The sequence below is a fragment of the Manihot esculenta genome, chromosome 4 (assembly GCF_001659605.2).
Source record: "Manihot esculenta cultivar AM560-2 chromosome 4, M.esculenta_v8, whole genome shotgun sequence".
Classification (NCBI taxonomy): domain Eukaryota; kingdom Viridiplantae; phylum Streptophyta; class Magnoliopsida; order Malpighiales; family Euphorbiaceae; genus Manihot; species Manihot esculenta.
The window spans coordinates 2567119-2637783 of record NC_035164.2 but is presented as its reverse complement, the minus strand read 5'-3'; the positions used below and the strand labels follow the sequence as shown (position 1 = coordinate 2637783).

Below are 70665 nucleotides of genomic sequence, written 5' to 3'. Positions count from 1 at the left end.
TAGGCATGTGTCTACATATGCATTCATCTCATGCCATGTCATGTGCATGATAATATAACATATCGACATGCATGTCAAAAAAAAAAAAAAAAAAAAGACTTTTTTATAAATTAACCGATTCTTTTTACCATTAGTATTCGAAATAGGTAAGATAGAATTTAAATTTCAAGATTGCCTTTGGTTATTGGTAATTATTTTTTACAGATGATTTTATAAATTGATTAAAAGGCATGCTTCGCATGTAAATAGTAAGACTAAGTTTAAAATAAACCTCTATGAGTTTAGATATCCTGATAATAGCTTGCATTTTATAGCTCGAAAAGTCCTGAAGAAATTTACACATGCAAAATATTGTTTATTGCATCTCTAAAAATGCATGGGTTAACATTGTAAGAGTTAATACTTGCATTTGTTCATCTGAAGAATGTAACCAAGTGACATGTGTGACACATTATTTATTGACGGATATTATTAAAAATGAGTACCCTCGTTATATATGCTTGGTACAAGCTCTTATTTTGCAGAAAAAATTCCGAATCTTATACAAGACCTCAGAGAGGTAGGTGTACAGGATCCCCTAGATTTCCTGACACCACAAACCAAACTGAGAAGACGAAGCGACAGTAAGGCCATAGAGCCCGAATTACGAACAAGACCGGGATCCCCTAGAATTCCTGGGAAAACAAAACAAAAAACAGCCGGCGGGGCCCCGAGGTCACCCCGGAACGGCCGGCGAGGATCTTAAAGATGCCTCCCGGAGCATGAAGACCGGGATCCCCTAGAACTCCCGGGAAAACAAAGAAGACTGGGATCCCCTAGAACTCCCGGGAAAACAAAACAAAAAACAGCCGGCGGGGCCCCGAGGTCACCCCGGAACGGCCGGCGAGGATCTTAAAGATGCCTCCCGGAGCATGAAGACCGGGATCCCCTAGAACTCCCGGGAAAATAAAGAAGACCGGGATCCCCTAGAACTCCCGAGAAAACAAAACAAAAAGCAGCCGGCGGGGCCCCGAGGTCACCCCGGAACGGCCGGCGAGGATCTTAAAGATGCCTCCCGGAGCATGAAGACCGGGATCCCCTAGAACTCCCGGGAAAACAAAGAAGACCGGGATCCCCTAGAACTCCCGGGAAAACAAAACAAAAAGGGCCGGTGAGGATCTTAAAGATGCCTCCCGGAGCATGAAGACCGGGATCCCCTAGAACTCCCGGGAAAACAAAGAAGACCGGGATCCCCAAAATCTCCCGGAAGTATAAGTCCAGGATTCCTAAGATCTCCTGACAAAGGAAGACCTCAATAAGGTCTTGACAAAAGAAGACCTCACTGAGGTTCTAGCAAAAGAAGACCTCAATAAGGTCTTGACAGAGAAGACCTCAATGAGGTCTTGACAAAGGAAGACCTCAATAAGGTCTTGACAAAGGAAGACCTCAATAAGGTCTTGACAAAGGAAGACCTCAATGAGGTCTTGACAAGAGAAGACCTCAATGAGGTCTTGACAAAGGAAGACCTCAATAAGGTCTTGACAAAAGAAGACCTCACTGAGGTCCTAGCAAAAGAAGACCTCAATAAGGTCATGACAAGGAAGACCTCAATAAGGTCTTGACAAAAGAAGACCTCACTGAGGTCCTAGCAAAAGAAGACCTCAATAAGGTCTTGACAAGGAAGACCTCAATGAGGTCTTGACAAGAGAAGACCTCAATAAGGTCTTGACAAAAGAAGACCTCACTGAGGTCCTAGCAAGAGAAGACCTCAATGAGGTCTTGACAAAAGAAGACCTCAGTGAGGCAGAAGACCTCAGTGAGGCAGAAGACCTCAAAGAGGCAGAAGACCTCAAAGAGGCAGAAGACCTCAATGAGGCAGAAGACCTCAATGAGGCAGAAGACCTCAATGAGGCAGAAGACCTCAATGAGGCAGAAGACCTCAAAGAGGCAGAAGACCTCAAAGAGGCAGAAGACCTCAAAAGAGGCAGAAGACCTCAAAAGAGGCAGAAGACCTCAAAGAGGCAGAAGACCTCAATGAGGCAGAAGACCTCAAAGAGGCAGAAGACCTCAAAGAGGCAGAAGACCTCAAAGAGGCAGAAGACCTCAAAGAGGCAGAAGACCTCAAAGAGGCAGAAGACCTCAAAGAGGCAAAAGACCTCAATGAGGCAGAAGACCTCACTGAGGTAGAAGACCGGCAAAGATCTCAAAGATCTCCCGGAGCAAAAATAGCCAGAATCCCCAAGATCATCCGGTGCAACAAGCAAAAACAACTCATAAAGAACATAGTTCTGATCTCACATAAAAGATTGAGGCACGGGACCATAAATGAAAAAGCTAAACTCCGACCTCCCAAAGGAGCTCAAGTCATCAGGTAGAGAGACTTTAATCTCACACAACAGCCAAAAGTACCAAAGCATCATGCCGATCTCAAGAAAACGAGCGCAGTACTGGTAAACCCGATAAGACAAACCGAATTAAGGCAAGGCGATTTCTAAGCAAACTGCATACCAAAATACAAAGCCAAACAGAGAATCAGGGGCAATCATGAGAGGCAACGACCTCGAGAATTGACCGCTCACACTAAACCAACTTAGCTGACCTAGAGAAAGGTCCAAGCAACAAAGAGCCCGCAAAACGCTCGAAAGAAGACAGCCCATAAATACTCAGGGGCAAAAAACATACACAAGAGTCCAACGCTCAGGCAAAAATAATAAAAAGGCAAGAAAGGGATACTTTCGACAGGAGCAGTTCTCAGACCACACGGTCATGAATAGAGTTTAAAGATTTATCCCCTCACCAGTCATGGAATAACTGCTGAGGAGATAAAGGGGCAATTGATGATCGCTGGATTTCTTCACCCCGGTATAAAGGCCAGGCCCATGAAAACAGTCCATGATCCGAAGGCTTCAATATTCCCCTCGAGAGCCAGGTCCAGCCCGCTCAGTCACAGGGCCGGACTCCGCCTAGACTCCTCAATCAAACCGGCCCAAACCTCTCGGCCCGGTAATCAGGCCCTCACCAGGCTCAACTTCAGCCCTACCATTCAACCCAGCCCGGAAAGGGGAAAATGACCAAGATGCCCCGCTGGTAGGTCCTTCCGCATGCGTATCAAAGGAGAATCATACGTATCAGAGGAGAATTAATGGCCGTTACGCATGGAGCAGGCGCCTGACACATCCGTACATACGGAGCTAGGCGACAGAAGACAGCTAGCATTGTGGCAGAGAGACAGATATATATATCACGGTAGAGGCCACGCAGAGGGGGCTCTCTTCTTCTTCCTTTTCCTTCCTGGACACCATTTTTATTCTTTCTGTAACCCTTGCCTAAATATACTACTCTGAGCCATAAAATCTGACTTGAGCGTCGGAGGGCCTCTGCCGGGGCACACCCGGTAGGCCCCTGACCATTCTTTCTTATTTTACAGGTCCTTTCACCAGGTAAAACATGGAGAGGCCCATCAGGGAGCCCAGCAAGAAGGGACCCAGAAGAAAACCAGATCTATCATGGACCAGGAAAAGGAAAATATTTACCAGAACCGAATATACTAAATACTGCTCCCCGTTTTTGATACTCTCTTTATTCCTTAACAAGTATCGTTTCGACAACGTTTTTTTTTTTCAATTCAAATATCCATTTATAAATAAGGTATTTTTATAAATATAATTTCAAATATATTCTTATTAATATATATTAGTCGATACAATAATAAATTTTGTGGTTTTTAATATTTTTAATAAAAAATGAAAGATAAAAGAAAATTTATGAAATAGAGGGAGGGAGTATAATAATCATTAACTTAAATTATAGTGAAATTGGCAAAATAGACACTTATTAAGAAATAGAGAGAGTATGTCATTTTCGGAGATTTTTTTAGAGATAATTATTATTGTGTCCCTATACTATACTCTAACTAATTAAAATACCCTTATAGTTTTAGAATTACATTAAAATACCTATACATTTTGATTCCATCAACTATAAAGGAATTTCGTTAAATTATACCCATTTTTCCATTAGTCCAAGAAAAAAAAGACTAAAATAACCTCATTTATTTATGTCCTAAATCTCCAAATTCACATTTCTAACATAATCACGTTATTTTATCTCTCACAAGCCTTAATCTCCAAAAACTGTCATTTTTCTTTCGCATATTTCCATTCGAAAGTTCCTTTTCTATTTCAAATTTTGGTTGCAAACTTCAATCGACGGTTATGTTGTTCTTCTCTTATCGAAGGGAGGACCACATTGGGTGGGGATAATTTGTCGAAAGGAGAACCGCATTGGGTAAGCATCACTATCGAAGGGAGAACAACATTGTCGAAAGGTTAGTGGCTTGTCTCCCTAATTTGTGGTCCAACCAAATGTTTCTGGAAAATATTAGATTTAGGAGAGCTCAATATTTTATTACCATAAAGATATTTAACTATTTTTTATTTTATTGTAGATTTATAATAGAGTTTGCTGAGAGGTACAAGCTGAAAATAAAATAAGGGGATGAGTATGGTGAACTCAGAAAATTATCCCCTGATAAGTATTCATATATCCACTTATTATCTTATGTGCATGAAATGCTTGGATTGAAGTCTGAAGTTATACGGTTTGTGTGTGAAAATGGGATGAAATAGATGATTTGGATTCATTACTAGTATTTGACATACACAAAGATACTCAAGTAGTTAAGATCAATATGTTCAAGAAATTTGAGTCTTTATGTATTGAGATGCCCATTGAGATGCAAGATGAAAAGGTTATTAGGCATGATGAGAATGTTGAGGGTAGTAACTCTGGTACACATTTTCATAGTAACACTGTTAGGCAGAGTGCCTTAAAGAGGGAGTCACACAAATAGGCTAAATAGGGTGTAGAGTTTGGGAAGCTTAGGAAATCATGATGTAGGACCTTCAACACCTGCACCATGTACACTTGCACTTAGGTTTAGTGAGCATTTGGGTGAAAATGAGAGTGACAATGAAAATATGGCTAGGGGAAGGGAGAGGCACAATGGGCAGGGGTGAAAGGGGCTATAGGAGCAGCGTCAAAGAGGCAATAGGGGCAAAGAAGGAAGATGCACAATGGGCAGGGGTGAAAGAAGCATTAGAGGTAGGGGTAAAAGAGGCATTAAGGTTTAGAATATGAAATAATTTTTTTTTTTATGATTTTGTGAAACTTTTTGAGGACAAGCTTACCAAGAAATCAACAGGATTTGGATGTGCTGCGTATATGGAAGTATTTTAGTGATTTTGCTATTTTTTGATGGATGTATATAGTTTGGGACTTGTATTTTGCTAGTTTGGGGATGTAAATCTATATTTTTTGGGAAATGGTATGTATGAATACATTTACAATGCAGTGAAACGTGATTAATATTAAAAATCTATTAATCTATATTTTTCTATTTATGAGTTTATAAGTTTATATATTTCTGATTCAATCATGTTTATACAGATTCAATGAATCTAGAATGCATATGTAATTTGATGATAATATAACTAAACTAATTTTCAAGCCATAAATCAATTCATATATTTTCAAGCTGTATATAATTACACTATCAAGAGCTATTATTTCTGACTCGATCATGTTTACACAGATCCAATGAAATCTAAAAATGGTTATGTAATTGATAATATAGCTACACTAATTTTCAAGCCATTACATACTGCTTAATCACTTGCAAATACTATGGTTCAAGACAATAATAACTTAAAATGACAACACATATTGCTTAATCAACTTCCAAATACAATAATTTAAATCATTTACAAATCAAAATGCCATTTAATACACTACTTAATAATGGTCCTCTACCTTACTAAACAATTAAATACACCAAATCTAAGTGTACTTCAAACCTAACAAAACAATAACAGCTATAAAAATAGTAACTACAGTCTTCAAATATCCTACAAACATCTCAATATTCTAAAGTTTTACAAAAATTTCTCTATTACTTTCTTGATCTTCACGACATCGGTTTTTATCTCAACAAGTAGGGGTGAATTTTATTGATATATTTACTTAGATGCTCTACTATTTCCAACAGAGGTAGCAGAAATTGTCCAATTCAAAAACTTCTCACACTTATTATCTCTGCAATCTATTAGGATCCTCTTCAAACTCTAAGATTCTAACCTTGTCCTCTTCCCATATCTGCAATTGATATTTATAAATCGGTTATCCTCCTGGCCACCTATTCTACTTGTAGATGACATTTTCTATCATTTTCCAACAATAAAACAATAATTTCCTCTTCGTGCAGACCTTTCTTCATCGTGGAGAGCTACTATTTCTATCTCTCCTCCTCGATCTTTTCTTTAAACACTGGACATGTTATTTTCGAGAGGATATGCAACGGAGTGAGCAAAATGGAGAATAAGATGTAAGAGAGTTGAGAGATATCACCAGTAATTCGCTTTATTGAATATTAGGAGGATATTTTTTAAGATAAAAACCTATTTTCTCTCCTCCGACATATAAACTAACGGCAGAAATGAGTATAATTTAACAGAAATTCTTTATAGTTTATGGAATCAAAATGTAAGAGTATTTTAATGTAATTCTGAAACATAAGGATATTTTAATTAGTAATGGTATAATATAGGAACACGATATTAATAATATTTTTTTATATAAATTGATGACTTGTCAAGATATTTTATATTAATTAGATTCATTTTATTTGTATAAATATTTTAATTAAGAGTAAAATAGCTTTTCTTACTTTTATTTTTGTTAAAATTTAATATATTTATTACTCTCTTTAATACGTGTACAAATCTTTAAAAAAACTAATGATTTGAATTACTTATTTAAAAAAAATAAATAATTAATAAGATATTATATTAAAAATAAAATAAAATTATAATATTTAGTTTATATAATAATAATAAAAAAATAATAAAATTTAAAATAATTAAAAATAAGAAAATAAAAATTATATGAGGGAAGAGGTAGTTCAAACTTCAACGTTTCAAGTTGAAAATGAAAGTAAAAAATTTTTGTTGTATAATTTAAAACATAAGCAATGCCTAATTTTAAATTAATTAGATTACGGAACATAGAACACAATCTCCATAGATACTATACAATCCTTGCATAGCAATTCTCAATTTAAAATTTCAAAATTTGTGCCTCTTTTATACAAAATATTAAAAAATAGATAAATAAATAAAATTAAGAATGTCTTGATCATTTCGTTCAATGTGCCATAACTAAATTTAAAAAACTTTCAGGTCAGAGGAGACGGCAATGATGTTTTTCTCTTGATAGAGGCTCATTCATTTTAACCCTTATTTGATGATTTTTCAAAAAAAAATTAATTAAATGATTTTTTTTCATAATTATACATGTATTAGCTTCTTTTAAAATTAAATTTGTGCATTTTACATAATAGAATTATTAGAAAAAATATTAATTAAATTAAATTTTTATAAAATTTTTTATTTTAAATAGAGAATTAACATTTTTATAATTTTAAAATGGAGATATTTTTTTATATTTAAAAAATATATTAATTAGTTAATCATCAGTTAATTTTAATATTTAAATATTTTATTATTTAATCATTATATAAAAATTTATAATTTAACTTTTTAAATTTTATCATTTTATAATATAAGTAAGTATTCGGTCAATTTAATTTAAAATTAAATTAAATTAAATAAATTAAAAATTAAAATATTAATATTTATAAAATCAAATCCATTCAATTTTAAATAAAAATCGATTTGTATAAAGTCAATTCAATTTGATTTAATTTGATCGGTTAAATTTTTTAATAAATTTTTTTATATTTTATATTTTATTTTAAATATTTTAAAATTTAATTATAATATTTTAATTTTAGTTATAGTATAATATCTCAATATTATAAAAAATTATAATTAAATCATATAAAATTTAAATTTAAATTTATAAAAGTAAAAAGATTAAATAGTAATTCTATATATAATATTTTCTTTCCTTTTATATTTTTAACTTTTTAAATTAAGAAAAATAAAATTATTTTTACTTCTTCCATTTTTATTTTCCTTTCATCTAAATAAGGGTATGGAAAATAAGTGAAGGATTCTTTCTTTATTTTCCTCTTATTTTCTTTCTTTTGATACATTTTACCATACATAGGCCAAGTTCCAAAAGTCTTAGAATAAATATATCTGTTATTTAATTTTTTTAACAAACCTTTGAAACCTATTTAGTTTTTTTTAATACTTACCCATAAATTTTTTAAAATATAAAATAATTTAATGATAGATTGTCATATTAAAAAAGTAATTTAATTTCTAAATATATATTTATTTTTATGTTATAGAAATTAAATTATTTATAATTTAAAATTAAAAACATAAATAAGATAAAAATAATATAAATAGATTACTCGAATTTGATTTAAATTAAAAAAGTTGATCGAATCAAATTAATTTTAAATTTTAATTTAATTTTTTATTTATTTTAATTCAGTCCGATTTTTAATTTTAAAATTGTTAGTTATTTTAATTTAGTTTGATTTTTAATTAGAAAAAATTGAAAAAATTAAATTGAATTAATGAGTGATAATAATATATTATTTTTGATAATATAGAAAAATTAAACCGTAATTAAATTAAAATATTTTAATTAAATTTTAAAATATTAAAAGTAAAATATAAAAATTTATTAAAAAATTGACCATCAAATTAAATTAAATTAAATTAAATTAAATTAATTTAATTTAATTTAATTTTTATTTAAAATTAATTTAATTTTTATAAATATTAAAATTTTAATTTTTAATTTATTTAATTTAGTTTAATTTAAAATAATTGTACATTTGAGCATCAATATATTTGAGAGAATATTTTTCTGAAATAGCTGAAAGATTTTTTTAAAAAAAATAATAATAATAATTAAAGATGGAAGAAGAGAATTTTGCTTCTCTTTGCGGCACGCCTACGAAAAAATCTTATAATGAGAAAACAGCTGAAAAAGAATAAAAAGGGAATTGTGGGATTTTCTTAAAAAATATAATATAATTTAGGGACCTTTCTGAGAAACAAAAACCACCGTATTTCAGTTTTATAACGCACCCTCTTCTTTTTTATCAGTTCAGCTTCATTCTGATACTCCCAGACAAAACTATTTCAGATACCTCTCTTTCTTCTGTACTTGCCGGACTCCGGCGACATGTTCGACGGAACACTTTTCCCGGCAAATTATCCGGCGACCGAAATCCGAGATCCGGTCTACTTCTAATTGTTTCCGGTATGCTTACAATTTTTTTTTGTTTTTACGTGTCTTACTTTGGAACTCTTAATTATATCTAGCTTTGTAGCCGTCGACCAGTTAGGATCCGAATCTTTTTCAAGATATTGGATTTGGATCGGACCTGAAAAATAAAATTACAATCATTTAGTTAATTAATTAGATGTTTGTTTAACCGTTCAAGTGTGTATGTTTTTTCTTGTTGCTTAATTTAATTTTACTATGTTTATTATATTTGCTATTAATTGAATGCTTTCATTAGTTTTCAGGTAATACTTCTGTTTGGATTGCTGAAACCAATTGGAAAATTTCCCGGAAAATCTTGGTAATTCGGTCACATCGCTGGGATTCTTTTTGCATCGTTGTTGGTGATTGTTTCCTATATACTTCTGACGTAATTGCTTAAGTTTCGAATTTCTGGTTCTTTTGCTAGATTTTGATAGAAAAAGGTTGCCTTGTCTTTTTATTATTTGCCTCAGAAATTGGGCAGGAAGTGTGAAATGAAAGTATACGGTATTGGTTTGTTCAATTGATGGAAAGGATAAACAGATGGAGAGTGATTGTCTTCAAGGATCGGAATTTGTTTTCTGGGTATTGGGAGCATAATCAAGAACAGTGGCATAAGTGCAGTTGTTTGATGATTAATCTGGATTATTTTCCTTCCAAGGAACTTGCCTGATTTTTCTTGGATGATATCAAAGATTGATTAATTTTTCTAGAAAGAGCTTGTTTACATTACAATTGATGGATGAAGAAGAGGAAGTAATGAGTCATTCAATAATAAATACAAGGGGAGGAGTAAATGATGGTCGCTTACGATTAGGATCAAGTGATTCACTCCTTCCTGGTCTTATTGATGATGTCGCATTGAATTGTCTGGCCTGGGCTTGTAGATCAGACTATGCCTCATTATCGTGTATAAACAAGAGGTTTCATAAGCTAATTGATAGTGGATATTTATATGGGCTAAGGAAGCAATTGGGAATTGTAGAGCATTGGGTGTATTTAGTTTGTGATCCAAGGGGATGGGAGGCATTTGATCCTGTGAGAAAGAAATGGATGGCTTTGCCTAAGATACCTTGTGATGAGTGTTTCAACTATGCAGATAAGGAGTCATTGACTGTGGGTAGTGAATTGCTTGTTTTTGGTCGTGAGCTGTTTGATTTTGCTATTTGGAAGTATAATCTGATTCGTCGTGGTTGGGTCAAGTGTGAAGGGATGAATCGTCCCCGGTGTTTGTTTGGATCAGGTAGCTTTGGTTCTGTTGCTGTTGTTGCAGGAGGGAGTGATAAGAATGGAAATGTTTTGAATTCAGCAGAGTTGTATAACTCTTCAACTGGCAAATGGGAAATGCTACCAAACATGCTTTCGCCACGTAGATTGTGCTCTGGATTTTTTATGGATGGCAAATTCTATGTGATCGGTGGGATGTCAAGTCCTACTGTTTCATTGACTTGTGGCGAGGAGTATGATTTTGAGACAAGCAAATGGAGGATTATTGAAGGGATGTATCCAAATGTTAATAGAGCTGCTCAGGCTCCTCCACTTGTTGCAGTTGTGGATAATCAGCTATATGCTGTTGAGTATTTAACTAACATGGTGAAAAAGTACGACAAGGTAAAAAACACCTGGGATGTGTTGGGAAGGCTACCTGTGAGGGCTGATTCTTCGAACGGTTGGGGCTTGGCTTTCAAGGCTTGCGGAGAGGAACTTTTGGTTGTGGGTGGGCAGAGGGGCCCTGAGGGTGAAGCTGTTGTGCTTAATTCATGGTGTCCAAAGTCTGGAGTCAATAATGGAACTTTGGATTGGAAGATTCTTGGTGTGAAGGAGCATGTTGGCGTGTTTGTTTACAATTGTGCTGTTATGGGTTGTTGAGGATTCTTTTAATTTGACTCAACAGCAGGTGCAGGTTACTGCAATCTGACCTGGCCTTTTAGGGTGCTTCTTGAACGTTTATTTGATTCGCTAGAATTCATTTGTCAGTGAGATAGCGCTTCTCAATATGACAATTTGGTTTCCTTCGGTAACACCCCTGTATCGAAATTTGTGTGTTTCACTTCAAGGTTCTGCATTTATTTGTTTTCAAGATTACTGAGTAGTGTTTACTCAGGTAATGCTCTATTATCTTCTTTTCATTTTTTGTCTTCTCCTTGTTAAGTTCTATTTCTGATCATAGCTAATAAATTGAAATCCAGTATCATTTCCTGATTCGTTGTGACTTTTTCCTGCTTGCATCTTTACTTCTTTATTTCTCACCCAATTAGAGTAGCCTTCTCGGATTCTGCAATTTGTCTATCTCACCTTTCATGTTCTTATTTTTAGAAGTCAGCATTTTATATTCCTAGCAACCATAATTCAAAGTTTCTTTCAATGTCTTTTCAATATATGCAAGCTAACTAAAGTACTACGTTGACAAACCTACATTCTTCTTTCCTTATCTTGTTTATAGTCCTTAGCGCAAAGCAACAAATTAATTGAAACAGCTAATGATTTCAGCTGGGTAATGCCATTGTAAGTTGAGATAATCACATCATCTGCAGACAATTTACTCCGTTCACTAATTAGAAAAAAGGAAGAAAAACTGCAAACTCAGATATGAATTTACTTGCTATGGTTCATCTATATTATCAGCTGTGCTTTCCTGGCTCAATTGGTAGAGATCTTATCAACATTTGTATCTTATCAACATTTGTTTTACATTTTTGTTTATATATATATATCCTCCATATGTTAATGTGCTTTACCTTCGAGACTTATCCATTGAGAAGTGGTATGGCTTATTTGAGAGCATCAGCATGATGAAGACATTGATTATAGTCCATATTTTCTTATTCCTCAATCTGTTGTGAAATAATTGCTGTCAACTGTAAAGATGGACAGTTTTTATATTGATGATGTGTGATTAAATCATTTTGAACGGTGCACACGCATGTTGTTCATATTAGTTACTAGTTAGCACTGAACTTGTAACAGATGACCTCAGCTTTACATCCACCAGATGGTTTCCTTAGCTTCTAGGAGTTCCCATCTTTCCTCTTCTTCTCTCCTCTACATCAGGTTTTGTTTTTTAAGTTGTCAGATTGAAGATTCGGAGAAAACTTCAATACTAATATTAATTTTTTTAAAACAAAATTTAAATTAAAGAATATTAACTTTTTTAGCAGGAAAATAATTATTTTCTCTGTGCAATTTTCTGTCACTTTTTAAAAATTGATTTGTTCAAAACTATCTATTATTTTGAGAAGTTACAGGTGTATTAACTTTTTTCAAGTTCACCTTTTTCTCTTTTAGACACCATAATTAGTTTTACAATGTCTTGAAATCTATACTATCGTTTCTCTTTTTCTCTTTTTTTTTTTTTCTCTTTTAATTATTTTAGTTTTTAGTGTTAGACTAATACAGAGAATTATTAAAATTAAAGTAATTAGGTGAAATAAAAGATAATTTAATTAAATTAAGAGGTATTTTATTATAATTTAGATAATTTAATTATTTTTTAATTATGTATTTTAAATTATGGGATATGAGTGCGTCTCTAAGATGGACACAATGGTGGTGCATTGTAATTGCTGAAAAGAAAACAGATACTTGGTTTGGCTCATAATTTGTTCACCTTACTTTTGTTTTTTCATACTTATTAAGAAATTATATTAAATTTCTTGGATTAATTTTAGGTAGTGATAAATCTTTTCTATGAACTTATTAATTATACTCTTTTTTTTATGTGAAATGAGTATATTAAGTTTTATTAGATAATAAAAAATTATTAATAATATGAAGTGGAAAATATACTCCAATTACTGAGATGGAGATGTATGCGACTCAGTATTAAATATTAATAGTTTTCTTGAATTCTCATTTTAAAAAGAGTTAATGTTAAAAAAATGATGTATTTTTAATTTTATTGTAATTATATTCTATATTTTTTTATTAATTAAATTTTAATATTTTAAAAGTGCTCAAATTGTACTATATTATTTTATATCGTAAAATTAACGGGATTACTTATATCATTCGTCATATCAATAAATTTTATGATAAAATTAATAATAATTTAAAATTTTATTATAAAATCAATAATAATTTAAAAGTTTAAAATAGAATTATAATAAAATTAAAAATATAAAATTTTTATAATAATTATTTATAATAAATTTTATGATAAAATTGATAATAATTTAAAAATTTACTATAGAATTACAATAAAATTAAAATTATAAGATTTTTTTGGTAATAATCTATTTTGTTAATAAATTTTTTGGAAGACAGGAGGAATGGGGATTGAGTTTATAATTTCAAATGAATTATATATTTTTTTTAACCATTTAATGAAATTATAATTAAATATTTAATTGATATATTATTAGTTTTTTTAAAATTTATAAATATGAATTAGTATTATATTTAGAATTAAAAAGAATAATTTTAAAAAATATTTTATTATTTTTAATATTTTTAAATTGAATAATATTAAATATTATTTTAAATTATTTTTAATATTTTATAATTAATATATTTAATAAAGTTATTTTTTTAAAGATGATTTTAAAAGTAATGCCACATAATAAATACATTAGACAAATTTAAAAAAAAATTAGTTGATAATAATTTTAGTCAAAATAAGATTATAATTATTATAATAAAATTATTGGTAAAAATAAAGAAATTAAATAATAATATGAATAGTAATTTTTAAATATATTTAGTAATAAAAAAAGAGTAATTTTATAATTTTATAAGTTTTCAAATGATAAGGTGTATTTATCAGACATTAAAAAATAGAGTTTAATTAGTAAAAAATAAAAGATATAATTTTAAATTATTTTATTTTAAATAAAAATTTTATAAAAAATTTAATTAAATTAAAATCTTACAAAATTTTTATTAAAACGGAAGAATTAACTGATGTCATAAGAATTGAAATCTCAATAAATACAATTTCTTTCATTATTTACATATAAAAAGACAAAACATACAATTTTTTTTGTTGTAGTTATTTTTTATTTAAAAAAAGAAATCATTAAGGGCTATAGATTTTGAGATTGATCTAAGGGGTCATATTCCGTTATGAAGAATTGTTTGTTAAAGTCAAGGGAGCTTATGGAATGAGATCATTATCAGAGGGTGACTTTTCTCGGCCTAAAACCAACATAAATGACTAACCAGGCTAATGGGCCATAACCATATCAGGAAATGAGTGGGTCCACCGTCAATTCCAATCATGCCCATTTAAATGAAAATAATAATAATAATTTACACCAATCTCCTTAAGATTTAACAAAATAAAATATTTTTTTATTAAATTTTTAATAATACATTATTTTTAAATTTAATTTTCATTTAATAAAATAGTTTTTTAATAATAAAAAGTATAAATTATTATGAGTTGACCATCAATTAGAAGTTTTATATTTTTTAATTATCAAATTATCCTTTTAAATATTTAATATTTTTTTAATAAAGAATTATTTTTATTTATTGTTTTAATAATAAAAAAAATTAAGAGATTAATATTTTAATTTTTGAAAATTTGTGAGTTTATGGTTTTTAACCATTATTGTTTTTTATTTATTATGATTACAAATAATTTTAATTTTTAAAGTATAAAATTAATATTCCATATAACAATTAATAATGAATATCAATAATTAATATTCCAAATAAAATTTAAAATGTAATAAATAAGTCGTTTAATAAATAAAATTGAGAATAAATTATAATTTACTTCGATTTAAATTCAGATAAAATCATGTACGAAAATTTTTCTAATACATAAAGTTTTTATAAATTATTGTATGTACTCGGTATATAATATTATATGATGAGTGTAACATGGATAAAATTGATAATTTGAAATTCTCTGTGAGTTTATTATTTTTCTCATGGTAGCCCTATCGGCTATCTTATCAAGTAAATAATATAAACTGATAAATATCACTGGAAATATATTAATTATAAAATAATATAGTAGAATATAAAAAAAAATTAAATATAAGAATTTATTTTAAAGACTTAAAGATTTTATTTAATTTTTTTAGAAGTTGAAGAGTTTATATGTCTCTTAAGTGTATATTCAGTCTATAAGTAAAATGTATGGATCTCATTTTTTTTTTTTTTTGAAAATGAAAGAAATATTATTAATTCAAATCGATCAAGGAAACTATATGAGGAGGAGGGACATGAACCCAAACTCCTTGACCTGACTCAGAATGAGCCGATGTTGCTAGAACATGAGCGACATCATTCGCAGACCTGTGAATAAAAATACATCTTGCTTCCTCATAATTGGATAGAAGCAATTTACAATCTTGAATCAAAAGATCAAAAGGTGATAAATCATCTAATGAAGCATTGTTAATGGACACAATAAGAACCTGAGCATCCGATTCGAAAAGAACTCGATCCCATCCGCACTCTTTAATCCAGCTCAACGCCTCTCGAAAAGCCACTGCTTGAATATATAAAAGGCTCGTTTAGACTAGAAAAATATGTAAAAATTTATTTGAATATTGAGGAATACTTTAAGAAGTAAAATAGGTTTTTTATTTTTATTTTGTTTATAAAAAATATGAAGGGTTCCATTAATGGGGAGCCCAATAGACTCAAGTTGTAACTAAACAACCCAAAGTCATAGAAAATAAGCAAAGAGGATCTTAGGTCCAAGAAAAAAAAAGATATAACCCAACTACATGGAAATTCTAAAACTCGATAACTTACATGACTCAAACTTAAATTCAGTAGTTAAACCATCAGCAATACCGACCTTTGTCTGAAAACTCCATTATCGGATCGCTGATGAAAAAAAAAGGTCACTTTCAACGAGTAGTCCTGAGAGGCTTTACATTATTAACGAAAGAACATGGGAGAAGGACTTTATTTGGTCTTTGGTAGCCAAAGCAACATAAACAAAGGTGACACAAAATAATGAAGGCCCATGCAACACTGGATAGATTGACCAGTGAACTACGGACATAAGAGAACGATAAGACTAACTTCTACAATCAAGTTCGCTAATTATCCTTTGAGCCAAAAAAGAAAAATCCAGACAATGCTGCCGATAAAGAGATCAGAGTGAATGAAGTTTTTTCTTCTCTATCGGTCGAAAAAACACCGATATTAGCATTATTAAGAGGTGTTCAATTTAAAAAAAAAAAATAAACATGCAAATAATTCAAATTACCAAACAGGAAAACATAAACTCTTTATTAAAAAATCAATCCCACCAACAACCATAAATAAAAGAAATATTTATACTCTCACCCGAAAGAATAAGAAGGAAGAAACAACTTTCAGTGAAGTGGAGAGAGCCATCCCTGTCCAGACCGGAGCAGGAAGAGCATAAATAAAGGCCCTTTGGGAGAAAAAAAAAACACTATCCCTCTAAAATCACCACGTTTAAAATAGGGAGGAAATAATAATAAAAAAATAATTTTATTTATTACACATTTCTCAAACGAGAATTGGAAGAAAGATATTAAAAAGTTTCCTCCAATCTTGCTTGGGTCTAAGTATTAAATATAATTAGAAATTTTAAATAGTTAAATTAAATTATACGATAATTTTATTAAAATTGAAACAAATAACTAGTTATTAGTTATTGTTTTATATTATTATAATTTATTATTAAGTTACTAACTTTTTTGACCTCCCAGCATTGGACAAGCATTCATCCTAAATTTTTAATTTTTTTTAATTTGTTCCTATTTTAGAATTACTGAAAACATCATTGGAGTATATATATAGAGTGAGTTAAAATTTTTAAAGCGTTTGCTTTTCAAAAAAAAAATTTTTTTAAAGCGTTTAATTAAATTTTTAATGGAATAATTAAAGAGATTTATTTTACATAATATAAATATATTTAATTCAATAATTTTAAAATAAAAATAAATTACTGAAACCTCTCTGGCGAATTTAAACCCACGGTCACTGTAAGTGCGTGCAGGTAGTGGAGGATCGTCGTTAAGGACATGGCGTCATCTTCAAATAACGAACTGTCTCCTGCTGAAACCCTAAACACTTCTTCCACTGTAAACTCCCAATCAATGAGCCCCCACGATTCCCCGTCTCAAACCCATGAACAAGAACAACTTCAACTCTCCAATCCTCAATCAATGGCCGCCAATGAAAACAACGGTGGTAACCTCGGCGAAAAGCGAAAGCGGGATGAGACGGCACAACCAGAAACAGAAGAAAAAGTTGACCCTTCACTTAATCCCTATTATAAAACCTCCCTTTGTTCGTATTTCAGGCGTAACTCTGGTTCCTGCAGCCACGGTAGTGAGTGCAGGTATGCACATGGCGAGGCGGAGCTCCGTCCGCGGCCTGATAACACTTGGGACCCGACCTCCGAGCGGGCGAAGAAAGCTTTGAAATTGGAGGATAATGGTGATAAATGTGAAGAGGGGAAAGAGGAGGAGGTTATGATGACCGAAATGCTTGTTGATGATAGTGAAGGTGGTGAAGGGGGCTGTTTGGATCCTGAGCTTAGCAAGTGCTTGGTGCATCTACCCAGGAAGTGGAATTCGGATAACTTGAGGAATTTTCTCAGTGAGCAAGTAAGCTTTTCCTTTTTTTTTTATCCATACTAAAATTGAGTTTGAACTTTTATTTTTCATTACTTCTTTTTAAAAAATATTTGAACTCTAGAAATACCGAGGCTAAATTTTATTTACCCAATGAAATAAAAGGTTCCCCTTGTGAAACTCGAGTAGTTTAAAGTTCGAGTTATTAGATAAATTCTGCAATCCCCTGGGACGGATATTAACTTTATTTAATGGTATTTCATTTTGCTATTGCTGAATTATAAGCATACAACTCTAGAAAAGAGAAAGGAATGAAGAGAAGTTGCAGATATAATTGCATCGCAGAATGTGCTTTCACAGCAATAGGAAATAGCAGTGCGATTTTCTTTTTTTGGGGATGGAATTTTGGATCTCATAGAGAATGTAACAATTAGTGCGGTGAAATATTTATGTGTTTCTTTTCTCTGATTGGAAAAGATTATTTCTTTGGAATACGGGCATGGATCATATATTTTATTTCACATACAAGATGTAAAGGGTATTCATGTGATGAGCCAATTTGTCCCCTTTATTTGTCTTGTGGTCCTTTCTTGATTGCTTGGCAATGCTTACTGCATTACAGGAGTACCTCCAATTGCTTTAATATATTGTCTAGGTTATAATTTGTTGTTTACGTTTCCCTGTTGTGCTGGTTGTGGAAATTCATGTTCTAGTATGGGATAAATGAGCTTTCTAATTGTTATTAAAGCAACTGTATTGTTTTTCAGGGTGTTCTCTTCAAATTGGCAAAGAAAAAGAAAGGCATGACTGTAGGTTTTGTGACTTTTGACAGAGCTGACTTATTGAAAAGAGCAAGCGAGGTACCTACCACCCTGTCATGTAGAAAAAAAAAATGTGAACTTCGTGAACTTGCAATAATCTTTCTAAGTCATGTTTGTAAAAATTTTAATATAATAGGAGCTTGAAGGAAGATCTGTTGGCAACAAGAAAATAAAGGTTGCTGATGTGATCCCTAGATCATATGACAAGAAAATAAAATCAGCCATGTCTCTTCCCCAAAATGCTCCACAAAAAATGGAGTCTTCATTGGATGGAGAAAATGAAGGGATCTCTAAATCATTACATATTACTGAGGATGGTGATATAAATGATGATAGTTCAATGTTAGATGGTTCAACTTCCAAGGCAAAAAGTGCCCGTGATGTAGTGACTCCCCTTGCTCATATGCCTTATGAAGACCAGTTGGAGCACAAGAAGAACTCTATTATGCAAATGCTAAAGAAACTTGTTAGAAACACTTAACTCCTTATTTTATTGTTTAAAATTACAACATCTTGCATTGTGACAATTTAATGAACTGAACTTTACATTTTTGTGACAGACTAGAAATGCACGTAAAGCATGTCCAAATGGTGTTTCTTTGCCAGAATGGATTCTCAAGTCTAGGGAAATAGGTACAGTTTTCCTTCCAAATTTCCAAAAGCCATCATTTCAATGGAGTTCCTTTCTTTGTTCTAACAATATTGTCCTGACAGTTCAAAGAGGGGTTTGCCTGTGAAATTTTTGCTTCATAACATTTTTACATGCTTTTGTTTGTTTTACTTCCATTCTAATTCAAGACAGTTTGAAAAAAATGCCAGGGTCTCTTGTGACTTTTTTCTTTTTTAATCTAATAGTTTGAATACTGCAGGTGGTCTTGCATGCAACCTTGAGGGTATACTGGAATCACCACTTGTGAATGGTTACCGTAATAAATGTGAGTTTTCAGTTGGATATTCTCTTCAGGGAAAACCTATTGTTGGGTTTATGCTGGGAAACTTTAGGTAATCTCTGTCTGTATTTCTCTCTCTCACCTCTGTGCTTAGTTGAGGCATTGTTTGCCATTACTATTGTTGTCTAGAACACTTTCCACAATATTTTCAGAGATGGTGTGACAGCTGTAGAAGAACCTGTTGACTGTCCAAATGTATCTAGTATTGCTTGCAAGTACGCCTCAATTTTTCAGGAATTTCTGCAACAATCAGGCTTGCCAATTTGGAACAGATTTAAGAATACTGGATTCTGGCGTCAATTAACAGTACGTACTTTTGACATTGTCTAGTTGCGAAATCTTTTTGGTAGTGTTGGTGCTGCTATTTTCCATTCGTTTCCTTATTAATCTGGTGTTGGTGTGTTTGAAATTAAATTCCCTTTTGTCTCATTTGGCATTGTGTCTTGATATAAGGTCCGAGAAGGAAGGTTATCGAAGAAAGACGCTGATGTCAAAAATCCTGATGGCAACATATCAGAGGTCATGCTTATTGTTCAGGTTTGCTCAGCTGGCTTTGACAATGAAGTAATAAATGGTGAACTTGGGAAGTTGGCTGATGCATTCACTACTGGAGCTGCTGCAAATTCTCCAACTTTACCTTTAACAGTTTTGGTTCTTCAGGTGTGGGATCTTTGTTTGTGATTTTCTATTTTCAAACTATAATATAAATCTCATTTATGTCATTAAGCGTCTCTTTTTCAAACCCAAGATCACTAGTATGCAGTTACCAGCTGGTTTATAAATTCGGGCAACCCTAACTGGAGAAATAGCATGCTGAAACCATCTGTGTGATTATGATCTCTCTCTCTCTCTCTCTCAAAATTAAATTGGCCAAAAGATAATAGATAAAAACAGAAATTAAGTTATTGCTTGAATAACAAAATAGTTGTCTAAAAAAATGAACATGAGCTTTAGTTAGTTTTTTTTTTGGTTTTCAATAGATCTGGGCATCTTTACTTTGAACTCCATTTTATGCTTTTAACTAATTGCCAAGTTCTCAGGTTATAGTGTTCTTGATGCGTTTCACTATATAAATTGGTCCTTACAGTTTTTCTTCATGTGTCTTCTGTTGGTTCTGTAAATCTTCAATTTCTGATTATATTGTTGAAAAAATAAAATTCTTGCAAAGGGGTGATGGAAGAGTAAGCTGATTGGAAATTTGGTGCAGTCTAGGGGGGAGGAGGAGGAGGGATCAGCAATATGGAGGATCTTCTCCCTTCATAATCCCATCTTGGGTCTAAATGGCATTGTTATTGTAGTTCCAGTTCAGAGAAGCACAATTTTGAGTACATAAATTAATTGTTTCATGGACTTGACATGATTTGTTACAAGAACCCCACAATATTTTGAAACAAGTTTCAAATTGCTTTTCGCAATTGCATCTAGAGGGGTGTTCTCTCAAAAAAGTAGTTTCAACTTCAATAGAAGACTCTTAATTAATATGTTTTTTAAGGCAATATGGGACACATGGGCCTAAGCATTTATTGATTCTTGGGAATGTTTGGCCTGCAGGGACAGAACCAATCTGGCAACATGGTCCAGAATCAGTAGGATCTGGATCATCATAGCCTGACAATTCAATGGGTCATGGGGACAGTTGGAACCACAATTTGTTTTCCTAGAATAGGCACATGGAATTATATTTGGTGTGTGAGAGAGAGAGAGATAAGAAGAAGAAGAAGGATAAGAAGAAAACTGATACTGAGCTTTTCATTTATCATGTACACACCAGAATCAGGTCATTGATAACCTTTATACTTGCTTGCTTCTTTAATTCTTGCAGCAATCATCGAATTGTATTACAATGGCATTTTTTTGTTGAATTTTATGCCATCGGTACTGTGTTCAATCTCTTGGTAACTTGCTGATCTTGTTGCAATAGCTGTAAAATTGTGTAGTCTTTTATTGGCATAAATTTGCTCTCCTAATATTCCAAGTTCTTTTTTTTCTTGTTGAATGTTGGCTGCTTTCCCTTGTAGGATCACCAAGGAATATCAAACGTTGCACCAGCTGATGCTCCATTGCGTATTTTACCCCTTCCAAATGGTGAAAGTAGCTCTGAACTGGAGGCAGGCAAGAAAATTGTTGAAGCAAGAATTCATGATCATATAAGCTATCTTTCTTTCTCCATATCACCAACAGCCTTTTTCCAGGTTTGGAGCTCATATTTTATATATATATCTTGATTGACCGAAAAACTTTGCTGGTGCTGCATGATATTTTACACAACAAAACTACAGGTTAACACACTTGCTGCAGAGAAACTATATTCACTTGCTGGAGATTGGGCTGGTCTGGGTCCTGACACCTTGCTTTTTGATATATGCTGTGGGACTGGAACTATTGGGCTCACTTTAGCACATCGTGTTGGAATGGTAATGACCATCTGCCAAATATATTTGTTTTCAGTCTTGCTTTATGATTGCAGTTTTCTAGTTCACCTACCCATTGCACATAAAATTTCATCTCTTAATAATAATTAATTTAAAATGACAATGGCAAGTTTTATTGAAGTTTTGATTAGATTTTCATTGATTGAGATTAAACTCTCCTCTCTTAGCTTGTTTGCACTTTGCCATTTCTTTAGGTTATTGGAATTGAAATGAATGCTTCCGCAGTTTCAGACGCACACCGGAATGCTGAAATTAATGGCATTAAAAACTGTAGATTTGTATGTGGAAAGGTGAGATTTAGTTTTCCATCTCTTAGCATCGTGGTTAATGTAATTCAAACTAGGACTTGCATAAGATGGCAGGACCTCCAGTAAAAAGGGGGTTATAACAAAGAAATAACTTCAACTTCCTTTTATTGTGGCATCAATAAAGAGGGAAAAAAAAACAATTTCGCTCTATTTTGCAATAATTTCACAAATTTGCTGTGTTATACTTGGTTATATAATTATTTTTTTCATCTATTTGTGTATGCTGCCAATCATGGGGCAACAGGCAGAGAATGTGATGGCATCCTTAATGAAGGAGTACGTAAATGAGTCTCAGAAACAAGATGAACAACCAAATTCTTGTGAAACTAATGACAATGACATTACTACAGACAAAGATAAAGATGCTTCCATGGATAACGTGCTAGACAATAATGAGAACGCTAGCCATGAGCTTGACAGCAGGAAAGATGCTTCTGGGTGTTGTGAAGATGGTGAAAAGGAAGACCAATGCCAACCTCAGAAGAGTTCTTCCTCAGAAAATGGGAGGTCATCCGTCCCACAGTTTAAAAATATTGTTGCCATTGTTGATCCTCCCCGTGGTGGGCTTCATCCCACTGTGAGTAATGAGCATCACCCTCATATTACGCTAGCAGTTTTATTGGTACCATAATTTTGACATTATACAAGTTGGCATGACATTATTTTTTTCTTTAATCATTGAAAACTTAATCAAGCCGTCATTCGTGCTTCTTAAATGCCTTGACAGGGAAATTGCATTTGAATTTATAATCTGGAGTTGATATTATTTTTTAAGTGCAAGCAGCAATATAACTATATTAGTGAGATAATCCCATCTGAGATTAGTTGTTCAGAGAATGCTCTACTGTGTAACTGAAATTCTCAATCTTTGTTAATAACAATCACTAATAGAGTACTTCTGCGTTCCTTGAAACTCTGTGTCGTCTTGTATCCTCTGCATTTTTGCCCTCTGCCATGAATGGTAGACAAGTGTACAATCTCCAACCTGATAATTGTACCCTTTTGAAACATTAGAAGCTTAGCAGTCATTGTTATTTATTTATTTATTTATTTTCTTAAAAATGCAGGTGATCAAAGTTTTGAGGACTCATTCACATCTACGCCGACTTGTGTTAGTTCCTGTTCTCCTTACATTATTATTTTGGTTAACATATGATGTTCAGTGCTATACTAACTTCACGCATCTGGTGTTCTGCAGTTATATTTCCTGTAATCCTGAAACCTTAGTAGCAAATGCTATTGAGCTGTGCACACCATCACCTGACAAAATAGAGAAAGGGAATAAGAAAAACCGGGGATGGAGGAACATGAGTAGTGCTGGTTTGGCACGCCACAGGGCCAAGTCGATGCCGATTTCTGAGCCTTTTCGACCTGTAAAAGCTATGGCCGTTGACCTCTTCCCACATACTGCACACTGTGAAATGGTAATGCTCTTAGAGAGATAAATATGCCATTCAAACGCGTCGTCTTATTTATTCAACAGCAAACAATTGGCGAAAATTCAGTAGAGTTGCATTTAAATTTTGATAGATAGCTTCAATCTGTTTCATTTCTTGTCTAGCACATTCACAAATGATTATTGTTGTCAATTTCAATTAGCATAATAGACTTTTGTGATCATGAAGAATGCCCAATTAGATGGGAAAAGCTTGGCACCATAGTCAAAACAGAGGAAAAAGGAGGAGGATGATATTTCATATTCCTCCAACTGCTATGCAAACTTCTTGTGGAGTATGAGCAAGGCAAAGTTGTTCATCCTCAGCTGTATTCAATTGCATTGCATTGAATATTTGTTGACGGAGTTGTCATTGGACCTTTAATGATGGCTACCTGCTCCTACTTGCCAATAAGGGGTGAGCATTCGGTTGAACCGAATCGAACGGAATAAACTGAAAACCAAAATTTTAATGTTTATGAAAATCGAACAGAATCGATTTTGGTCAGAAACCGAATCGAACCGAACCGGTCTGATTCGGTTCGATTCTGTTCGGTTTGATCGGTTTTGATTTTTAATAATTTTTTTATTTTTTACACTTTATTTTTAATATTTTAAAATTTAATTAAAATATTTTAATCTTGATTTAATTTCTCTGTATTATTAAAAAAATATATTATTATCACTAATCGGTTCGGTTTGATTTTTTTGGTTTTTTTCTAATTAAAATCGAATCGAACCGAAATAATCGAAATTTTTGAAATTAAAAATCAAATCGAACTGAAATGTATAAAAAATCGAATTAAAATTTCAAATCGGTTCTGTTCGGTTGATTTTTTCGATTTGAATCGAATACTGTTTACTCCTACTTGCCATAAATACAGATTCACTATTCTCGTACCTATGAGCAGATCTCGACCAAAATAAGTTTTATATTTAATTTTCACTTGATTCAAAATGATCTCGATCAAAATAAATTTTAAATTTAATTTTTACTTGATTCAAAATAATTAATTTAAATTATATATTTTTCACCCATCGATATGGGATATTTTACTACTACTAAATAATTTTCAGGTGAAAAATAAAGTCAGTTTGGACTAAATTTTTTAAAGTTAAAATTATTTGAATTAAAATTTTGAATTGGTTTAAATAAAATTTTAATTTCGTTTTGAGTAAATAATATTTTATTAAATATTCTAAACATTAAAAATTAAAAACATGTTTCATTTATTATCGTGAAATAAGATAAGACAGGATGCCAATCAGAGGTTTTTTTATATAAAGAAGGTGCAAAAGTCTGAATATAATTGATGTATTAAACAGCAAAAGATTTTATTTTTCGTTATAATTAAATGTCTGATTATTAATAATTAGATTGAAAAATTCGAATTCAAAATTTCAATTAATCTATCAAACTATTTTCAGATAGGGAGGAATCTTCATTGTAAAAGACATTAATTTCAACAAGAGGCAGCTAAGCAACTTTTGGAAAAGCAAAAGAAAAGTACACACGCTAATTAATGATAAAGTGTTTTATAACTCATTATTAACAATTTTAACTAAAATTTTATAACCATTAACTATGATCAATGATTACTATTATTTTCATTTCATAATTTTTATTTATTTTTTTACTATTTTAAAATTATTATAAAATAATAACATATAAATTAATTATTATAATATTATTTAATTTTATATTATTTTTAAAAAATTATTATAAAATTTTTATAATATAAAACAGTTTAGTCGTTGATTTATCGATTTTAAAAAATATATTAAAATATTTTTAATATTTTAAAAAATTTATTAATTAGTTATTTTATTAATTTTAATTATTAAATATTATAAAAATATTTAAAATATTTTTTTAAAAATTTAAAAGATCAATTAATAAATTTTTTAAAATTATAGAGATTAAATAATAAAATACGTAACAAAAAAATTAAATAAATTTTTTAAAACGTTAAAGATATTTTAATATTTTTTCAAAATCGAACGATTAACTAATAAATTTTTCTATATCATAAAAATTAAATAATAATTTTTTAAAAAATAATTTCTCATTAAATATTAATTTTTAATAAGTATTTAAAATATCTCTTAATATTTAATAAAATTAATTTTTTAAAATAATTTTTTATTAAATATTAATTTTTAATAAATATTTAAAATAACTCTTGATATTTAATAAAATTTAATATTATTAATATGAATATACTTTGGAAAGTTAATACAAATATTATATTTTTGTATGAAAAATAATGTGAATAATAATTCTGAGACGGAAATTTCTCAACTATTAATCATAGTCGTTAATTAAAAAAAAATCATAAAAGTAATTAATTTGATTGATAATATTTTATTATAAGTAATATACATATTATTAAATATTCTTTTTATTTTATAATTTTAATTTATTTTTTATTTTTAGTTGTCCTACAATATTATTTATTTTTATTTTTATATTATTATTAATATATAAATTAACTATTATAATTTTATTTTATTTTTAATATAATTTTATAATAAATTATTTAATTTATTTAATGAGTATTTTAAATAATTTCTTAATATTTAATAAAAATTGATATTTTTATTTTATATTAAAAATAAATATAATTAAAAATTTTAAAAAGTTTATTCTAATTAAAATAATAATTATTTTTAAAATATGTGAAAAAATAAATTTGGAGATTGAAATTAGAACTAAAGGATTTCCCCTGAGTTTGGTTTCAATTAATTTCGATTTGATTTTAACTTATATTCAATTTGGTCAAATATAAAAGTCAAAATTTATTAATTTAAAAAAAAAATACTTAATTTATGTTCCATTTATTTTACAGAAAATATATTTTAAAAAAATATTTTTCATATTTTTTAATATTTGAATTGTTAAAAATTTAATTAACAAAAAACATTTTTTTAATAAAAAAAGTCATTTTAAAAAAAAAATAATTTTCTCTTAATTTATTTTCTATAATTTAAAATTTTTATTAAAATTTATATATAAATTTATTAATAAAATTTATTTTTAAATTAAAATTAAATAACAAAAATAAATTATCTCATTAAAAAATATTTTTAACAAAAAATATCTTTTACATAAAATATTTTTTAAATATAAATTATTTTTCATAAATAAGTAAATTCTTATATAAAATTTAACTATCCAAATCTAATTTAATTTTAATCAAAACCTAAAAAATTGGGTAGAAAATCGTAAGAGTGTTCAGTATTCGGTTCAAATCGAAAAAACTGATCGAATCGAATTGATTTAAAAATTTGGTTCGGTTTTTTATACATTTCGGTTCGGTTCGATTTTTAATTTCAGAATTTTCGGTTATTTTGGTTCAGTTCGGTTTTGATCAGAAAAAAACCGAAAAAACTGAACCGAACCGATTAGTGATAATAATATATTTTTTCAATAATATAGAGAAATTAAATCATATTAATATTAAAATATTTTAATTAATTTTTAAAATATTAAAAATAAAGTGTAAAAAATAAAAAAAATTATTAAAAATTAAAATCGATCAAACCGAACCGAATCAGACCGGTTCGGTTCGATTCGGTTTCTGATCAAAATCGGTTTGGTTCGGTTTTTATAAACACTAAAATTTCAGTTTTCGGTTTTCGTTTTATTCGGTTCGGTTCGGTTCAAAACCGAACCGACCGAATGCTCACCCCTTCAAAATTGTCATATTTTATTATTATTAAGGAGGGAAGTATAAGGCATACGGTCTATATGTCATACAAAAGAGAAAACTTGCTTAGCTCTACATAAGTTCGGGGGAATTATCCAGTGCTTCTATAACGTCACTTCATCAAACTGAGACTGTTCACTCAATTAATAATAAACACTATAATCATCACATAATCTTAAAATAATCATCAAGATTCACACCAAGCTAGTCATAAAAGTCATGCTAAGTTTAAGACAAATTTAAATTTATTAAATTTATTTTTAATAAAATTATTTAAATTAATTCAAAAAAAAGTTAAAATTTATATCTTTTCACATTTTAATATAAATATTTAAATTTTAAATAAATTAACTTAATATTTAAATTATTTAAATATAATAATTTAAATCGTACTTTTAAACATAAATTAATTTTCCGTTTACAATTTTAGTTTGGTGGTGAGAATAAATTTGAAAAATTTTAAGTTTTACACTTTTTTATTTTTAATTTTTATTTAAAAAGAAAATATAAATTAATTTTATATAGAAAAAATTATTTTTTAGTCCCTAAGGTTTAACATAATTAACACTTCTATCCCTCTATTTTGGCGACCCAACACTTAAGTCTCTCACTTTATTTTCTGTCTAAATTCGTAGTCTTTCCGTCCAAAATAGCCGTTTGGGACACGTGAATTGACAAAATTAACCCTCACTAAACCCAAACCTAAATGTAAATGGAGAAAACATGAAAGAAAAAAAAAAGGAATTTCACATTAAGAGAAGGGTATTTCTGAAAAAAATTATTATCTTTCACTTTTAACTCTTTGATCAAACGGTTTAAATGGACGGAAGGACTACGAATTTGGACGGAAGAGAAAGTGAGAGACTTAAGTGTTGGGTCGCTAAAATAGAGGGACAAAAGTGTTAATTACGTTAAATTTCAGGGACTAAGAAGTAATTTTCTCTTTATATATAAAAATAATAATATTAAATTATATTATCTTTAAAAATACTTTTTCTTTCAATAACTTTATATCATATTATACATTATAAGTAAATATTATAATCAAAGAAATTGTGTTGTTTTAAAAAATGATTAAAGGGATAATATATAGTTTTAGAATAATAAAAATAAATAAAGTCTAATAATATTTGTTGTTGGGTTAATAAAATTATATTATTATAAATACAAAATGATAATTAAAATAAATATAAATATAATTTTTGAACGCAAAACTCAAATGAGAGAGAGCGGGGAGGGAAGGTGGCTTTGTACTTTATCAGATTTTTGATTTGGACATCACGTCTCTATATTTCTGTCGATTCTGATTTCTGTCCCCCACGGTTGCACCGTCCCTCCATGCACCAACAACTTTCTACTACACTTATATTTATATTTTTATTTATAAAAATTTATGTTATATACTCAAATTTTAAATTTTTGTTAATAGTATTTAAATAATAAAATTATTATTTACTTAAATTTTAATTATATAATTCTAACTAATTAGATAAATGTAGATGAGATGATATATATTTATAATTAAAATTTTTAAATGTTAAAATTTATTAAATTCAATAAATTATTTTTAGTATAATAAGTAATTTAATTCTTTTAATTTAAAATTAATAATATTAGAAATTAATTTCATTTGTATAATATTATAAGTATTTTTTACTTTAAATGGAGATTATAATATAAATTGCTACGAATATTAAATAAATTAATTTTATAATTATTAAATGCCATATATTATAAATTGCTATGATCTTGCTGTTTGCTTAAATCTAATAATGTTTTATTATGATAATTATTTTAATATTTTTATTTAATATTTAAATTCATTATTTTAATAATCTTATCTAAAATTTTAATTTAAATATTATCAAAATTATTATTTTTTAATAATTATGCTACATAATTACCAAATAAAATTAATTAAACTCATAAATAAAAAAATTTAAACATACATTAATTTTAAATAATAAATATCTGAAACCATTTTAAATCATCTATGAATAATTTATTAATTTAAAATTATTTAAATAATAAAATTATTATTTATTTTTAAATAATAAAATTATTATTTATTTTTAAATTTAAAGCATAATAAATAAATAAATAACATAGGGACATTATCCGCAATCCTAAATTTATTTTACTCTCTTCCCACTTGTATACATAGTATAAATAAATTATATGTAAAATAAAAAATAATAAAAAATATATAAATTTCTTAATTATAATAATTAAATTAAATTATTATTTAATTAAATATGATACATCATAAAATTTTAATTCTCAATATAAGATACTAATTTTTATATTTTTATATAAGAATTTTTATTTTTTTATTTTGAAATAATTAAATACTTTAATTTTATAAAAATAGAGATATTTTAAATTAATAATTCAAAACTAGTGAATTTTTAAAAATTAAAAAATTCGCACTCAGAGAGTGATTAAAAAAAAAATAAAAAAATAGGGGACACGGTTTAAAAGAAAGGACGGAGATGGGTATATTTAGCAAAGGCTGAAGAAAAGTGGATTGAAGAGTTCGCGCGCAGTGGCCTGGTTGGTGTTGCTTCCAGGGAGAGAAAAGGAGTGGCAGCACAGCAGTAGGCCAGGCCTTCCACCGGACCCCACCTCTTTTTGCCATTAATGAATGAATTGGGAACCATAGATCACCTTCACCTCTCCCATTATCATTCCTCTCTTCCCACACTTCTCAAGAAAAAACCACTAAACAAAACTTACCATCATTACTCTCTTTCCCTTTCGCTATCCCTCCATTGCATTTTCTCTTAGCTTCCCATTAAAGGGTTGCACTTCTTTTTTCTTTTTTTCAATTTTTTTCTGGGATTTTGAGGCTTGAGGTGTTTTGGGTTTTGTGTTTTTGTTATGATAGGATGGAAACCATGGAGACGCCATTGAAAGAGGTGCATGATCTGGGATCAAGCCAAGAAACTGTTGCAAGTCCTGTGCATAAGGTTTTTTTCTCTTAATGTGGTTTTGCAAAATTTCATTTCTCTCTTTCTGTTATTTTATTTAAGAATTTTCACTCGAATTCTTTAAGAATCTGTCACCATATATAAGCAAACAGCAATAGTTAATGAAATATGGATCGATTCTCTGATGGGTTGTCTATTTAGTTTCATTATCTTTTATTTCCTCCTCTCTTTTTTTTTCTTTAAATCAATTTTCAGTCTTTTGTGTCTGAGATAGTACATGATATTTTAGATTATCCTTTTAACTAAATTTGCTGACGAGGTTTAGAGAAACACTTGGTCCTGTTTTCTTCAAGGTGATATGGGATTGGCTAAGTGAACAGTATACATCTTCTCATATGTGACTCTGTGCTGGAACTATGAGGCTCTGCCTGAATTTAGTTATCTAAATAAGCAACTATTTTAATGGGGAACTGAATGCCATATGAAAATCCTGAAGTTTCATTCCCTGGTTTTATCACTGAGCTTACTAAATTTCAATATATATATACACATGTCTGCTTAGTAAATCTGTCATTAATAGTTCAAAATTCAACGATATAGAAAAGGCTGGGGTTTGTTTGGGTTGGGGGAAGAATGTTCCTGGAAATGATTTGATATCCTTTGGTGATCTGTGATTCCCATTTGGAGTATGGATGTATCATGTATATCCATATTTTTATGAAAGTGAATGGCATTCATATTGCTATGGAAAGCGTATGGTCTGTATTTACTTGGAACCCAAACTCCCAATTTATTTGAAATGGTAATAATTCAGTGAGATGACATTGTTTGGATCAGCTTTGCTTCAATCTCTGTACTTCCTTTTGAAAAATTTTCTTTGTTGAAATTCTCGAAGTGTGCATATAATTTCTCATTCATATACACATGACAAATTTTCTTTGTTTCTTTTTCCTTTTTTTGGACTGTCTTTCTGAAGCTAGTTCTAGTAAAATCAATTTGATCCTATGGCACATTGGCTAGTAGTACATACCTTAAGAAACAAAAAATTAAACTGTTTAGGTGATCTTAAGGCCTTCTTTAGCCAGTTTGACAGCTCTTTTATTCCATATTCTGACAGTGTGTATATATGCACATGTGTACAAGTTATTTAAAGGACTGATTTTAATGCAAATATGCAATACTTGAAGATTTTAGGCTTTCTGGCTAGCCTGATTACAAGAAGGAAAAAGAAGTGCAGTTTGTATGGCTATTTCACTTATTCTGCTACTTAATATTCTCTACAAACTTTCTTTCCAGTGTGAAGGCTTGACAGGAATAGTTGAAGAAGATAATCACGAGCATCAGCAGAAGCTGAGTAATCTCTTTTTAGAGATACCCTCATCAACATTGGAAGACTCCTTACAGGATTCTGTTGAAATAAAGATCCCCCCATCACCTAGTCCAACTCCTAGAAAAGTAAATTTCCTTTTGACGCCTAATTCTAGTGATGTAAAAGCCTGCGGGTCCCCAGGCCCATCTAGAGGAAAATCATCCTTAAGAAATCTTTTACCTAAACTAAGCTTCAAGTCTCGAATTTCAACACTAGATTTTGAGAAGGCAGCCAATCTACCTCCAGATTCTTCATATAACATGCCAAGGGAGAAACCATCAATCTCAAGGTCATTATCACTTACAAAGATTTTCACCCCTAGGATGAAGAGAACATCATCACTGCCTGTAAGTTCAATTGAAACTTCCAACTCAGAACCTACACATGGAGGAAGCACTGGTGATGCACCCAATTCAAGTGTAAGTTATTATTATACCACATGAATAGTCCGGTATGGTTGACTAGTTCAATGGCCATTCAAAATCAAATTATGCCATACATGAACAATATAACTTGTTAGATTAACAATGGTAATTCCTCATTCATTTATTCCTAGTTACTCAATACCATTATCCTAAGACATGGTACGTAAATTGACTGGTCCATTACAGTGTTCTCTGTATCAATCTTGACTTTGACTTATTTAAGCATATGGTCTGCTATTTAATTTTCGCTGCCAAGTTTTAAATTCACCTTCTACACTTTCAAGTTAATAGTTTCTTTTTCAGGGAAAAGGAGCCCAGCAACAGATATCTCGCTCACTTTCAGTCCCTGTCAACAATAAAGAAAGAAGTTTAAGGAGGATGGATTCCTTTTTCCGTGTCATTCCTTCAACTTCTCAAGTGAAGGAAGGAGATGTGATAACAAATGCTTCTCCAAGGAGTGATACAGGTAGTTTTGTTTATTTGCTGTTTGATAAGATAGGAATGGGAAAATCAAACTATTCAACTGGCAATCAAAACTGTTCACCATAATTTTTTGTCACAGTTCCCAAATCCTCATGTTTCTTAGCAAACAAGAAGAGAATTGGCTTTTCCTTATCCATTTTTACAGAACCAGTCACTTACTGTTAGTAACCAGTTTCTTAGTCCTTATCCTTCAGAAACTGATGACACCGATGGTGAAGATATACCTGAAGAAGAGGCTGTTTGTAGAATTTGTCTGGTTGAACTGTGTGAAGGAGGTGAGACCCTTAAGATGGAATGCAGCTGCAAAGGTGAGCTTGCTCTTGCCCATCAAGAATGTGCTGTAAAATGGTTTAGCATCAAAGGTAACAAGACTTGCGATGTGTGCAAGCAAGAGGTTCAGAATCTGCCGGTTACTCTGTTGCGAATCCAGAGTGTACGTACCCGTACTACTGGTGCAAGTAGAGCTCATCAAGCAGATGCTAATGGATACAGGCAAGTCAAAATTTGAACTGCTTTATGCTAAGAAATGAAGTTATGCCATTTTGATGGTGGGATTATTGACTTTCGTACAGTCTGTTCCTATTCCAACTTGTTTTAAACTTTCTAGTCTGAGGATGTTGTAAGTAGATATCGGTTATTAATTTTATGGAAAACTCAAAGTATGGCCATAAATTAAAGGTCAAATTCTATCTATCCTTGTTTGCTTGAGACTTGCTACTTCTTGTGTAATCAGGGTCTGGCACGAAGTTCCTGTGCTTGTCATCATTAGCATGCTTGCCTACTTTTGTTTTCTTGAGCAGCTACTGGTAAGCTAAACAGTTCTGCACCCAATTTCTTGGAATTGATATTTTACTTATTTCCTAACAAATTTTTCTTTGCAGGTTGGAAATATGGGTACCAGTGCAATTGCCATATCCCTTCCTTTTTCTTGTGTACTGGGTCTCCTTTCATCCATGATCTCATCAACCATGGGTAAGGCAGCTGTTCTCTCAAAAGAAAAATGTAGAATGAGTTGAAATTTGTATGAGGATACTATGCATGGATACCAGTAGCGAATTTGAATGCAAGGAGTGACTCGTAATGCAAAATTACGATTTGCATTGGCTAGGTTGGATGATTGGGTTCTTGTTTAATTATATGTCAACCCATGTATTATGACAGCTATAAGCCTAGTGGATCAGCATTTACATTACAGAATAACTCGTTTTCATAGACGATAATTGTCAATGGCAATCCTTATAACTTGCTTGTTTAAAAAAAAAAAATTATGCTCCTCACTCTGAGCTTTTCTTTGCAGTGAAGAGAAGATTTGTTTGGGTTTATGCATCAATTCAATTCGCATTGGTGGTTCTCTTTGCACATATTTTTTACTCATTGGTAAGCAGTCTTACACTTGATCTTTGCAAAGAAAGCACGAAAGGAAAAAGATACAGAATATTGCCTAGGAAAATGTACATCAATGATTTGCTATGGTATTACAGCAAGAAACACAAAGCATTTGGTTCCAGTCAGCCTGACACATTATTGTGCCAGTATTGAGCTTTATTCTGAACCATTAGTCGTAAACGCGATGAAATGAAATAGTCGGTCACAATTAGCAGGAATTTGCACTTTCTGCTTTCTTGAGCTCTGACCTTGTCTGAACTTCAACTTTAAATGATCCTTGCTTCTTTTTTTTTTCAAATATTTCTAATTAACTGAAGTATTTGCCATCCTCAAATTGCTTTATGGTGTACAGGTCAACTTGCAAGCAGTTCTTTCCATTCTTCTAGCAACATTTGCTGGATTTGGTGTAGCAATGAGTGGGAGTTCTATACTGGTAGAGATCATGAGATGGAAAAGAAGACGAAATTTTCAATCAGAGCTGCTGCATGATTCCTATATGATCACAGGACTAGGCCAATTCCCAAGAACCGTACGTTCCTCGCAAAGAGTTTCTCGTGATCGCCATTGAAATGAAGTGAGAACACAGAATCTCTCAGATGGAAGTTAAAATCCACTTTTTGCTTAAAGTTTTGTTAAAATAGAACATGTTTTGGCTAAATTGTGCTTGTCTAGATGATGCAAGATTGCCTTTATTGTATACTCAGAGTAGGATAATTTTTCTTTTTTCAGCAAAATTATGCTGGAAAGAGTATCAAAACCCACAGGATCAAAACTTGCAACAAAATTATGATCACAAGTTGTATACTTTTTTAGCATTGTAAGGACTCTGTATGCTCACAATAACTTTACTGTATTGGGTTTTTGACAGGATTGGAAATAGGTAAAAAAATTGGATACAACTTTCCTTCATTTTTTTTTCCCCTCCGACTTTGTTCTCCTGGTGCTGTAATGGGTAGTTGCATAAATGCTCATCATTTGTTTAAACAAGCTCAACAGTCAAACCATTTTGATAGAATTTCATATAAATTTCTTATATGATAGTAACTAAGAAAAACATTTTTGTAATATAATTAATAGAAGATTGTTTCTTAATCTAATAAATTAAAAAATATATACCCTTGTTCGGATCAAAAATTTCACATGGATTTAATTTTTTTTATTAAATTTTTTATTTAGAAAAAAGAATTAATTTTTTTAATTTATAAGTTTATATAATTTTATGAAAATTCATTTAAATTTTTTTTTTAAATGATGCCAAAAAGAGGGATAATCAAATGAAACTAATTTAACGAGTTAGACTAGATAGCAAGAATGTAGCATTCTCTAATATTATGACAATAGCCTGCTTTGACCTCCTCTTTCATGGGAATCACCGGCTTTCTTGCAGGAGGCCAATGGGTCAATCCAAAGCACTTTCATGGGTTTCATGACCTTAAGCCTTTCTACTTCATTTTCTTATTGTTGTGAACTTGAGACATTGAACTTTCATGGTTAACATTCACCTCCAACGCTATAATCACTCACTCTACTCTCCTTTAAGAATGAAATCAACTGGGTGATTTTCCAAGTTTGTTGCTGACCACTTCAAAGTTCCTCTTGGAATTTGATGTCCAAAACTTAGACCAAATTCTTCTTGTTATAAACCTTGGCAAAACAATAAAATTATATCTTTATAAGATTGACCGAGAATTTATTTATTTGCCTTAAATTCTATTGGGTTTCATCGTCTCTCAACTCTTAACATGAATTTTAACAATCAATAAATTTTAATATATTAGTATTGAAATCTTCTTTAGAATTAAGAGATTTCAAATTTAAACTCCAGTTAAAGCTAATTATATTAATAGAAATAAATTCAGTAATTCATATGCTACCCTTCTTGTATTCTTACTCTCAGCTTGAAGTTAATGCAAGTTTATCAAGTTCATGGTGAAAAACTTTTGAAATGAGTGAATTATATAATCTTAAAGAGAGTAAAAAGAAGAAAAAATAAGAAAAACTTACTAATTAGATTTTTGATTTTAAAAAAAGATATTAAAATATTTTTAATATTTTAAAATTTTATTAGATAATCTTTTTATTAATTTTAATAGTTAAATATTATAAAAAAATTTAAAATACTTTTAATACAGAAGAACTAATTAGTAGATTTTTTTAAAAATGTAATAAATTAATTAATAATTTTTTAAATTATAAAAATTAAATAGTAAAATATTTAATAAAAAAATTATCAAAAAATTAATTAATAAAATTTTTAAAATACTAAAAATATTTTAATTTATTTTTTAATCTCCGCTATATAGACTAAGTATAAATTTTTTCTAAAAATAATTATCTCAGCCACTCATGTTTACTTTAAGTTTCCAAGGAATAAAATTAGCATGTACACCGTTGATCTGGCCATGTTGACATTATTATTTAAAGATGTCCAGGAGTGATTGGTCAAAAATAGTATGCATATTCCTTGATTTGTTATGTTGTGATTCCAACAATAAGTCTAAAAAATGTAGTGTTTCTTTATTGTTAATTTCTTTGCCAACACACTTGGACTAAAAATCCCATATTATTAGCCATCTTAGATCGTCAGGCACCAAGTATGCTTAGTCAATATGGAGATGCTGTTATTTGAAGTGTCTGCTATTATTTTCTTAAAAATTTCCTGATTTGAAAAAAAATCTATGATTAACCGAATAGAACTTGTAAAATTATTCTTTAACGCTTAATTTACTCGATTAAAAATATTTAACTTGATTTTGAAATTTTAAATTTGATTTTAATGAATAGTCCCTTAATATGAATTAATCGGTGAATTTATTTTAATGAAATATTTTGTTAGTATAGTATGATCTGTGCCATGAATTGAGATTATTTTTAAAATGATTATTGAATGCAGTTGTAATAAATGGTTCTTATTATTAAATTTATTATAAAAAACTATTAGATTAAAATCCTTGATTATATATATATATATAGATTGATAGAGATCTTAGATGACTGAGTCCATTAAGTACTGTGCCCATACAATGAGGGTCAAGGTCAATATATGTATGCCCATTACATTTAACAATTTTAGATTTCCAATCTCCTTGTAGCCCATGCGCTTGCCTCCTTATATATTTATTTATTTATTTTTTAAATAAGGAGAAACGGTGGCAGAAATTGACTGAAATTCTGAAGGCTGCTCAAGTAAACGACTGAGCACTGAAAATTACTACCCAAATAAAAAGCGAATACCAGGCAGAAGAGTTTATTAATATATTATATAATGACTAAAAAAAAGTGTTATTATATTATATATTTGAATGAAATATTTCTCTGAAAAATATCACATTTTACCTTATAATAATTTATAAATTAATTTGAAATTTTTTATATAATAAATTAGTAAATAATTAAATTGACGATTTAAATAATCTAGTTACTGGAAATTATCTCAAGTCACATTTATACAGTTTAAATTGTTTGCCAACCCAATAATTTTACTATGCAATTTAATTAATAAATCTCATTTGGGGATGCTGGGTTTTAGAATTAAAAATTTCATAAGAGTTTAATTTAATTGATTTTTTTATTAATTATATCATTTACAATGAAAATTTTTAATTATTAACTTATAAAAATTTATTTAAAAATTATAATTATATATAATTTATTAAAATTTATTAAAATTTTTTTCTTATAAAATAAGTAATTTCAGAGAAAGGATATAGTATTTATATTGAAAGAAATTAGTTTATATATAAATCTCTGAGCTCACTTTTCAGCTTTCTTCGGTGTTATTATATTTTATTTACTTAACAATTAATTCATGTTATTAAACTATTTTTTAAATTTATGAATTTTTTACTTTTTTTAATATATATATTAAAAGATTAATAAATAAATTATTATTTTATAATTTAAAATAAAAAAAAGAGTAACTCTATAATATATTATTTTTAATAATATAAAAATATTATATTATAATTAAAATTAAAATATTTTAATTTAATTTTTAAAATATTAAAAATAAAATATAAAATATAAAAATTTATTTCTAATAAAATTAATTTAATTTAATTTTTATAAATACTAAAATTTTAATTTTTAATTAATTTAATTTAATTTAATTTTATATGATGCAGCATCTGAATAGCCTATCATTTTTACGGGAGATTGAGCGTACAGTTTATAAATATATAATTAAATATTATTTAGTCCAATCATTTTTATTTTTTTTATTAAAAAATAATTTTTATTTTTTAATTGTATTACTTTAAAATATTATTTTTTTATTAAATATTAAAATATATTTTAAATTTTTTAAATAAATAAATAAAATTATAATAATTCATTTATATATTATTATAATGTAAAAAAAATTAAATAATAATTTTAAAACAGACAAAATACTAAATTTATTAGGGTATTAGTCGCATGATTACGATATTAATTAATTTATTAATGATGCGTTTAGGCATTGAAAATATCTGTTTTATGATCGGCGGCTATGAAAGTGAAATTAAATAATTGATATAATTGTATTCTTATATATAATAGAAGGCAAAAATTAATTAAAATTAAAATAAATTAATAGTAGCGGAATTAATTAAGTGGCGGAGCCAGCCAAGTGAGACTCGAAGCGTAGACTAACACGTGGCGTACGTGGCGCGGGAAATGAGTTAGGTTCTCTTTTTGACAGTTTGCCATTGGTCAGTGTTCCCAACTCGTTCCTTCCCGCTTTGCTATTTCAGTATAACGGTCTTCAAATATCCTTCCATGCCATATTTCCCCACTCTTTTTTTGCACTTATACCCTCGTAATTACCCTTTAATTTTTTTTACCTCGTTATTTTTTAAAATTACAGATTGTGAAACACATCATTTTAAATAAAATATGATAATAATAAAATAATATTATAAAATCAATTTCTAGTCAGCAAATCAAAATATAATTGCTAGTTTAATAATAAAACTAAAAGGATTCCTATAATTAGCATGATTTCTAATTATGAATCAACGATTAATTTTTTTTAAATTAAGAAATTATTAAGTCATTGTTTGAAAATTTTCACAAATTTTAATTTTTTTAAAACTAATTAGAATTAAATTCTTTTATACTAAATAAGAAAATTATTTAAAAAATCAATTGAAATAAATTTTGATAAAAATTTTTATTTTAAACGAAGTGTAAACAAAATCTTAATTGAGTTATATATAGAATTTGATATAAATATTAATGAAAATAAATGAAAAATAATAAAATACTAAATTGGGGGCAGAAAAGAGAGAGAAAAAAATTCAAAGGCAAAATATGGAGAAGAAAAATAAAGTCTTCACCTCTGAAGTTTGTAAGGCCACTGGATAATACTAAATAAAGGAAAAAAATATTAAAATTTGTCGTCTTCTCTTTCTCTTCTCACTCGCCCTTTGTCTTCACCTAATCACATCCTTCAAATACAAATCCGCCTGAAATTTGTTCTCCAGACACACGCCCGTCTCCCCTTTCTCAGTCTCCTTATTACCACCACTAGTTCATTTTCCGCTCCAGATCCTTCCCCTTCACTATCACCAATCGCTCTCGTTTCACCTTTCAATTCTGTTTGTTTCCAGGTAAAATTACGTGTTTTATGATGTTTTTCTTGCATTTCCAAAGCATTCGTTTCTGTTTCCAGCGTTTGTAAGGATATCAGATTTATAGAAGTTGTGGACGTCTTGTTTTGCAGCTAAGGTAGCTGATAATGATAGTGTTTAGTGTACCTTCATATAAACTTTTCGTAGATCGTCCGCTTCTGGATTAGTTTGTGGAGTTTTTTTTTTTGTATTGGTTATATGTGCTTGTAATATGTGGCTTTTTAGTGTTTGATTGGCTGAATTTTTTGTGTTGTGATTGGGAAGGTAGGTGAGAGTGTGATTCTTTTTGGAAATGGCGACTGGAGCTGTACCGGCTTCGTTTACTGGTCTGAAGACCAGGGACTCCAGCTTAGGGTTTGCAAAGAGCATGGATTTTGTGAGAGTTTGTGATTTGAAGAGGATCAAGTCTGGCAGGAAAAAGATTTCAGTGATTCGGAACTCGAATCCTGGTCCCGAGATGGTTGAACTTCAGCCAGCGTCAGAAGGGAGCCCTTTGTTAGGTATAGTATCATCTGTATTACAATTTCTATGTTGTTGTGGAGTTAACGTGTTCTTTTGTGTACGTTAAGTGCTTTGGAACTTTCCGCTTGGTGGCCGAGAAAATCAACTTAAAAATGGATAATATTTTGAGTGAATTCGGTATTTTTTTTTAATTTAGCTGCCGCGCTTTGGATAAAAGCAATCTGATTTCAGAGATAGATGGCAAAAGCAGCTGAAAAGCTTCTTTTCTTTTTTTTCCAGAAGCATCCAAAAACAGTATTTGGTTGCTTTTGGTCACAGTAATTAAAATTGACGCATAACAAGAAAAAATATTTATAGCAGCAATCCCGAATAGAGCTCATGTAATAGAAATGATGGATCCAAGCTTAATGATCTCTGAATAGAAATTTGATCCAGCATGGATATTGCTAGAGAATTATCGATGTAGAACTGAAGAACAGTTTTTACTTTTTATTTATTTTTATTATTATTATTATTATTATTTTTTTTTTTTGGGGGGGGGGGGGGGGTGGGCGTTGGTTGAGGGGCTTGATTAAGAGATAAGTGCTTCTTATCAGAAATATTTAATTGGGTGTGTAATGCAAATTATGTTCCATCTGATGAATAAATCTTTTAATGTAGTTCCTAGACAAAAGTACTGTGAATCTGTGCACAAGACTGTCAGGAGGAAAACACGAACCGTAATGGTGGGAAATGTGGCCCTTGGTAGTAAGCATCCTATCAGGGTTCAGACCATGACTACAAGTGACACCAAGGATGTCGCTGGGACAGTTGAACAGGTACTAAAACTTTCTTTCCCTTCAGCTATTTGTATGCAAAACGTCAGAATGCATGTGATATCCATCATATTTCAAACCTGTTTAGATGAGCGGCTTGTGACAGTCATCTTTTCTTGATGTAGTAATTTGTGAGTAGTGACAGTTCCAAACAGTTCCAAGCTCATAAATGTTTTACTCATTGATCTATTAGTAATCTTATGCATTTTATTCATAGAATCTTCTTGTTGATAAACTTGCCTAGCAACACCATTTTGCCTTTCTTTGTAGTTTTGTCAAATTAACAGCTGATATTTTGATAGGTAATGAGAATAGCAGACAAGGGGGCAGATTTGGTTCGGATAACAGTTCAAGGGAAAAGAGAAGCAGATGCTTGCTTTGAAATAAAAAATTCTCTGGTACAGAAAAAGTGAGTTTGAATTATTGCAAGCATAATTTTATATTAAGTTTTATGTGTGAAGTGCCACTAATAACCTTCTACTTTTGTGCAGTTACAATATACCTCTGGTGGCAGATATTCATTTTGCTCCATCTGTTGCATTGCGCGTAGCTGAATGCTTTGACAAAATTCGTGTCAATCCAGGAAATTTTGGTATGAACATGGCTGTTGTTATTAAGTTTTCTATTTAGTATAGCTATTTGTATTCAACATTGTTTTCTACTGCAGCTGATAGGCGAGCTCAATTTGAGAAGCTAGAGTACACGGAAGAGGACTATCAAAAAGAACTGGAGCATATTGAGCAGGTCAAACTACTACCCAATCAAAATGATCACAGTTCACTCTTAAATGTTTGGAATTATAAGCATGTATTATTGAATCCCTTCTTCCGCTTTCATCTAGTGGTCTTTGCAAAATGCCTTACATTTTATCTTGTTCTGACCATGATTAGCCGTAGAAAGTGTGCTAAACAAAAAAAATTTACTGAAAATGTCAAAAGAGTTTTTGTTATGAAAAGGTGATAACAGAGGGAATTCTGACTCCCTCTACTAGTTTCTGTTAAATACAGTAGAAACAATGAGCAATCTGCATAAGTTCCAGCCTTTGGTATTCGTTGTTAACAACGGTCAGTAATTCTTGTTATTTAAAGCCTACTATGTCCCCTAATAAACTTGCAACTAGTTAATTTTAGGAATATCATAAGTTCTATGAAAGCAAAAGAATTATTTTGTGGTTGGTGGGTAAAGGAAAAAAAAAAAATCAAAGCCTTGTTTTCTATCAGTCACTGGTGTATCTTCTGAGCTGCCTTTTTCTCCAGAATGTTTTTTTTTATTATCCTCTCATGAATTTGTGCCTGTAAATGTGGTCCCCATGACTATCAAATATTCAGGATTACCGACTTGTATTAACTTCATTTTCACTTAATATGTTGTGGACTCTGACCCATTTCCCTTTCTTTTCTCAACTGCATCTTTCCAGGTTTTTACACCTCTGGTTGAAAAATGTAAGAAGTATGGGAGGGCAATGCGCATTGGGACAAACCATGGGAGTCTTTCAGATCGTATAATGAGCTACTATGGAGATTCACCTAGGGGAATGGTGAGTAGCTATTCTCTCTGGTGATTGTGATCAGCATTTTTTCCTAATTGTTCTTTTGTGGACCAGATTCATTGGCATCATAATTATTTTGTTTTTCCCTACAGGTTGAATCTGCATTTGAGTTCGCAAGAATATGCCGAAAGTTGGACTTCCATAATTTTGTGTTTTCAATGAAAGCAAGCAACCCAGTCATCATGGTTCAGGCATACCGTCTGCTTGTAGCAGAAATGTATGTTCAGGGCTGGGATTATCCATTACACTTGGGTGTCACTGAAGCTGGAGAAGGAGAAGATGGACGCATGAAATCTGCAATTGGCATTGGGACTCTTCTTCAGGTACTCTTATAACATAAAAATTGCATATTCAACATGTATGAGAATTAGAACCTTCATAATTTCATATTCCATATTCATATTAAAATCTGCATCAGGCAATGGCCTATTTTGCGAATGAAATATAATGGACTGATGGAGTAGTGGAGGACTGAACTCATATATTAATACATGGAAGGAGATTGTGGCAGTTCCATCTCTTTGATATTGCTTTCCTGTCCATATTATTTTATTCTCAACTAATACCAGATCTCAAGGAAAAAAAATTATGGCATGACAATTGAGAGACTCCATTGGATGTGCAGGATGGTTTGGGTGATACAATCAGGGTATCGCTTACAGAACCACCAGAGAAGGAGATAGATCCTTGCAGAAGGCTGGCCAACCTTGGCATGAGAGCATCTGCAGTTCAACAGGGAGTGGTAAGGTTTTACTATATTATACTGAGTTAACATGCTTAAGTACTGCATACAACTTTGCTAACTAGCTCTATATGTAATATTTTCCCACCAGGCACCATTTGAAGAAAAGCACAGACACTATTTTGATTTCCAGCGCCGGTCTGGTCAATTGCCAGTACAAAAGGAGGTCAGTATTTATGAAATTTTGTTAGTCTGCTTATCTACCTATTCAGCCTTGGCAGATGGTAGTTGATTCTTCATTTAATTACAGGGTGAAGAGGTGGATTATAGAGGTGTCCTGCACCGTGATGGTTCTGTTCTCATGTCAGTTTCCTTGGATCAATTGAAGGTAATCCCGTTGCCACCTTTTTCTTGTCTATTTTGTTTCTCTTGTTTCTAATCATTTGATATAAGATTGGAGCTAGTACTGTGAAGTAGGAATTTCATCAATCTCCTCTCTCATTTCAGGAACCGGAACTCCTATACAAGTCACTTGCAGCAAAGCTTGTTGTTGGAATGCCTTTTAAGGTCCATATTCATTTTATTGCATGGAAAGATATTGAAGTTAACTTTTGTTGTAATTACTCTTTTTATTGACTCAAATATTTTTATTTAGGACTTGGCAACAGTTGACTCAATCCTATTGAGGGAGCTTCCACCTGCTGAGGATAATGATGCTGTAAGGTCCCAATTCTCTTGTGACAATCATTTTCTTAGGAAAATAATTCTCTTTCCTATACATAAGAGTCTCATTTTGTGATTGAACAAATTTATTGCATTGCTTTTAACTTCTCTGAAAGATTCAGAATAACTTAATATTATGCTTTGTTATGTGACCAGCGGCTAGCACTAAAAAGACTGATAGATATTAGCATGGGAGTTATTACTCCTTTGTCAGAGCAGCTGACAAAGCCATTACCCAATGCCATGGTTCTTGTAAATCTTAAGGAGTTATCAACTGGTGCTCACAAGCTTTTGCCAGAAGGTGCCTTTTTTTCACTGTTCACATATTATTGGTCATTTGAATGCTTAGTCAGCATTTGTACTTTTTCATTTGTTGCATTTTTGTGCAAGTATATTAAAAACACTGCTCCATGAAATTACCTAACAGGTACACGCTTAGTTGTGTCTGTACGGGGTGATGAGCCCTATGAAGAACTGGAAATCCTGAAAGACATAGATGCTACAATGGTTCTTCATGATCTACCATTTACAGAAGATAAAATTGGTAGAGTACATGCAGCAAGGAGGTAATATGCAGACTCTAAATTTAATCATCAGTCAGTATTAAATCTGAAGGCAATACTGAAGCAACGAGTTCAGATATGGGCCTTGATTGCCCATGAATGACTGCCGGTGCTTCAGGCATCCTTGTTCTGAAATGACTATTTATATGACAAAGGAAAAGTACAAGCAATTTGCTTATAGTAGCAAAGCAGAGGAAATTCATTCTGTTTCCAAATTGCAGAACTTATATGGTATGCAAGTTGCAACACCTTGTCAGTGAATTGACTAGGTGGAGGGTCATGGATTTGATTCATGAAAACAGCCTCCCTGTGCAGAAGGGAGGCTTATGCATTAGAGATGCTTTATGCTATCTAAATCAAAGATCACGTCTTTATATAGTTCTTAGGATGATCGTAGTAAAGCATGACCTCAGAAACGTGACACAAACGAAACTAGTCATCTCGGAATTCTGGTCCTTGATAGTGTTTTGGGTATCTTGTGTTATTCTTTATAGAAATGGTATTTTTTCAAAGATTAATGAACATCTTTCCACTGTCCTGACAGTTATAAACACTTTATGTTGATTGCAGGTTATTTGAGTTTCTATCAGACAATGCTCTGAACTTCCCTGTAATTCACCATATTCAATTTCCAAATGCAATTCACAGGTAATCAAAACATTTGTTATTCTATTGTTGAATGAGATACAGGAAATGAGTGTTGTGGCTTACGCAATTATTTTCTCTTTGCAGGGATGACTTGGTCATTGGCGCTGGTACAAATGCAGGGGCTCTTTTAGTAGATGGCCTTGGAGATGGTATCCTGCTAGAAGCCCCAGACCAGGAATTCGATTTTCTGAGGAATACCTCTTTTAACTTGCTGCAAGGTTGCAGAATGAGAAATACAAAGACGGTATGTAGCTTATCTTTGGAATAAAAAGGATCTAACAACTAATCTTTTAGATGATGACCATTGCTAACATCATAAGTTGCCAAAATCAAACTTCAGGAGTATGTCTCATGCCCATCCTGTGGAAGAACTTTGTTTGACCTTCAAGAAATAAGTGCAGAAATTCGAGAAAAGACATCTCACTTGCCTGGTGTCTCGGTATATATCCAATCATTTTCCTCCTTTGCTGGATGATGCTGATTAGCCGCTGCCTTTTATTCTGAGACTAATGTTATTTCTTTGTTTTATTTTCTACCCTTCTATATTTGGCAGATCGCAATTATGGGTTGCATTGTTAATGGGCCAGGGGAGATGGCTGATGCAGATTTTGGGTATGTTGGTGGTTCTCCCGGAAAGATCGACCTATATGTTGGGAAGGTATTGCATTCTTTCCTATTTCAAAACTTCATGTAGGTTGTATCAGGTTATGTTTAAATTAAGGTTTTAGTTAGTGTGAAACCTTCTGTAAGAAGTCATGTTTCATTGCTGTCGCTGGTTTACTAACAATTAGCAAGTAGAAGTGTAGATCTGTGGAAGGGTTACCACAAAGCAATATTGTGGATGCAACAGTTCCATAGCTAAGTCCAATACAAAAGAACATATCATTGAGACAAACATTACCGGATCATACGCTTGCATATCTGTTATTGAAAATGAATCAATTGATCATATAATCAGTTTCTAGAACCTGGGTGACTTGCATAACTAGCTGGTTCATGTGCTAATCAATATGGATTTAATTGTGTGAAACTGATGAAAAGATTGATTCTGTTTCAGACTGTGGTAAAGCGTGGAATTGCAATGGAGGAAGCCACCAATGCATTGATCCAGCTAATCAAAGACCATGGCCGCTGGGTTGACCCTCCTGCAGAAGAGTAATTAAATCAAGTAATTCTGATTGGCATATAGAAAGCACAGGCAGTAAAAGAGGTTTCACAGTTATAATTCTATTATACATATGATGCAAATGCCGCAAGTTGAAATCTTCCCAGAGCCTAATTGCACCATGTAGAAATCTTTCATTGTATGTGAACTTTGGTGCCATTAGAATATAATATTCAATTGGCATACAAAATAACATTGTAATTCTCTCACCAATAAGAAATTCATGATTTTCTCAATGTTACATTTACTTTTTGCCTTGGACATACCAATTAAATTGAATACCATCATTATAGATATTGAGCTATTTCTGATTCTAATTCAAAGCACACTGTAGTGACAACTTATTTCCTCTTCTTCACTGAGACTTCTTGGACTTGGGCCTGTCTTCTTCATCGAGCCTTTCATCTTTGGAATTCAGGTCTTGGTACTCAATTATTCAATATTCTTGGTGGATTTAGCCCGTAATTACCAATCCAACTTGCTAAAAAATTTGGTCTATTGGAAAACATTAATGAGCTTTCTTTGGACCTTCATGTGCCATTGAGCCGTTGGGCTCTGATGCTTAGAATTAGTTTATAAGCATGAATGGATTTTTAATTTTGATTAAGACATTTTTTAAAAAAAAAAAATTTATTGATTTGTCTCTCCTAACCCTAATTTAATTTTTTTATTACAATTTTTAGTTAACTTTTTATTAAGATTTCAATTTTCAATGAAGGTAATTGACTTTTTATTTCAATTAAATCTCACTTACAATTAACTTAAATTTCATTTTAATTATGTCAATTGTTAACCAAAGGTTTTAATTAATGACTTCAATTACAGGATTATTTTCATTTAAATTACATATTTTAATTGATCTTCCATTAGAATGAAATTGACCATTATCGTTTAATTTAGAATTAAGATATTGTAAAAATACAACTCAATTAATTTTTTATTATTTTTAATTAAAATGAAAAATCTAATTATTTTAATTAAAATTTTTTATATTAAAAGAAATCATGATTATTTTATAAAAATTTATTTAAATTATTTTCTTATAATATGAAATGAATCATTTCAAAAAGAAATATATATGAATTAAAATCAAAACTGCCATGAAGCAAAAATCAATTAAGATATGCGGTTCTGATTTGAGATTTACCTAAGAATTGGACTGAATCAAAATTCATTATGATTTTAGTTCATTGTTTTATTATCTCCATTAATTTCAGTTTTAGTCTCAATTTTTAAAATAAATTCATGCAAAATTTTCATAAAAAAATCATATCTCAATTATTATTTAAGTTTTAAAATTAATTATTATTACAATTATATTATATATAATACACATTTACACTATTTATAATTTGCATAAAGTCTATATATAGAGACAAAATTAATAATGAAAATGAGAATATATGTATATCATTTAATATACATTTTAATTACTTTTTGTATATAATATTTAATTATAAAATATAATATATATATCCAATGGTTAAATATATTATAAATATTATAATACACATACAATTTTTTTTTTAAATAAAACTATTGATTGTATTAATAAAATTTCATCAAATAAATACGATATCATCTCAACCAGAGAGATAATTATATTTAATAGATTCTCTAACCAAAATATGAGTAGTAGTATTACGACGAACCCATCCAACATAAATATCAATTCTAGAGTCTAACAAAAATTTACAATTATTCAAAATCAAATCCTTGTATAGGATAATTTGGCAAAAATACTCCTCAAGTGCATGTTTAAACCCATGCATAAGATATTTTGATAAAAATGCTTCTCTTTCTTTCTCATCTCTCGAGTATAAATTATTAAAGTCTCTCGAACAAAGTCACGAAAGAGAGATTTTACGAGATAAAGTTCGAATAAGGTTCTAAAACTGATATCGTCATTGCAATTCTGCATAATAATTAGTAAATTCTCATTGAACATTACCTTCCGAAACAACCGAATCAATAAAATTTGAAGAAAAACTAACTACAGAAACAGACACATGACTCTTCCAGATTAATAAAAGGTCTCATTCGAATACTTGTCTGGTAACCGAGAAAAAACCATCAAAATGTAAAAAATTATGAAAAAATTCCATACGAGAACTAAGAATTTTTGTTTTCATCAAAAATAAAATGTACGGCTTGTAACTAGTAACCAAATCCTTCAATGTATTAATTGTCCGAGGATTGCCAAGCCCTCGACAGTTCCAACGCAGAACGATCATTGCTTTCGGCTATCCCGACCTTTGACGGGATGAGCCGCTTTACTGTTGCCTGTCAAATTAATATTTGCAGGAGTATTGTTAGAGACATCTTATTGAGAAAAAGGAAAACTTGTACCAACATTATATTTAGAGTTTATTGGCCTTTTTTTAGTATCATCATTTATTCGGACTGCAATCTCCTCATCAAGCTTATCAGAATTATCTTGGTCCACAGAATTCTTGTCCATATCCATAATATGGTTTTCAGACTCCTTATTTACAATGGGTTGATTTTTGCCAAATACGAAGAATTGCCTATTATGTACTGCCAAATTAGTATTTTCAAAATTGCTAGTTGATGCCAATCCTGTCATAAATTTCGGCAGAGTAGAATTATCAGAATCACGCAGCTATAAACTTATCGGTCTTTAGTTTCGACGAACAGGTGCTTTGAGGAACTCACCCTAACTAAACTTAATATCTTCTTTCTTCAACCTCAGCCGCAAGTTATAGAAAATCTCCACATTACTTAGTTTTCTACATAGTTAGCAAAACATAGTCTGTTTTTCATATTAAAACTTCACAGTAAACCTAGTACTATCATCTCCAACAAACTTTTTCCGTTTTTTCAAAGGTTGCCAAATATTCAAACAAACTTTAACTCTTATAGCCGACGACATAACTGAAATATTTTTCATATCATACTCTCCCATCGTCATAAGCATCTTTTTTTTTTTAAGTTTAACATGTTTATTTTGCGAAAAAAATTTTCTTCAGTGTTTGAGATATTTTAAAAATTTAATAGAAAATATTTTACACACCTAAGATTTTTATTAAAATATTTATTTATAAACCTATTAATATATTTTATTTTTAAATTAAAATTAAATAATAAAAAAATAAATTATTTTATTAAAAATATTTTTTAAATATAAATTATTTTTCATAAAAAAACATTGTTACGAAGCTTAAATTGTTGTTGTAATTCTGAAAACTCAATTAGAAAATCTTTCCAATTAAAAGGAGAGGTCTTTTAGTGGAATTTTCAAACTCGGAAAAACCATTTAATATATTTAAAATATATATAAAGATTAATAATTTCACCCTATCACATTTCCTAAATATATAGTACCAATTGAGTCCATCCTATTGCTTTAGCCTTCCTCCAACTGATGGAATCTGAATCGCCGTATGTCTACGGCGTACTGAAAATAAGGAGAGGAAAATAACTTGAAAATGACCTTTTTTTTTTTTTGGAAGCGAAGGAAAACAAGAGAGGAGGAAGGAAAAATAAAATTTATTTTACATTGGTTATTTTCTCTCCAAATTGGTGAGAAAATCATGGAGAACATTATTTCAACTTAAAATTACATTTATGCCCTTTAATTTATAAACTTTACATAGAAATAAGGGATTGATTAATAATTTCAAGAACACAATACTATTTTCTTTCCACTCCTTTTTCTTTTCAAAGGAAGGGAAAATAAATTTATTTTCCTTCCTCCCTTTTTACTTTCCATCAATCCAAACATGAAGAAGGATAATAAATAAAAAATAAAAACTATTTTCCTCTTAATATTTTCCTTCCCCTCTTGTAAACTATGCAAACAAAGTGTAAAATTTTACGACCAGATAACGCGTTTTCTGCCGCAGAATTTGTCTTGTCACCCTAAACGGCTCCCAGCTTACTATTGCCTTATGCAGTTTGCCAATTGCACCAGATATGAAAACAAAAATCCATAAAAAGACAAACCAGTATAATTGATTGCTAATTATAGAAATCAAGCTTCAAAGATTTGAATCACTAGCAGATCAACATTAAATTCTCACTAATCAAGGATTACTGATTAATATCCACTCTATTACAATAACTATCACACAAAGGAGGATATAAGACGAGGAGAAAATTATACTCTGTAACTGCAAGCAATGACCGATGAATAGAAGAAATCAACAATGCTTTCAATCGTATACAATGGAAATGAATAATAAATCTAGCAGCGATAATAGTAATTGCTACCTTGTAATCTTTTGTTTTATAATCTCTATCATTGTCTTCATAGAAGCTCTCCCCTGGCAGCGTAACCATATTGGGACCTTCTGATGTTCTGCTGCCTCTTCTTATAAAGCAATCCACCCACTACAACCACACCGGCCCCCAAAATCACTCCAATCGCAATCCCAGCCTTCTTTCCACCGCTCATTCCAGAGGATCCCTTAGACTGATCGCCGCTTGCTTCTACATTACCAGTGTGATTGATATCACTCGGTTCCACAGGAGCCGGCGCAGGAACTCCAGATTTCTCAGGCGAGTGAGCCGGAGTAGGAGAAGCACCAGGACCGAGCAGATCTGAAGGCGGCGGCGCTGGTGGCGAAACCATTGGTGAATCTGTGGGAGAAGGAGACAGATCCATGTGCGGTGAAGGAGAAGCAGCGGAAAGCAGTGGTGAACCGGCAGGTAGTTGAGGAGACGGACTCGGGGACGAGTCTGATTCCGGTGGTGGTGTTGCAGAGAGGGCAACTTGTAGAGCAAAGAAGGCTAAAAGAGTGTAGGTAAAGAATTTGGAAGCCATAGAAGAGAATGCAGTTGAAACGAGTGCGTTTGGATAGTTGGAGATCTGAGAATGGAAGTGAAATGGAAGGGACGGTTGTTGAAAAAGAATAAGAAATAGCGAGTGGAAATCGGGTAAGGTTTTACGCTTTATGGCGGTGGGTATATTTTAACAATTTCTAATTTATATGAATATTATTATTTAATAATAATACACATAAGTTGGTATATATTTAAAAAAAATAAAATTACTACTCATTATTTTTTATGTGGAAAAATTTATTAGTAATTTATCTTTTAATTTTAAAAAATATATTAAATATTTTAATGTTTTATATTTGTTTTAAATATGATATTGTGATTGGTTAATGAATAAGACGTAAAGTGAGAAAATTTAAAATGAAGTGCAATAAAATATTATTAAAACATTTATTAATTTAAATTATTTTTAAATTAAAATAAAGTTGAATAAAGATTTTTTTAAAAAGAAAAATAATAATGCCATTACTTTTATAGTCAAAAGAAGTACAGATCTTGATTTCAGTTAAAATAAATAAATAAATAAAGAAGTAAAGATCTTGATTGAAATGCAAGTTTTATTTATTTAAAGTAGTCCAGTGATCTGCCGCAATCGACGCCATTTATCGTTTTAAACATTGATGCGAACAAAATAATTTGTACTCATCCAACACTTCTAATAGGTAAAGAAATTACAAAAGAGAGTTGAATCAATGTATTAACATTAAATAAATTATCAAACGGACACTACTAAATTATGTATTACTGTGTTATTTATTCTATTAAAGAAAAAAATATTTTTAATATAGACATGTCTTGCATAATAAAAAAATAGAGATAATTAAATAGAAAAGTCTCCTTTATTAATAGAGTGAAAATTTTAATTGAAAAAAAAAAACACCAAACTACAAAGTAGTTTTTTGTAATTACCTCTAAAAAATAATACCCTCAATAGAGTTGAAGCTACACCTTTGTTTTATAGGATTAATAACTTGCAAGGAGTCGACTTCTATCAACAATTCATGGGCGGATAGAGTTGAGCCTAGCAAGATTGCCTCTCTACGAGCCAGCAAACCAATGCCTCAAAGATTAGGGAATCGAAAATATTTCTCACTCGTTTGCAGGCAGGCAATTACCTTTCCATCTTAATTACAGGCTACAATAGCAATAAATCGTTTGTTAATAGCTTTGTCAACAACACAATTAAAATTCAGCTTGAAATGATCTGTTGGAGGTCTCATCCAAGTGACTTCTGTTTGAAAGTTTGACTTTTGGCTAAGATTTGGATTTGACCTTTCCATTATCTGTTTGTTTCTAAATTGTAATTCATTCCTCACTTTCTAAATAGACCATCAATTGAGCATCGTAGGATGAATTAGCGGCTCGATTCTATAGAAAAGACATTATTTCTAATTAGCAATTCGTTGGGTTTAGATTATGTAAAACCGAAAATCTTAGCATCAAAAGAAGATTAGAACCAAACTTGGATGGCTCTTGGAAACAGAAGAACAGATGATCTAAGTTTCAGATTGACCACAAAACTTGCAGATATGACTTGCCATAGGAATAAGTAGGGCTGTGCAATCGGTCGGTTCGGTTCCGAACCGAACTGAACCGAAAAAACCGAAAACCGATTTATTAAAATTTTCAAAATCGAAAAAACCGATTATAAAAGTATAACCGAACCGAACCAAACCGATAAAAATCGGTTCGGTTCGGTTCGATTCGGTTCAAACCAAAATAACTAATCAATTTCATGAAAGCTGGATCGTCATGGAAGTTCGACGGTCGCCACGAAGCGGCATCGTCATTGTGGCGACCTCGTCATTGGAACGGCTTCATTTCTCGGTGGCGGAATGTCATCTCTGATCTTGAAATTTCCTCCCAACTTCGTGCGCCAGCTCAGCACCAAGTCCCGCCGGAACTGCAGCAACATCGATGTGGCGCAAGTCGTTGCCGCTTCGTGGTCCGACAATTCTGCTACAGGTATTCCCTCGGCGGCGGCTGCCGGCTCCGCTGCAATCCCCGCTACGCCGGTCGATTTGATTGACGGCGATGAGGCGACAGTGGTTCGGGTTTGGCTTGGGTAAATTCGGTTTGCAGTGGTTATGTCCTCAGTTGATCCACAGAAAGATTTCAGAGATTCAATGATGGAGAGGGGACAGGGGAGGCGAACGCCTGGGCCGAGGGTTGGGATTAGAACCGAAATCGGTTATTTTGGTTTGATCGATTATTTAACACGTTTAAACCGAACCGAACCGAAAATCGAATAATTTTAAATATACTAACCGAATCAAACCGATCATCCCGATTAACCGAACCGAAAAACCAAAATTAATCGGTTCGGTTCGGTTTTCGGTTTAAACCGAAATCTGCACAGGCCTAGGAATAAGCTTGTTAATTTTGAAATTTGTTGTTACTCTATCATGTAAAAATCTCCATAAGAAAATAGCTTGTACTCCCTAACCTCACTTCTATTTTAACAAAGATTAAAATAATATAATCAATAAATTTTATTCAATATTCTCTTAATATATTCATCACTTATAATATCATTTAAACATTAAATAAATTATAATATTAAATTATTGTAAATTAATGAAGCTTTTATTTTTATTATATATTTAAATAAAGAGAAAATTACTAAGAAAACTTTTCGCCAGTGTAGCATGCAATTTAGGGAGAGTAGCCTATGGACCAAATGCACATGGAGCCTCGTTTTCCTTCACTTCAAATATTAAAAATTCGCCATCTTCTCAAAAAAAGAAACAAAATCACCATCATGGAGAGCCATTGAGACAAAATAAAATACTAAAAACACCGACTAAACTAAGAAAATTCAATTAATATAAAATACTCCCTAGAAAAAGACCGAGAAAATGACTACGCCTCGTTATGTGAATATACTCATTTAATTCCTACTTCCTTCCGACTATATTAGTAAAATTATTTCTGTACCATTTCTTTTTTCCTTCCTTTGTATTCGAGTCCACAGCAAAATTCCCTGTTCCTCACAATTCATCCTTCACATTCTTGATGCTGCTCTTCTGACTCCCTTCTGCATCAGAAGAACTCTTAGATTTTGGGGTTGAAGCTGGCTTTCGAAGCTTGAAGGGGATGGATGCATGTTCCTTTATGAACTTGTATAATGCTACTACAGTACGATCAGTGTCTACAGTAAGCTGTCAACCCCCACAAGCCAAAAATTAGTTTATGAAAATCTGCAAAAGCTTCGTTAACACCTTGTTTTGAATAAAAAATTTCACAAGAATTCAATTCTTTTCTATCATATTTTTTGTTTGGAACGGAAGGATTCATCTATTTTTAACTTACAAATTTTCATTTTTAAAGTAAAAGAAATCGTGCATGATTTTGTAAGAATTCATTTGAATTCTTTTCTTACAAAATGAATCATGCCAAACCGAAGGTAAATGATATGTTAATTTTTAAAGCTACTTACTGGTTCAAAGCTCTTGTTTCCAGCAGGGAAGAATAGAATGGTGGGGTATCCATCAGCCTGCAGAAGGAAAAAGAAAAATTAGGAACAGCTATTCATTGTGAAGTCCCATTTTCCTTTTTGGCTCTAATAAATTTCTGAACAAGAACTAAACACTAATCCTCCATTTAGTATGGTTCATTTTACAAGAAAAGAATCAAATGAATTTTTGAAAAATCATACATGAGTTTATTTTCATCGTAAATGAAAATTTTATAAGTTAAAAAGAAATGAATTCTTCCATTCCAAACAACAAAATTAATAAAACAGAATTGAATTGAATTAAATTCTTGTGAAATCTTTGATTTCATATGAGGGGTAAATAATATGCAAAACCATATTTTGATTGGCACGGGATATTACCTCAAGCCATAAATCTTTCATCATTCTACACAGAATTCAATCCCCAACCATTTACTAAATAAGCAATTGAATAATAAATTATAAACACCTTGTTTGGAATAAAAAATTCACAAAAAATCAATTCAATTCATTTCTTTTCTATCAAATTTCTTGTTTGAAATTGAAGAATTCATTTATTTTTTAATTTACACAATTTTCATTTTAAAAGAAAATAAATTGTGGATGATTTTGTTAGAATTCATTTGAATTCTTTCCTTCAAAAATGAATCATGTCAAACAAAGAGAACAAATACCTGTTAAATAAACCCGAATTCTATATGGAGCAGTTCAGCATGAAACCAAACAGACCTCTATGTTACATAAACTCAGTCCCAAGACATTTCATATCTCACAACAGAAACTAACTTTGCAAGTACCTTTGCCCTAGGATGCTCATTTCTTGTCCCATCCATCTTGGCTATAACAAGAGATTTAATGCCCCGCAAATGTTTGGCAAGCTTGTTGTATGTTGGCTCTAAAGTTTGGCAATGTCCACACCATGGTGCATAGATCTGGTGCGAAAAAAGGAACGTTAGAATGATCTCCACATTAACGAATTAACTTATTCACATATTTATCTTTCTAGGATGCTACTATACCTCAAGGAGAACATCTTTAGACTCGTCCAGCACAAGTTCATCAAAGTTATTCCCGACTACTATTTTGACATCACCATAATTCTTTGGCAATTCAATACCAAATACAAGTTAGAAACAGAATGAAACAAAGTAAACTAATTAGCTTGTAAAGCAATACTTAGTAACTCACAGTTTCAGGAATTGGGTCGGACTTGAAAAAAGGTTTAAGCTGGTCTTCAAGAAACTCCTCTGCAAATGTCTGAGGGGTGATAGGACAAAACTTTTAAAAATATTACATTATTAGGCTTGGCATTGACATGCAATGATAAAGAAGGCACAAAACTGTTGTCCACGAAAAAAGAACATACACATGTACATATATACATACATATACATGCAAATGATATATATATATATATATAAACATATGTGTAAGGGAGAGAGAGAAAGAGAGAGATTCAACCTTTATCTTATCCAAGCTCACTTCCTCGCTGAGTACAAACTTCCTACTATCATCATTTCCTGTGTAAGCAACAACCTAGATAGATATCACCAATAGTTTCAATTTTGCTGCAACAGATATGATCAGTAGAAAATCATATCTCTGTTAGAAAGAAGGATGAAGAAATTACTGTGGGTTCATTTCCAGAGGCACCAAAATAATCTGCAACAGGCTTCCCGACTTCTTCATTGTCCAATGCAACATAAACAAAGATAAGCTGCATTCCACAAGGAAATCACAGTAACTTGCTAAAATCTTATATCCAGCTTCAACATGTGTCAACAGTAAACACCAAATGATTAGGGCTGATTTAATTAAGATAAGTAACAAAAAATTTATTTCTACAAGATTTTTCAGGTCAACCCAACAAATTAAACCAGTGAATATATGGAGGTTTTTCATTAAATGTTCACAAGTTACCTTTCCCTTGAACAATTTAGCTGCTTCTTGAAATATTGGGATAATTTTCTCTGAATCATTTGAAGTTGCAAATAACAACAGCTGAAAATAAAATTAGCTGAGCAGTTAATGGCATCAACTAGTTGTTGTCATTAGAATGCAAAATACTTGCAATAAAGAAATTTAAAGAAGACCAAGAAGAAAGCCAAAAAAAAAAAACAAAAGTACCTGTTTCTTAATTGGATTCTCAAAAACTGAAGAGGCACTTTCTCTAGTAAAAGTGGTCACCAAAGGAAGCTTGTTAGCAAGCACAAACTCGATTATTTCCAACTTTGAAAAGTTACCATCTGCACAATGACAAATTACACATAACAAGAAAGCCCCATTAACACATCCAATATGAGAATTCAACCCAAGGCAACAATGAAGAACCAACCGAAGTAACTCAGTTTCTCGGCCTCCTTCTTAATCATGATTAAAGCAGGGCGTTTCACTTTGGGGTCAAAATGGAAAAGCTTTGCCACATCAGGATTTACAGTTTGGTAGAAATTGACATCATCTTCTAGTCTGGATGCAGCAGCAAGCTCTTCACTTTCAGGACCCTGTATCAAATGGACAAATTAAGTCTAAGAAGGATATATAGTTAAACTGGATCAATAAATTAAACGAATTGGAGAATTAAAGTAAAGGATGCTGTCTCTATAGCCATCTAAAGACCAAAACATCAACAATTAAACAGGCTTTTCCATTGTCACATCATATACAGACCTCAAAGTAAGAGGATATGTTTTAAATTAATAGGCAGGAGCATGATAGATAATTTTCAGCGTTAAGCTAACACACATTGAACCTCCAAATATTTGACAGATCCAGTGAGTTATCTTAAAACAAACAAGCACAGCCATGCTGATCAGCTCATTTCAAAGCCAATAAGCAATTAATGGGCAACTATTAGAATGCTTAAGCTAAGAAGAGGAACATTAGTTTTATTGAATTTTAAGAAAGAACGTTTTCGTTTTTTTTTTTTTTTGGGATGAAGAAGCTAGAATAATTACTAATCAATCTCAATGAGCCAGGGAAAACCTTTTTCCACTTTCTCATATGAAAATTTTCAAAACTTTAATGAAAGTTAGCCTAAGCCTTTAAAGTACAATGGCAGCCAGTTTATGACAGTCATAATGCTCAAAGGATTTAACAAAAGCATTAACATCCCAATTGAAATTGTACAATTTTGACAGCCAAAACCATAACCAAATTACCAAACAGACAATCAAGAATATAACACAGAAACAATTAGAAGGAACCAGGCGGAACCATACCACCAAAGAATTGAGGTAGCCCAGAACAAGTTTACTATCGGATGTCAAAACGCGTTCAGCATCATCCAATGTAGTAATGTTGTGTATAGCAGGCCCTATTTTCCTCTTGATCCAGGTCACAATAGCATCCCTTAATTGTATTTAAAAAATAAACAAATATAAGAAATGAAGCCATAACTGTGAATGAAACAAATTAACATTACACTTGAAAACTTAATTTCTATACAAAGCTAGCTACCAAAATCTAAGAGCAAATCGAGCAAACACTTACTTGCTCCTCTCCCCGGTATAGAGCTTGTGCACTCCATCAATGAAGAAGTAGATAGTAGGATACCCTTGAATATCATACTCCAGCGCCAACTCAGTCTCCTCAGTAGCATCCACTTTCGCCAACACCACGCCCTCTTCCTTCAGCTCCGCAGCTGCCTCCGCATACTCAGGAGCCAGCGCCTGACAGTGAGCACACCACGGCGAGTAAAATTCCACCATAACAAACTTAAGCTTATCAATAAAACCACTGAAATTCCTTTCCTTCAAAACGACGACGTCCGTGTCGTCAATTTCAGGCTCCTTCTCTGAATCGTCGAAATCAGAATAGTCATCAAAGTCGTCGCCATCAATTTCATATCCCTCAAACTGGTGAAAACCGGGGTAACGGACGTCGTGAGAGGAGGCGCCGTTTTTATCATTTTCATCGTCGAGGAAGCTGAGATCGTCGTCGTCTTCAACCTTGTCGTTTTGAGTCTTGGAGAGAGATGGAGAGAGTTTAGAGAAGAGGAGGAGAGTGATGAGAGAGAAGAAGATAATGGAGCGAGGCAACATTGTTGCTCCTGTGAATTTAGCAAAAAACGGAGTGACAGTGGGATCTCGTCGTAGTTGCAGGGGTTTATAGAAGAAACAGAAATGAGAAGTTCAAGGACCGGGAACTGGAAATCAGCTGCGGAACGACGTCGTTTAACTGCGCCACTGAAAAATCTAACTGTTAAATTATAAATGTCATTATTTAACAAAATTAAAGAAAAAATATTGTACGTCTAAGCTTTATTTACTTTGTGAAAAAAATAAATTTTATATTTTTTTAGTAAAATCTAATATCAGCACCACCTCATATGATAATAACTATTAGTTGAAAAAAATATTTTATATTAAAATTTGTGTATAGTTAATTAAAAAATATATAGTGAATCTACATATAAATATTTAATATTTTATATGAATTTATACTCTTTATAGTCTCATTATTTTTATTTCCAAATATGGTAAGCTATCAAGGAAAAATATTTTTTTTCTATTTAAATGAATAAATAAGCAATTTTTGAAAAATATTCTCATTTAAAAGAATAATAATTATTCATATTTAAAAATCTTAATTAATATTATTGGACTTTTATATATAATTAGACGTTTAATATTCGTTATAATATTGCGAATTATATATAATATATATAATATAATTATAATTATTTAATAATTTTATAGTCACTTTTTATTGTTTAATATTATTTAATATTTAAATTTATTATTTTAATAATTTTATGCTATAAATTTAATTTTTATGATTAATATAAAATTCAAAATTTGAATTTTTGTTAATGATAAATTAATTTAAATAATAAAATTATTATCTATTTTAAAAGTTAATTTCAATTATAAAATTACCATCCGCTTATAAATTTAAATATATATAAAATTTAAATTTTATTAACTTTTAATTAGTTTAAATAATAAAATTATTTTTCACTTAAATAATAATTAATATCTATTAATTTTAACTGTTAAATATTATAAAAAAATTTAAAATATTCTCTTTAAAAATACAAGACATTAATTAATAAATTTTTTAAAATTATAATGACTAAATAATAAAATATTTAATAATAAAATTAATATAAAAATTAATTAGTATATTTTTTAAAATACTCACAATATCTTAATAATTTTTTAAATTTAAAAAATTAATTGGAGAATTTTTTTTCATAAAAACTAATTAATAATTTTTATTTAAATATATGAGATTAGAGTCTTATTCAATTCCTCCTGGTTCAATATATGTATAATGTGATCAAGAACATAATTTAAAAAAAAAATAGATAATAAATTATTCTTTTAAATATTTTTTGAAATTTTTAAGTATCTAGATAATAATAAAATTACTAATATTTAAAATTAAGGTAATCATTTTACTATCTTATTTTTCTAAATCATTAATTTGTGATAATTATTTCATATATCTTACAATTTTTATATTTTAAATTTGAATTTATTATCCAATATTTTAATATTATAATGTTATTTTTAATATTTTTAAATAATATTTAAATTTATTATTTCAATAATCATATCTAAAAATTTTAATTTTTTGATTCATATATATATGAATCAAAATCTATAAATTTAATGGTAGATATATTAAAAAATATAAAATTTTAAATGTATAAAATACATCAAAAGTTAAAAATTTAAGATAATAATTACTAAAATATATTTAAATATTAATTAATTAACAAATAAAATTAATTAAACTCAAAAAATTAACAATTTAAATATAATAATACGATATGATGATAATTATTTTAATATTTTTAATTAATATTTAAATTTATTATTTTAATGATTTTATCTCAAAAAATTTAATTTAAATATTACTAAAATTATTAATTTTTAATAATCATCAAATAAAATTAATTAAATTCATAAATAAAAAATTTAAATATAGATTAATTTTAAATAATAAATATCTAAAATTATTTTAGATGATATATAAATAATTTATTAATTTAAAATCATTTAAATAATAAAATAATTATTCATTTTAAAATTTAAAATTTGAATGGAGAAGTGTGCAATACAACTTGAACCCAAACAAAGAATTCAGTGAGGCCAGAGCCAATTGTAATACAATGCTCTTTTAAATTGGACATGGATCCAAAAAGCCCATCTGCAAATCAGGACTGTACCTTGGCTTCATTACTGTAGACCTCAACTCTGATTTACTTATTTTCAATTTTGAAGAACTGCTTCTCTCGTCTTTTTACATTCTTTCCAAATTCCAATTCAGCCTAAATTCTCCAAATCCACCAATAAAATATCATGATTAGCATTCTTGCACAAGTAACCATCCATTCTTCTGTGTATTATTTTAATTTCTTCTTCTTCATATGGCTGCTGATGCTTCACTGCCTTTATATGAAAAAAATTTATGATAATTATTAAATTGTTAATTTTCTGTTTCCATTTGTCAGGAGCGTCTGCTTGGTGCTGTTCTGGGGAGTGCCTTCGTGGGTGTTGTTGTTTTTGAGCAAAGGAAACGCATCTATGAATCCATTTCTGCGGACCGTAATCAATTGGATGCCCAATCTCAGGTTCAGCTCCCATTATCTGCCCCTTTATCAATTATCGTCCCCCCCCCCCCCGGCGCGCTTTGAAACCCTAGAATTTGGTGTATCGATGTGTGGTTAATCCTTCAGTATCCTTTTTTTTTTTGGCCAGAACCTTGAGTATCTTTAGTTACAACATTATTTGCGTTTACATTTTTTTTGTTAATCTAAATTTTGCCAGAATAGTCACTTGTTTTGGGAAATTGTTTTGCGTGCTTGTGTGTCAGCAAAACAGTGAAATTGTTGTCCTACATTAATGATCAATGGTGCTATCAAAGCATTCTTTTGTAAAATTAGTTGGATCAGTCTCTAAACAAAAGATGAAGTAGTCCTTGTGACAAAGGTTGCAACAGATTAGTGGGTTGAAATTTGATGTCCAAAATAACACCGTTTTGCATTATAGTGCCTGTTGAGATAAATTATCTGAACTGACTTATCTCAACAGGCATTGTGTACACTGGAAAGTGCTAGTTTAAGATGCACCTTTTGGTAGTTGATTTGTACAATTGAGTCTGGTTTGTTTTACGGCCTGGTTCATACATAAATGCCTGTTGAGATAAATTATCAAAACTGACTATCTCAACAGGCATTGTGTACAGTGGAAAGTGGCTTGTATAAGATGCATTTTGGTTGTTGATATGTCCGATCGAGTCAGTTTGTTTTATCTTTTATGGCATGGTTCATACATAAATGCTCAAGTTCAATATTTATTGAAGTTAAATTACACTCTAAATGTAATTGACTAAAATCCAAAAAATCTTACTTTTACATAAGTTAGACGGAGAAACTTATTGCGAAGGTAGTTTGATTGCTTCCATGATCTTTAATACGAAGATGTCCAACTCAACCCTTATGATGATTTTGTGAACAATCAGAAATTTCTGGCAAAATAATTTGCCTTTAGTGAGCTGGACCATGTTTACTTGTTTCTTGTAGTTATTTTCAGAATCTTGAGGTAAGAATGAGCTAGCTAAAGTGAGGCCAGTAGCAAAAATGGTGTCAAGGGGTGGCTCCCTAGCAAGTGAAGAATGGGGGTTATCAATATCAGTTGAGAGAAAGAAAAGGAACTCAGGTAGATAAAAAGGATTTGGGGAAAAAACAGGCAGAAGTAAGATTGAGAACTCATGTTATGAGACTTATTATCAAGTTTAACAAAACATGAGAAAGCTAAAAAAAAGAGGACTTAAGCTCCTTATCTTCAAAAAGAACTTCAAACTATAGTCTTCTTCTGTGTTTGTTAACAATGAGAAGGAAAGAGATAATTGGAACCTTTATGTCTAAAAAAGAGATGTTTTTTCTTCATTTGATTAAATTATGTTGGCAACCTTTACTTTTGGTATTTCAATGGGCTTTTGTTGTTCCTGCTTCATATATTTTCTACTTGTGTGATGTCAACTTTTAGTGTCAGTTTTAGGCACAGTGCTGGAAACCATCGAGTCTTTCATCAATCATATCAATTTTAAACATACAGTTAATAATTTCATTGTTGACTTTATCAGCAGTTTAGACATCCTTCTGGAAACCATAAAACTTCACTATTGATCTTCAAATTGCAATGAGCTGTTAATTCATGATTCTGCTGTGCATGGCATGACGTACACTAATACTTTAAACTTTGAACTTCTTCCAGTTGAGAGAGCCCATATGTGGAAAGCAATTTCGTTCACAATTTGAACTTCAGTGGAACAAAGCTGTGGATGAGACATTTAAACCTGCGGTTGCTTCTCTTAATTCACGCAGGCAGTAAAGATTTTGTAGTAGTTCCACTATAGATGTAAGAATATCTTTAACAGAAATTTGTGCATGCAATAGCATGTGCATATCAATATTTTGACAGCTTGTTCTTCCTAAATCATATTTGCGGGACAGGTGTCCTTTAACACCTGAGAATTCTGTATCAAATTAAAATTGCAGGGAAAATTAGTTCCTAATTGTACTGAAATGGATCTTTCTTGCTTGATCTATCTACACTCTTCTCCCTCCTTCTTCCAATTTTTTCCCTCCCTCAACCTAATCATCATACCTCTAGGATTCCACCCTTTCAATGCCAATTAGCTTCGCATCTCCACAGTTCCAGTTAAAGTGAACATTTAGGCTCGTCCCAATTTGGCTTTGCACAATTCTCTATTCCCTAGTATTCACCCAAATAGCATCGCTCTTCGCGAAGCAAGGTGCCACTATGAGAACAGTCATCTTAGATTTCCACATTCCTCTTGCAAAGATGTCCAATTTTGGCATACTCAGCTTTGTAGTATTCATATTCATCTAGAGACGAGTTTTGGACCCACTTACTGCAAGGCTCAGAGAGGACCCAAAAGGGTTCACCAAGCTTTAGTGAATGCTAATTAATTTAGTTATTGCAATAATGCAATGATCATAACAAGGGTTGTAATGTTACTTGGGTTAAATCACAAAAAAAAAAAAAAAAAAAAAAAAAAAAAATCCTTTTCATTTCAATCCTAATAATGAAACTCTCTTGTAAATTCCAACGGGAATAAAGCCATTGCTGTTGGATTTTTGGAGGCAACATGTAAAGACAAAAAACGATTTATTCCAAGCATGATTTTGAATGGAATGAGTAAAGTCAGCTTCAAGTGGATAAAATTCAACTAGATTATGCACGAGTGCCGCCTTGATAACTGATGAAAAACACTTCATAGGCAAGTGATTTAAATCCCGGACTTGTTTGATTGAGAAAAACTCAACTATAAAATATCAATAACTCCAATGGATTCATCGACCAATGATCGCAACTTATCACCAAAAATTCCATGGCAAGTGATCTTGAAAACGCTAAATTACTTGGCGAACTTCAAAAATTGAACAATGGATTCATAGTGACTCAATTTTAAGGATAGGATTTGACCACTTGTGAAACCATAGACGCATTTCAAACTTTTGTTAAAAAAAAAAAAATTAGAACACATTAGATAATAAGGAATAAGAGAACTATTGGCAAGACATAATACAGCAGAAGGTAAAAGGGAGAAAAGTCTGTCAAAATAATCAAGCCTACTGTAGTAATCCCATTAAGCATCAGGTTTAATGGAGCTGTCTCGATTCATATTGGCTCGACGTGTGCTGAACACATAGAAACCTCCGGTTGCTATAAGCACCGCAAATGCCAAACCGACCACAATTGCGGCAATGCCACTGGCTCCTAGTCGACTCCCAACTTTCTGAGATGATGAAGCTTCACTTTCCTGTGTTTGAATAGCCTCTACTTCAGCTGCTAGAGGCAATGGTGAGCAACCAGATGATTCTTCACAAGGTTTCTTAGTGTTGGGCTGTTGTGTTTTGGGATGGAAAAACTCAACTGCTGAAGGTGAAAACGCCACAGGATTCTCAAAGGCTAGGCCATGAGGAGCTCTCTCTTGAGCTCTTGCAGCAAACACAAGTGCTAAAAAAGAGAAGAGAAAGAAACAAACTTTGGGATTCATGTTCAGTTCCTTAGCTTTATGAGTATTAGATTGACGAGCTTTGAAGCTGAAGTATTGGTAGCAATTTTTAGCAGTAGCTGTGAGGGAAAATTGTTGGGTGCTTCGGAGTGGCATTTATAAGATCCTAATTGCTTGGAGTTCAATTTTTGGCAGTGAAAAGTTGGCAGAAAGATGGGAACAAAATGATTATGCCTTTTCCTACATAACATTGTTTGTCTTCCCAGATTGCCCTTTTTAAATCGTGAACAAGACCATGGCCCTGGTCTAAATACAAGGGCAATATGAGTCTTTTTCATATCCACTATTCTTTTCAAAATAATTTCATTTCTTTATACTTGAGTTGGGGTCATGATTCAGTTAATCCATTTCCTCCATATAATACACAAAATATGTGTAACAATAGAGGCAAAATCATGTGGATTCCAGTGGAGGCATTTGAGTAGAAAATGATATTCCTATTATGTGTGTTAAAATGCAAGTAAGGGTATTGAGTACATGCATGCTTGTGTTTAATTAACTTATAATACAAGCTTAATCACCCACATAAAAGGGGAAATATTCTTAGCTTGGAGGGGCAGCAAACCCCATATAAGCAAAAATATTCATAATGTGGGTATCAATAATTAGAAGTAAAGCATGCTGGAAAATGAAATGAATGCTTCTCTCTCTTTCCCACTAGTGTAATATTGAAATCATGCAATTCTTCATGCTCTTATTCAAAATTTATTATTTAGTCTTTATATTATGTATATGACTGTTTGACCTTATTTTAAAGAAAAATGCAGACCCAAGACCCAATCAAACTTTAAAGAAAAATGCAGACCCAAGACCCACCAGATTTTTTCAAATCAAACCAGTTCCAGTCCGGTAACGAAAAGCAGACTGGACAGGTTACACGCGCGGACCCATCTGAAAGAAGTTTAGCCTGGTGACGTGACAAGAGGTAGGAAAGTAGATCCAGTCACTTCGCAATTCTGTCTGCATGCACGCCGAGAGAATTAAATGACTGTCTAACGTGGAAAGGAGTTCTGACATATCCATACGTACGGATCTAAACAACAGAAATAAGTGGCCCTGTAGCAAAAAGGCAGTTATATGTGACTAGCAGATAAAAAAGAAAAGAATAAAAGAAAGAATAAAAGAGAGGAAGATTTTCTTCTCATATCAAAGTTACACAACTACTGTAAATTCTATTTTCTGAATATTAAAATATTAATGTGAAAATTCATTAGCTAATCTATCTATTTTGAAATATATATTAAAATATCTCTAATATTTTAAAAAGTTTATTAATTAATTTTTTTATTAATTTTAACCGTTAAATATTATAAAAAAAATTAATAAGATGGAACTAATTAATATTTTATTTTTTAAATATGAGAAGGATATTTTAATAAAGAAGGCCACATTAACCCATTTTAAGAAATCACACAAGAATCTTGTTGTAATTATAATGGATCTCTTGGGGCTTCACATGCACCTCTTGAATCACAAGAGTTGCCCATTTGTGTTAATTGATGAAAGGTTCCCTCTTTTGAAAGCCAGAGAGAAAGGAACAAATAATAAGTGCATGCGGTGATTGTTTCGTGAGCTCATTTTGGGCAATTGGGTTGGTCCAAGAGAAGCCCATATCAATAATTTTGGTTTCAAAACAAAGTTTAAAAGTTAATCAATAGTATCTGAGTCTCAGATTTACTTCTTTAATTTTTATTTTTTTTAAAAAAGTAATTAATTTCTAAAATTAATAATTGATTAAGGGTTCAATTTAATCATTCTTATAATTTTATTCAAAAATTAAATAATATTCTTTTAACAAAATAATATTTTGATTCCCAACAAATGTTTTGGTTTTGGGACAAGCCTCTTCTCTACATGTGTATTTAGAGTTTCTCTTCGATTAATATTAAACTGTTTATCTAAAAATTAAAAAATATACAAATAAAAGTAAGAATTTTAAAAATCAAACCCCTTTATCTTTTTTTTTTTTTAAATTAAAACCCCTTTATCTATAAAATAGTATTTAAAACTTATCTGCCCAGTCTCTCTTCTCGTGTATATATAATGAGAAAATTATTATTTAATCTTTTAAATTGATTAATTCTTTAATTTTAAAAAAGATATTAAAATATTTCTGAAATATTTAAAAATCTACTAAATAATTCCTTGTTAATTTTAGACATTACATACTAAAAAAATTTAAAATAAAAAATTAATTAATTTAATTTTTATAAAATTAAAAAATCAACTAATAAATTTTATTTATACTATAAAATTAAACTGTAATTTAAAATTAATAAAAAATTAATAAGTAAATTTTTTAATATTTCAAAAATGTTTTAATAAATTTTTTAAATTAATAAACTAACTAATAAATTAAAATTAAACTTTTATTTTTCCATTACATATATATTTACCAAATAAATATTAGAATTATAATTGTAATTGCCTGGTAGCCTCCCCATGTGATAAGGAATAAAACAATATGTAGGGCTGAGCAGTATTCGGTTCAAACCGAAAAAATTGATCGAATCGAATTAATTTGAAAATTTAGTTCGGTTTTTTATATATTTCGGTTCGATTCAGTTTTTAATTTCAGAAATTTTAGTTATTTCGATTCGATTCGATTTTGATCAGAAAAAAACCGAAAAAACCAAACCGAATTGATTAGTGATAATAATATGTTTTTTCAATAATATAAAAAAATTAAATCATATTAAGATTAAAATATTAAAAATAAAGTGTAAAAAAATTAAAAAATTATTAAAAATCAAAACCGATCAAACCGAACCGAATCAAACCGAATCAGACCGGTTCAGTTCAATTCGGTTTCTGACCAAAATCGATTCGGTTCAGTTTTTATAAATACTAAAATTTCGGTTTTCAGTTTATTCGATTCGGTTTGATTTTAAACCGAACCGAGCGAATGCTCACCCCTAACAATATGTATGAAGTTGATGATCTCATTACCCAAAAACATGGTGAATCAAATATAAGAAGCTCTAATATATACAAGTCCAAATAGAAACAAACTCAGTCTCCCTATAATTTAAACCCAAAATGTGCATCATCTCTTCATCTACTTGGGTTTGCAAATACAACCACAAATTCATAAACTAAAGGACAATATAACCTAAACTATAAAACCCTAACTAATAATATAGGAAAGAGAAGAGAAGCATCCACTTTTAGAAAAAGGAAGGAATCTCAAAGGTTTATTCACCTAACATATTTTCACTTTTTTAAAGTAAATTACCATTAACTACCTACATTTTTAAAAAATTTATTAATTCATCATTATTTTCAAATTACTCAATTAGAATATTTCTATATTTTATTTAAAAAATCACTATTTAATTTTTATATTATAAAAAATTTTAATTAATTTTTTAATTTTAAAAAATACATTAAAATATTAAATCCATAACATTTTGAAAATTTACTAATTATTTTCTATGTTAATTCTAATTATTAAGTGTTTTACAATGTATTTTGAAAAAACTCACTAATTGATTTTTCAAAGTTTATAAAAATTTATACTAATACGTCCATATATATCAAAGATATTTTAAACTTTTTTATAATACTTAAGGAATAAAATCAACGAAAAACTAATTAATAGACTTTTTTAATATATTAAACAAAGGATCAATTAATGAAATTTTTTTATAATATAAAGATTAAATAGTAAATTTTTCTATTTTATAACAATCAACTAGGTGTGAGCCGTATTCTGTTCAAATCGAAAAAATTGATCGAACCGAATTAATTTGAAAAGTCGGTTTGATTTTTTATTCATTTCAGTTCGATTCAGTTTTTAATTTTAAAAATTTCAGTTTTTTTTATTCGATTTGATTTTAATAAAAAAAATCAAATCAAACCGATTAGTGATAATAGTATATTATTTTTAATAATATAGAGAGATTAGATCATATCAAAGTTAAAATATTTCAATTAAATATTAAAATATTAAAAAAGTATAAAAAAATAAAAAATTTATTAAAAATCCAAACCGATCAAATCGAATCGAATCGAATTAAATAAGATCGGTTCAATTTGATTCAATTTCTAATCAAAATCGATTTGATTTTATTTTTATAAATACTAAAATTTCAAATTTTAATTTATTCAGTTCGATTTGATTTTGAACCGAACCGACTAAATATTCACCATACATCCAATTTTTTCTATATTATTTAACCCCTCTAACTAAGCCTAAAATAAGTTGATTAACATAATTAGTAAATTTTTTAAAAGTAAGGTATCTCATAGTAATTCTCCCATTACTTTTTTTGTTGTTGTTAAACAATCCCTAATCAACAGCTACTCTAAGGAATCAAAGCCACCATGATAATTTTCCATGAACCACCACCACAAATGCCACCCCCACATCATCTTTTTTATTATTTTATTTTTTATTTTGGGTTGTCATTTTCTAGTACAATTAATAATAGTTTATGGGCATTGATAAATAGTCATTTTGTAATTATTTAATAAAGTTGAGGATAAGAATGCTTAGATCAACACTATTTTTTTTAATAAAAATATCACAACTTTGAGGCTTGGGAAGTCTTATGAGGTGGTGAAACTTGTCCTATAATAATAATAATAAGAGAAAAATAAAATAATAATTATATTTTTTTAATCTTTTCCTTCCATTTATTATAATATAAAGGAGTTTTCTTTAAAGCATAGAGTAAAAAAAGGAAGAAATTATTCTTCTTTCTTTAATTTTCATTTCAAAAGTAGGGTATTTCTAATTATTATAGAATTCTTTTTTATAATGTTTTTTAAAAGCTTAACATAATTATTTAGCACTTATGCAGTATCAATATTCGATTCCAAAGAAAAAATCAATGGAATTGAATTAATTTAAAATTTTAATTTAATTTTTTATTTATTTTAGTTTGGTTTAATTATTAATTTTAAAAATTTCAGTTATTTCGATTCGATTTGATTTTGATAAAAAAAATTGAAAAAATCGAATTAAATCGATTAGTGATAATAGTATATTATTTTTAATAATATAGAGATATTATATCATATTAATATTAAAACATTTCAATTAAATTTTAAAATATTAAAAATAAAGTATAAAAAATAAAAAATTTATTAAAAATTTAAATCAATTAAATTGAATTAAATCGAACTGAATCAGATTAATTCAATTTAATTTAATTTTTAATTCAAATCGATTCGATTTTTATAAATACTAAAATTTTAATTTTTAATTTATTTAACTTAATTTAATTTTAAATTAAATCGATGGAATATCTTCGCTGGTCGCAACAAGAGAAACAAGAAGAAAGTTGGAGAATAAAGAAAGGAAGTTATCCTAATCTTTTAAAAAAGATTAGCCACCTAATTTTGTCATGATATGCTTATTTTATCTAAATTGGCCTCATCTCTTATCTCTTAATAATTGACAACACCTGTCTAGGGGACACAATTCCTTTAGAGTCAAGGCTAGCTACTCACCAGAGAAGTCTTGCTTCAAATTTTAATTATTGGGTTTGGCAATAAAAACCACTACTACTCACTAGAGAAAAATACTTTTATGTAGGCTTAGATGCTTGATTAAGCAAGCATTTGAGCATTTCTCTCTTTTCCATAAATCAATGAATTAACAATCCATGCAATATGTAAATAACAATACTTAAAATTGTCTTTTGGGCTTTAATATCTTGAAAATTATATTTTCATAAACCAAAATTTTCATTTGAATATTAAATAGTATTTATTTTGCAATTTACAGAATTCGAGAATCGTGTCTTTTCTAACAATATTTATCTTTGACATATCGAATCTATAATTTTTTTAAGAGTATAATGGGTTTTATTATCACATCCAACACTAATTGTTATTAATTTTTTTTTATATAAATCATTTAAAATATAAAATTTATTAATTTAACTAATTAAGATTTCTGTCTGACCGACCCATTAAGAGATAAAAACATTTCTTTCTTAAATTTTAAACGTTACTCTATATTCGAAATTTAAATTTAAAATTTCTAATTAAAAAATAAAAGACTCGTATTATCATATTTTATCTCTGATAAATAATTCACATCAATTTTAATATACTCTTCGGTGGGTAATCTTTAATCTTGAAAGTATAAAATCATGATGATAATAAAGAAAGAGGGAGAAAAAAAACAA

At 30.4% G+C, this 70665-nt stretch overlaps 8 protein-coding genes across 14 annotated transcripts; 5 read left to right on the top strand and 3 right to left on the bottom strand.

The window, feature by feature from the left end:
* The first annotated feature begins 9025 nt into the window (after positions 1–9025).
* LOC110613825 (F-box/kelch-repeat protein At5g60570) lies at positions 9026–11430 on the top strand. Of its 2 annotated transcripts, none has more exons than XM_021755169.2 (2): positions 9026–9222; positions 9492–11430. In XM_021755169.2, the coding sequence occupies exon 2, from the start codon at positions 9967–9969 to the stop codon at positions 11095–11097; it is 1131 nt and encodes a 376-aa protein (XP_021610861.1). In that variant the 5' UTR covers positions 9026–9222; positions 9492–9966; the 3' UTR covers positions 11098–11430. The 2 variants fall into 2 exon arrangements, with proteins under 2 accessions (XP_021610861.1, XP_021610860.1); XM_021755168.2 differs by having other exon boundaries at positions 9485–11430.
* A 5720-nt stretch (positions 11431–17150) lies between these two features.
* LOC110613614 (zinc finger CCCH domain-containing protein 24) lies at positions 17151–23875 on the top strand. The gene is made up of 13 exons (XM_021754837.2): positions 17151–17777; positions 18512–18604; positions 18702–19031; positions 19126–19198; positions 19435–19567; positions 19668–19821; positions 19969–20175; positions 21534–21707; positions 21795–21929; positions 22142–22237; positions 22500–22832; positions 23323–23366; positions 23454–23875. The coding sequence occupies exons 1-13, from the start codon at positions 17190–17192 to the stop codon at positions 23698–23700; spliced, it is 2607 nt and encodes an 868-aa protein (XP_021610529.1). The 5' UTR covers positions 17151–17189; the 3' UTR covers positions 23701–23875.
* Positions 23876–29929: 6054 nt separating this feature from the next.
* On the top strand, positions 29930–34910 carry LOC110613164 (probable E3 ubiquitin-protein ligase MARCHF10). 3 transcript variants are annotated; one of them, XM_043955574.1, is made up of 8 exons: positions 29932–30369; positions 31627–32118; positions 32416–32590; positions 32802–33099; positions 33341–33413; positions 33489–33579; positions 33905–33984; positions 34346–34910. In XM_043955574.1, exons 1-8 carry the CDS (start codon positions 30289–30291, stop codon positions 34559–34561), a joined length of 1506 nt encoding a protein of 501 aa, XP_043811509.1. In that variant the 5' UTR covers positions 29932–30288; the 3' UTR covers positions 34562–34910. The 3 variants fall into 3 exon arrangements, with proteins under 3 accessions (XP_043811510.1, XP_043811509.1, XP_021609860.1); XM_021754168.2 differs by having other exon boundaries at positions 29935–30369; positions 32428–32590; XM_043955575.1 differs by lacking the exon at positions 33905–33984 and having other exon boundaries at positions 29930–30369.
* Positions 34911–39376: 4466 nt separating this feature from the next.
* On the top strand, positions 39377–46459 carry LOC110613793 (4-hydroxy-3-methylbut-2-en-1-yl diphosphate synthase (ferredoxin), chloroplastic). 3 transcript variants are annotated; one of them, XM_021755105.2, is made up of 20 exons: positions 39377–39584; positions 39874–40105; positions 40728–40885; positions 41185–41291; positions 41374–41474; positions 41550–41626; positions 42300–42419; positions 42524–42754; positions 43057–43173; positions 43265–43339; positions 43424–43501; positions 43621–43680; positions 43769–43831; positions 43993–44137; positions 44264–44402; positions 44970–45047; positions 45132–45291; positions 45388–45486; positions 45601–45705; positions 46105–46459. In XM_021755105.2, the coding sequence occupies exons 2-20, from the start codon at positions 39898–39900 to the stop codon at positions 46204–46206; spliced, it is 2223 nt and encodes a 740-aa protein (XP_021610797.1). In that variant the 5' UTR covers positions 39377–39584; positions 39874–39897; the 3' UTR covers positions 46207–46459. The 3 variants fall into 3 exon arrangements, with proteins under 3 accessions (XP_021610797.1, XP_021610794.1, XP_021610798.1); XM_021755102.2 differs by having other exon boundaries at positions 39378–39584; positions 39870–40105; XM_021755106.2 differs by having other exon boundaries at positions 39574–39702; positions 39870–40105.
* Positions 46460–50167: 3708 nt separating this feature from the next.
* On the bottom strand, positions 50168–51145 carry LOC110613094 (classical arabinogalactan protein 10). Its single transcript, XM_021754031.2, has one exon. The coding sequence runs from the start codon at positions 50996–50998 to the stop codon at positions 50483–50485; it is 516 nt and encodes a 171-aa protein (XP_021609723.1). The 5' UTR covers positions 50999–51145; the 3' UTR covers positions 50168–50482.
* Positions 51146–53687: 2542 nt separating this feature from the next.
* Positions 53688–58698, bottom strand: LOC110612777 (protein disulfide isomerase-like 1-4). 2 transcript variants are annotated; one of them, XM_021753565.1, is made up of 12 exons: positions 57962–58698; positions 57691–57820; positions 56808–56973; positions 56600–56718; positions 56393–56473; positions 56103–56189; positions 55934–56008; positions 55661–55750; positions 55492–55572; positions 55270–55404; positions 54455–54511; positions 53688–54176 (listed from the first exon to the last, which is right to left on the bottom strand). In XM_021753565.1, the coding sequence occupies exons 1-12, from the start codon at positions 58510–58512 to the stop codon at positions 54006–54008; spliced, it is 1743 nt and encodes a 580-aa protein (XP_021609257.1). In that variant the 5' UTR covers positions 58513–58698; the 3' UTR covers positions 53688–54005. The 2 variants fall into 2 exon arrangements, with proteins under 2 accessions (XP_021609257.1, XP_021609258.1); XM_021753566.1 differs by having other exon boundaries at positions 55661–55729.
* A 1944-nt stretch (positions 58699–60642) lies between these two features.
* On the top strand, positions 60643–63009 carry LOC110613209. The gene is made up of 3 exons (XM_021754232.2): positions 60643–60801; positions 60933–61052; positions 62698–63009. Exons 1-3 carry the CDS (start codon positions 60781–60783, stop codon positions 62812–62814), a joined length of 258 nt encoding a protein of 85 aa, XP_021609924.1. The 5' UTR covers positions 60643–60780; the 3' UTR covers positions 62815–63009.
* A 794-nt stretch (positions 63010–63803) lies between these two features.
* LOC110614015 lies at positions 63804–64702 on the bottom strand. The gene has a single exon (XM_021755462.2). The coding sequence runs from the start codon at positions 64619–64621 to the stop codon at positions 64097–64099; it is 525 nt and encodes a 174-aa protein (XP_021611154.1). The 5' UTR covers positions 64622–64702; the 3' UTR covers positions 63804–64096.
* Between the last annotated feature and the right edge of the window lie 5963 nt (positions 64703–70665).

Coding starts and splice junctions, on each gene's coding strand:
- LOC110613793 (XM_021755105.2), top strand. CDS start 39,898: ATGGCGACTGGAGCTGTACCGGCTTCGTTTACTGGTCTGAAGACCAGG. Junction 42,420..42,523: donor GAGATTCACCTAGGGGAATG/GTGAGTAGCTAT, acceptor TTTTCCCTACAG/GTTGAATCTGCATTTGAGTT. Junction 43,340..43,423: donor AATTGCCAGTACAAAAGGAG/GTCAGTATTTAT, acceptor ATTTAATTACAG/GGTGAAGAGGTGGATTATAG.
- LOC110613614 (XM_021754837.2), top strand. CDS start 17,190: ATGGCGTCATCTTCAAATAACGAACTGTCTCCTGCTGAAACCCTAAAC. Junction 22,238..22,499: donor GTAGATTTGTATGTGGAAAG/GTGAGATTTAGT, acceptor ATGGGGCAACAG/GCAGAGAATGTGATGGCATC. Junction 22,833..23,322: donor GTGGTGGGCTTCATCCCACT/GTGAGTAATGAG, acceptor TTAAAAATGCAG/GTGATCAAAGTTTTGAGGAC.
- LOC110613209 (XM_021754232.2), top strand. CDS start 60,781: ATGATTAGCATTCTTGCACAA. Junction 60,802..60,932: donor TGATTAGCATTCTTGCACAA/GTAACCATCCAT, acceptor TCCATTTGTCAG/GAGCGTCTGCTTGGTGCTGT. Junction 61,053..62,697: donor AATTGGATGCCCAATCTCAG/GTTCAGCTCCCA, acceptor AACTTCTTCCAG/TTGAGAGAGCCCATATGTGG.
- LOC110612777 (XM_021753565.1), bottom strand. CDS start 58,512: ATGTTGCCTCGCTCCATTATCTTCTTCTCTCTCATCACTCTCCTCCTC. Junction 56,474..56,599: donor AGAATCCAATTAAGAAACAG/GTACTTTTGTTT, acceptor TTTTATTTTCAG/CTGTTGTTATTTGCAACTTC. Junction 56,009..56,102: donor CCTCTGGAAATGAACCCACA/GTAATTTCTTCA, acceptor ATATCTATCTAG/GTTGTTGCTTACACAGGAAA.
- LOC110614015 (XM_021755462.2), bottom strand. CDS start 64,621: ATGCCACTCCGAAGCACCCAACAATTTTCCCTCACAGCTACTGCTAAA.
- LOC110613164 (XM_043955574.1), top strand. CDS start 30,289: ATGGAAACCATGGAGACGCCATTGAAAGAGGTGCATGATCTGGGATCA. Junction 30,370..31,626: donor TTGCAAGTCCTGTGCATAAG/GTTTTTTTCTCT, acceptor CTTTCTTTCCAG/TGTGAAGGCTTGACAGGAAT. Junction 32,119..32,415: donor GTGATGCACCCAATTCAAGT/GTAAGTTATTAT, acceptor TCAAGTTAATAG/TTTCTTTTTCAGGGAAAAGG.
- LOC110613825 (XM_021755169.2), top strand. CDS start 9,967: ATGGATGAAGAAGAGGAAGTAATGAGTCATTCAATAATAAATACAAGG.
- LOC110613094 (XM_021754031.2), bottom strand. CDS start 50,998: ATGGCTTCCAAATTCTTTACCTACACTCTTTTAGCCTTCTTTGCTCTA.